The sequence below is a fragment of the Hoplias malabaricus genome, chromosome 5 (assembly GCF_029633855.1).
Source record: "Hoplias malabaricus isolate fHopMal1 chromosome 5, fHopMal1.hap1, whole genome shotgun sequence".
Taxonomy (NCBI): domain Eukaryota; kingdom Metazoa; phylum Chordata; class Actinopteri; order Characiformes; family Erythrinidae; genus Hoplias; species Hoplias malabaricus.
The window spans coordinates 50789030-50853566 of NC_089804.1; the positions used below are offsets into that span (position 1 = coordinate 50789030).

The 64537-nt window shown below is 41.6% G+C and overlaps 3 protein-coding genes across 5 annotated transcripts in view; 1 reads left to right on the plus strand and 2 right to left on the minus strand.

The window, feature by feature from the left end:
* The window catches only part of ccdc187 (coiled-coil domain containing 187), a 21702-nt gene extending 12640 nt beyond the window's left edge, over positions 1 to 9062 (plus strand). Inside the window, exons 6-13 of the mRNA XM_066672591.1 lie at positions 3423 to 3501; positions 4856 to 6268; positions 7240 to 7352; positions 7435 to 7485; positions 7581 to 7715; positions 7859 to 7962; positions 8039 to 8124; positions 8206 to 9062. Coding sequence (XP_066528688.1) covers positions 3423 to 3501; positions 4856 to 6268; positions 7240 to 7352; positions 7435 to 7485; positions 7581 to 7715; positions 7859 to 7962; positions 8039 to 8124; positions 8206 to 8369 — 2145 coding nt within the window. The 3' untranslated portion in view covers positions 8370 to 9062. The remainder of the gene's footprint in view (positions 1 to 3422; positions 3502 to 4855; positions 6269 to 7239; positions 7353 to 7434; positions 7486 to 7580; positions 7716 to 7858; positions 7963 to 8038; positions 8125 to 8205) is intronic.
* Positions 9063 to 10568: 1506 nt separating this feature from the next.
* On the minus strand, positions 10569 to 15563 carry tnfrsf9a (tumor necrosis factor receptor superfamily, member 9a). Its single transcript, XM_066672442.1, has 9 exons — positions 15427 to 15563; positions 14897 to 15028; positions 14031 to 14153; positions 13747 to 13884; positions 13516 to 13588; positions 13324 to 13421; positions 13143 to 13190; positions 12892 to 13023; positions 10569 to 12701 (listed from the first exon to the last, which is right to left on the minus strand). Exons 2-9 carry the CDS (start codon positions 15024 to 15026, stop codon positions 12580 to 12582), a joined length of 864 nt encoding a protein of 287 aa, XP_066528539.1. The 5' UTR covers positions 15027 to 15028; positions 15427 to 15563; the 3' UTR covers positions 10569 to 12579.
* Positions 15564 to 26228: 10665 nt separating this feature from the next.
* dvl1a (dishevelled segment polarity protein 1a) lies at positions 26229 to 60664 on the minus strand. 3 transcript variants are annotated; one of them, XM_066671310.1, is made up of 16 exons: positions 60253 to 60664; positions 49519 to 49588; positions 48264 to 48385; positions 43026 to 43135; positions 37974 to 38112; positions 37359 to 37452; positions 37184 to 37253; positions 36126 to 36265; positions 33829 to 33905; positions 33667 to 33734; positions 33361 to 33438; positions 32216 to 32350; positions 31808 to 31975; positions 31426 to 31644; positions 29946 to 29991; positions 28562 to 28648 (listed from the first exon to the last, which is right to left on the minus strand). In XM_066671310.1, exons 1-16 carry the CDS (start codon positions 60420 to 60422, stop codon positions 28636 to 28638), a joined length of 1719 nt encoding a protein of 572 aa, XP_066527407.1. In that variant the 5' UTR covers positions 60423 to 60664; the 3' UTR covers positions 28562 to 28635. The 3 variants fall into 3 exon arrangements, with proteins under 3 accessions (XP_066527405.1, XP_066527407.1, XP_066527408.1); XM_066671311.1 differs by lacking the exon at positions 29946 to 29991 and adding an exon at positions 29292 to 29334 and having other exon boundaries at positions 28570 to 28648; XM_066671308.1 differs by lacking the exon at positions 29946 to 29991 and having other exon boundaries at positions 26229 to 28648.
* Between the last annotated feature and the right edge of the window lie 3873 nt (positions 60665 to 64537).

The window sequence follows — 64537 nt, forward strand, 5'->3', positions numbered from 1 at the left end:
CACATGTGGTTATGCAACTCGTAACTTTCCTGGCACGTGGAAGGTTGTGCACTGTCAGGTAAAACTGATCATTTACAGTAATTGGCAAAATCCCAATTTAAATATCCAATTAAAATTGCCATTAAATAATGTAATAAATTAACTTTTAGTGTCACAAGAGGAGCAGAGTTCATGATTAACAAAAGAAAAAAAAAAACAACAACTAAGTGCAACCCAAAATTTATTTATTTATTTATTTATTTATTTTTACATTTAATGAATGGCTTCGGGGTGGCACGGTGGCGCAGCAGGTAGTGTCGCAGTCACACAGCTCCTGGAGGTTGTGGGTTCGATTCCCGCTCCGGGAGGCTGTCTGTGAGGAGTTGGTGTGTTCTCCCTGTGTCTGCGTGGGTTTCCTCCAGGTGCTCTGGTTTCCTCCCACAGTCCAAAAACACACGTTGGTAGGTGGATTGGCGACTCAAAAGTATCCGTAGGTGTGAGTGTGTGAGTGAATGTGTGAGTGTGTGTTGCCCTGTGAAGGACTGGCGCCCCCTCCAGGGTGTATTCCCGCCTTGCGCTCAATGATTCCAGGTAGGCTCTGGACCCACCGCGACCCTGAACTGGATAAGCGCTTACAGATAATGAATGAATGAATGGCTTCGGGCAACTCCACATCCTTTCACATCCATAGTAAGTCTCCTCACAGTGGAAGGATGCAGAGTTTAACCCTCCCTTTTGAAATGTGATTATTTTTGTATCTGTATTAATATCTTCTCGTTAATGGCTGTTTTTGAATGAAGTGAAAAAAAATTATGATTCAGGATGCTATGTAATACTATTAATAACTAATAATATTTCATATAGATTACATTTGTTTGACATTGAACAACTGCCTTTCAGTAATTTATTATTGTATTTTTTTATTTAGAAAGTTCACTTCAGGGGACTATCACAGGGGTTGATAAAGAGATTAAAATGTTTCTTAATAAATGTGTTTTTACACAGCATCAATTATACCACTTATAGCCTTAAGCTGTCTTAAGAATCCTCTCAGTGGCGTAACCCATGCTTCCTCACTGACAGTAGTATTATGAATGTTGATGAGGTGAATCATCTTTGTTGATCTTGGTATTATCTGCAGGAGAGCAGCAGGCGGTATTTCCTTGAATACCACACTGACATCTGGTGGACATGGGATGCATAGATTTTTCCTTGGTTGGACATATCTTTTCATTTGCAGCTTAGTGCTGTTTATTAGACCACGTGTTAAATTTATCATAAAAATAAACTATTCAGAAATTGCTTTTAGAATTCCTTAGAATAATAGGAAATGCCTTTAGAAAACTGTAAATGTCATGCACTGATAAGCTGCATTCATTCCTGTAGATGGTGACTTCCATTATTTCCTCCTTAACAAAAAAGGGAAGCAGTCACCTACAAGGGTTGATACTTCCCCAGACACACACCTACAGAACCCACAGTTGGAGAAGCAAAATCAGCAGAGTTGGAAATATTAGAGGACTTTCCTCTCTGCTTAAAAAATTAAGTGATAATTAAACCAACTGAACATTAAAAACACAAAACTAAACTTTACAGAGGCACCTTTATAAGAATTGAGATAATGCTGATATTTATTTATATTCAAATATTCTCATACTCATTTGTAAAGTTGTGTTTGCGTTCTCAGCTGTAAGTCAGGCTTGTTCAATGTGGGCTGAGCCTTGTGTCCGCGCTTGTTCCTGAAACTCATGGACAGGGTGCTAAGGCTTACGCTGGGACAGAAGGGTTTTCATCGAGGGTCTCAGGAGGTGGAGTCTCTGCTAGGCCTCCAGCATTCACTTGAACGGTTTGCAGACGAGTGTAGAGCAGTCAGTGTGAGTCTGAGGCTATGTTTATCTCCAGGAAACATGCTGCCTTCAGGTAGGAAGTGAAAAACCTACCCCAAGTGAAGGAGTTCAAATATACCGTGGTCTTGTTCCTGACTAAAGAAAATGTATTGTGAGGTTAACCCTAGGTGAACTGGTGAACAGTCATAGTGAGGTGGGAGGTGAGCCTTACAGCAAAGCTCACAATTTACCAGTCAATCTACAAACCCACTCCCTTCTGTGCTCATGAGCTCTGGGTAATGACCCAAAAAACGAGAGGTATACCCGGCACATCCAACTGGGAGGAGGGCCCGGGGTAGACCTAGGACACTCTGGAGGGACTATAACCCAGCCCCCCACCCCCACCCCACCCCAGGAGGAGCTGGTGAAAGTTGCGGTGGACAGTGGAGGATGAGGAGGAGAAACTTGTTCTAAATCTGTATCTGTGTCATAGAGAGATGTAGCATGTATTTATTCAAGGCTTAGGAATTCACAAAAATATTTGATCATTTTTTTCCCTTCCAATTTACATTAATGTAACCATTAATGAAACCATTAAATGTGCTGTAGATTTAGTGGATGACCATGTTGGGGACGAGGGGTGGGGGGGTTCTGTTGTGTGTGTGTGTGTGTGTGCATTAACATGTACTGATCTTTGTTTTCTTTAGGGGATGGTGTCACCTAAGTACAAAAGTTCAGTAGTTGCCTGTTACAAATAGATTTCCCAGAATACTACAAAATGAAGTAATGTTGCAACATGTTTTTACAGCAGTCTTTGGGTCTGTTATTCAATTTTTGGCCTGATTTTTACTGTAAATGTAAAAGTTTGATGGAAACTTGATGGGGAAAGTCCTAGTCATTTAGTTTAGTGTCTCACCTCCTTCATACGTTGCCCACTGTGGTGGTATAAGGTCTGTTTAATAATGCACTTGCTTACTAGAAGCCTTAGCAAGGTGGGCTTGAAATGCTAGACTAGCAAAGGCCTTAGCCTTTACACATATAAGCATGGAAATTCCACTGCTGACGTCTGCTGCGTCTGATATTGTTTCATGTGGGGGGGTGAGAGATGAGGTGTGTGCGTGTGGGTGACGAGCGTATATATTTACAGTAGCCTAACCACAAAAAAAACTGCTGTGCCGTTCAACTTATGCTTCATAGGCTTTTCTTAAAAGTGCATTCAGCAGGTTATTTAACATCAATACACTTGTGTTTGTGGTGGAAAATGGGCAGACTTAGGTCCTGCTGGCTAAGCATTAGAGTTATGTCTTTAAACAGGTCTTTAAAAAGGCTTATTGTGAACAAAATCACGTTTTCATTTCATTCATATATTTATTTTTTTATCCAGATCCTACCACACAACAAACTGTGAAACATAATAACCCCTTTAAAGACTACATACAGTAGTTTGTTAATAAGTTTAACATTTTATTTATTTTCTTCAATATATTTAGTAGTTATTTCTATTACGGAAGCTTAAGTGTTGCGCGTATATCATTTGCATTTCATTAACAACTGTGTTAAACATAGTGTGCACTCACAAGGCATTATTTTATTTATTTATTTCTTGTTTTAACATAGGAAATAGCTAAGCGAATCCAGGAAGAGGAAGAGCTGCTCGTCAGACAACAGTCGAGCTGCCAGAGGACAGACAGTGGAGGTATAACCACTGTTCTTTAATTCACGTATATCGTTCTAAGTGATAGTAATTTGCTGACCCGTCTCTGAAAAGTGTTCTTCTCTTCTTGTAACCATGCGTCTTAGTCAGAAAGCATTGTGGGACATGGATGCGTATGACTTTGTTGCCTGAAAGGCTATAAAAACTTTGATGTGGTTTCCAGTGTTCCATCTTATCTCACAATCAGATCAGACGACTGTGTGCGTGTGTGTTCGGTGTCCTGTTCACTTATTGACCAGAAACTCATACAGTGCTTGGATCAAAGCTTTCCTGCGTTTAAGGCCTCCTCCTCTGCTCTCTGCTGCTGTTCACTTCAGAAGCTCTGCTCCAAATCTGTTAAGTTACCTACATTTATTGGGGAAAATCAGGAGTTATCCGTATCTGTCATAAAGTAGTACAGTTGTTTAATAATTTCCCCCTCAAGTAATAAACGACTAATCAAGTGATGGCTTTTGCTTCATGTGTTTTCTTCACTCAAATGACTCCCTGTCATATGACTCTTCTGTAATGGGTTCACTGATGGTTCAGAAAAGAGTTCAGTCAAGTTCAGGGCTCCCCCAAAGAAAGGCTTTTATGCCGTAGAGGACTTTTGGTTTGGTCTGTAACCCTGACCACACCCACTCACCGAGGGTCGTCAAGGGTCATTTTTATTTTCATATTAAAAAAAATGTTTAGATTAATGTGTGTTAAAATATGTATTTAAAGTTTATCACATTTACCCAAGACACAAGCTGTTGGAGTCATTAGATGCATGTCTCATAGCGCTGCCGTCGTCACCACATTTTGGTATTATTTTAAAACTGGGAAAAAGTAAAAACTCCAAAATCTCTAAACTGAAATTCTCAAATTCTACAACCCGCAAAATATGTGTGCGCTGTATATTTGGCAGCATTAAATTTGTTTAGATGAAACTTTCGTCCAGGCTTTTTATGCTGGAAAAAACTGCAAACTTTCTGTTGCTATTTTGATGCATTCGTCTGACATTTGCATGGCTTTTGTGTCTTTTTCTTCTGCTTTATGTGGTAACCCTGCCCATGTTCACGGAACTGTCCTGTATAGTGGAAGTTTGGCTTTTTCTTGTGAACTTGCATCAAGTACAAAATTCTGCTGGTCACTTAATGCATATTTTATGCATGTCTCTGTTTTGGGTTTTTCTTTTTTCTTTTCAAATGTCATGTTTGTTCATGGCGTATTTGAAAGTGCTGTTTTCCAAATGTACATTTTTGTTGTATTGTTTTATGTTTTGCCCAGCACCAGTAACAGCATTTGCTTAACCACTAACGTCCTACTCCCCCACCCTCCTGCTTTATGTTTGCATGTTTTTGCTCGGCATAAGGCAACACCAGCTCCTCAGCAAGTACTCTTCGGCCTGCTCGCCCCCTCCTCAGTGATGAGGAAGTGCATTATGACTGGACTTCACACGGCACGGCCTACGCCCCCTCTCCTTCCACCTCAGACTACGAGGACCACTGTGAACGCAGGCAGCATGGTTTTGAGGACTTCAGTGACCATGCTGAACAGAGACATCAGCGCATCCGTGAGCCACCCTGCAGAACCCATTTGAGACAGGACCGAAAGAGCTCTGTAGCGAAAGGTAGCCATTTGGGACAGGACAGCAGGAGCTCTGTAAGCCAGAATAATCAATGGTTACAGAACACCAGAGGCTCTGAGAGCCAGAGCATTAATCAGGGGCAGGATCACAGAAGCTCTGCAAGACAAAGTAGCCATTTGGGACAGGACCGCAGGAGCTCTGTAAGCCAGAGTAGCAGGAATGGTCACTATCAGGGCGGATGGGGCGATGTTGTTAGGCTCATAAAGAATGACCTAAATGAGCAGGGCTACCTGAGCTGCAGTTCTGATGATGAACTCTTCGAGCCGGTCTATAGACTTGAGAGGATCCTTAGTAAGCGACAGCAGACCCCAGATCTGTATGGTGAACAGGGCAGGAGGCTAAGTCGCCATAGTAGTGTGAGTGAATCATCCAGCAGAACATGGCAAGGAGAATGTATAGGCAGGACACAAAGCTTTAGAGGTACACATTACAGTGATAGCAGAAGTGTGAGATCAGAGAACAGGGGAGTGAGACGTTACAACAGCAGCTGTAGTGACTCCAGACCAGGGTCTGGCCAGAGACACGTTCACTTCCAGGAAGACGCTTTGCATCATAACAGTTATAGTGACAGTCAGAGAGCATTTGAAGGAAGCCATGGTCAAGCCAGAGTCTCGCACTCTGTGTGTTACAATGTGAATCCATATCCAGTAAGGGGTGAATATCCAATGCACCCCATCCCTGGAAATGGGATCCAGTACCAAGCTCAACCTCAGGGTTTTCAACAGAGTGCTCAAGTGAGGAACATCTACCACGGAGATGTTCAGGTAGCCAGGAGAACATCGTCGAGCAGACGGAATAGCCAAGAGCTCCAACAGGCTAATGGTGTCAGGCACTTTGAAAGCCCACACATGCAGGAGTCCAGGGTAATATGGGAGGAGGAAGAGCGGGAAAGACAGAGACACAGGGTTCCAGGAGAGTTCAGGCGAAGAGCTCATTCACTCAGAGAAGCGCAGATGAGGGAGGGTAGAGAAATCCGACATTATAACAGTAACCGTAGTGAAAGACGGGTTTGGGAAGACAATGAGGTTGAAACCTCGGGTACTGAAGAGGAGGAAAGGGAGAGGGAGAGGAGGAGGGCACGAAGACTCCCACAGCGCAGCCTCAGTCTTTCCTACAGGGGGCGCTCTCCCAGAGCAGGTAACAAAGTTCTGCCCTTCCCGGCAATGTCCGGTTGAGCCAGTGATCTCCAATGATCTGTCTTCTGTTTATTCCTCTCAGTCGTTTCCAATCAATAAACTGCTTGTGTGGTCCTCTGCGTTTTTCAGATTCTTTCAAATGAACTTTTGTTCTTTTCATTAATGCCTTAAATTTAGGTGGACTTTCTCTGCTGTGGGACATCTTTTGCTTCTCTTAATTCTTTATGGTTCTTTTTCTTTCCTTTTGAGACTCTGAAATTCTTCACTATTCCATAAATGTGATTTATGAGTTTGTTTTTTTGTTCACATTTTATTGATTATGTTTTGGCTACTTTCCTTGGATTTATTCTTGTGTTATTTCCTGTTCAGTCTGGGGTTGAAATCAAAGAGGGCCTTAGTTCTGTTTTATTGGTATAGCACTTGCTGTGTTATTTCTATCAAATGAAAAATATACAGCAATAGAATTTGTTGAAAAATGTTGTTTTATCTAATAAATATGTGACAACAGATATTAAAAATATATATTTCAGCTTCATAGAACATGCCCCCATACACTTGAGCTTGCCTTTTTCTCTCAAGAGTCTCCCAAGTTCACCCAGTTCTCTTTTTAAACCACAAAAACACTAGAGAAATCTGTTTATAAGGTTTTTTTTTTAAATATAGACACAATAAGTACCTATTTTGCCTTGCTACATTTGCATTGCCAGTCTGTTTATTGAGTGCATGCCAAATCAAAATCTTCCTCATTCTCTTTTGCTGCCAGTGTCAACCTGTGGAACATGAATGCAATGAACATCTGAGTTTTGATATTAGTGAGTAAAGAAAATAATTTGCATCGTGTTGGCAAGACCTCATGCAAAATCCTGACTGGCTGCAGGTTCTGGTGGACTGTGGAAGTTCCCCCTATTCAGCTTGCCCTGATCTATTATTCCTGCACAGTACCTCACATTAACTCAACTGACTCCTCCACAGGACCGGTACAGCGGGAAAATGGAGCTTTTCTGGATTTGGGGGAGCTGGAGCAGGTGCTGCTGGATGAAGAGTTGGCTCACAAGCTACAAGAGGAGGAGAAAATACTTAGAAATGTAAGAAAAACGATCAGAATACAGTGTTTTGCCCTTCAAAACAGACCCATACAGATAACATAGTCTTCTCTGTCTTTTACAGAGACCTTACCCAGAAGGAGACTTTAAAGTAGCACAAGTTGCTCAAGATGAGGTTCGCAATCTTCAAACATTTTACCTTAGAAAAGTATCAGACGAATAGTGTTGAAATGCTTGGTCATTACTCACCACCATGACATGTATTTACAGGAGATTGCTCGCTACATGCAGAAGCAAGAGATAATGGCTAAGCGGCAGTCTCAGGAGATGGAGGGTTCTGGAATGGGCCGGGAACACGGAGAGATGAATAGTGTGTATGATGATCGAGCTGTATATGACACTCAGGTACTGATGTCGTCCCATGTGGTTAAACAACTACCACTGCCACTTTCTGGTCAATAAACGTGGACATCTCACATACTGTATACGTCATTGAATATTAAATAATCTTTATGGGTTTATTAGTGCTGTACAAACTCCTATTTCAGGTGCAGAGAGTGCCGAGGGAGAGACTTGACTCAGAGGGGCTTCTCTCTCCAACAGAGCAGTGCTCCCCAGAAAATCAGCCCCCTAGCCCCATCGCCACAGCCGTGTAAGTCACTTGTCCCATCAGCTTTAAACAAGTTTACCTAATAACATCACTCAGTAATCTACTCCTGTCGTATTAGAGAGCAGCACCAGTTCAGGAATATTGCAGAGGAACTAGATCCAACCTTTCACAGGAAAGACAGTGTGGCAGGACCGTGTGTTTCAGGTCAGAACTTTGTGGTTTTCACTTTCGTCTGCAAGAGTTCCTTTTGTGTTTTGTGTTGTAATAGAGTCATTGTGTTCACAGAGCTGTGCCGTATTCCACCCACCCCACAGGACCGTTCATGTGACCAAACACACGAACCTCCGTTTGTGGCACCTACGAAGCGGCAAAATGACAAGCCGATTCAGGTTAAGTCCAAAGAGAAAAAGGAGAACTGTAAACCAAAGGAAAACTGTAAGCAGCAGTGATACTGACAAGGTCAGTGTCCACTTGCAGGAATGTGTAATCGTATTAATCCTGAACATGCAACATCACGCACAACATCACGCACTTAACCTGTTTAAAGTGTAGATAAGAGGAGCGTGTTTCTGAATCGTAGGGGTTTTCCTGTTTTTAGTTCCATTTTCGCTGGTAAACATGCTGTTGCCCCTCAAGAAGATGTGGTAAACATCATGCCAAGCATGTGCTAAAGGGGGTACTCCACAGGGAGATAAACTCGTTAAAAATTAACCTTCCTTATGTACATTTTTCCCCATGTACTTTTTTGTTAGTCATTTTTGTTTCACTTTGGGAATTAAGTTCTGAAGCAAAAATAAATCTGTTTTTGGTGAAAGCTGCCATGGCTCACTGGTGTTCCCAGGAATATATTTCAGATTACTGAGAAATGCTTATTAGAATTTGTATTGCACAAGTTGTTATTTAACTGAAATGTCAGACATTGCAGCAATCTCCCCACACCATGTGGTTTTTTTATTTTATTTTTTTTTATCATGTTTATCAACTTTAAGCAATTTCCCACTTAACTGTCATAGTGCTTTTAAGTGACATGTACAGGACACATTGTAAAATTTGTTTGTAAAAAGAAGCATGTACATTGTGGTTTGTTTATTGTACCACACTTTGTTTACTTTGATTTATTTATCATATAAAACTATACAAAACTCTGACATCTGTGGTGAACAGTGGTTTATATAAATGGTCTGTGGAGTATTGGGACTTTGAGGTTTTGGGTGGTCTTCTGCACTAAGCATGTGTAATAGGTTTAAAGTTATATGCAAAAGTTTGAAAGTGTTTATTTTGTGTTGGTTTAACACAAATTTTCAGAAACATGCTGCTACAGGAGGTAGTGTCGCAGTCACACAGCTCCAGGGACCTGGAGGGTGTGGGTTCGATTCTCGCTCCGGGTGACTGTCTGTGAGGAGTGTGGTGTGTTCTCTCTGTGTCTGCGTGGGTTTCCTCCGGGTGACTGTCTGTGAGGAGTGTGGTGTGTTCTCTCTGTGTCTGCGTGGGTTTCCTCCGGGTGACTGTCTGTGAGGAGTGTGGTGTGTTCTCTCTGTGTCTGCGTGGGTTTCCTCCGGGTGACTGTCTGTGAGGAGTGTGGTGTGTTCTCCCCGTGTCCGCATGGGTTTCCTCCGGGTGACGGTCTGTGAGGAGTGTGGTGTGTTCTCTCTGTGTCTGCGTGGGTTTCCTCCGGGTGACTGTCTTTGAGGAGTGTGGTGTGTTCTCTCTGTGTCTGCGTGGGTTTCCTCCGGGTGACTGTCTGTGAGGAGTGTGGTGTGTTCTCCCCGTGTCCGCATGGGTTTCCTCTGGGTGACGGTCTGTGAGGAGTGTGGTGTGTTCTCTCTGTGTCTGCGTGGGTTTCCTCCGGGTGACTGTCTGTGAGGAGTGTGGTGTGTTCTCTCTGTGTCTGCGTGGGTTTCCTCCGGGTGACTGTCTATGAGGAGTGTGGTGTGTTCTCTCTGTGTCTGCGTGGGTTTCCTCCGGGTGACTGTCTGTGAGGAGTGTGGTGTGTTCTCCCCGTGTCTGCGTGGGTTTCCTCCGGGTGACTGTCTGTGAGGAGTGTGGTGTGTTCTCCCCGTGTCCGCGTGGGTTTCCTCCGGGTGACTGTCTGTGAGGAGTGTGGTGTGTTCTCCCCGTGTCCGCATGGGTTTCCTCCCACAGTCCAAAAAAAAAAACACACATTGGTAGGTAGATTGGCGACTCAAAAGTGTGTGAATGTGTGTGTGTGTGTGTGTTGCCCTGTGAAGGACTGGTGCCCTCTCCAGGGTGTATTCCCGCCTTGTGCCCAATGCTTCCAGGTAGGCTCTGGACACACTGCGACCCTGAACAAGTTAAGTGCTTACAGATAATGAATGAATGCTGCTACAGGGCAGTCCTGCATACTGTGCTGAGCATGAAAACGCAACATTTTTGCATTAAAAGCAAGAGGTCTACAATCACAGATTCTATTAAAGTAACACGCTGCACGAGCACGACTGGATCCCAGCTTCATCCACCGCAAATGGTTTAAAGGGCTAAAATAGGAAAATGTACAAATAGCTTTAAAAAAACAAAAGCTAGAGACATTATTCATTATTTTTTCTTCCTGTATTAATTTATTTATTGCACTTTAAAATTAGAACCCAGTTCTTTACTTCAGATGTTCTTCAAAATGCAAAGTTTTTCTTGTGGCAGCTGTGGGAAGCACCCCTTTAAATTTTTGTCTATAAATATATCTTCTGCTCGTATCACATGAAAGCAGTAGCAGTAGATGAGTGTCATGAACAGAACTTAAAGTCTGTTCATCTAAAACTATATTATTCCACGACAAGCGTTCAACTTTAAATGATTTCACAAATAACGATCATTAAAGAGTAGACCATTATTAACATGAGGAACATGAAGTTTACAGGAATAGTATATTTTTATTTTCACAGGTTAGTGGTAAAAGTGGTATTGCACAAATGTGTATCAAACTATTTAAAAAGTTCAGAGTGATATCAGCACACACTTCACTTACACAGTACAAAAAAAGCTTTCACTCTCTGAAACATGTCCATGACGCATGGGACAAAGTGCAGTAATTTGATGACACTAAGCAGTATAACGGTAATCACATTCCAGCATGTTACCTGGCATTCTACATTACCTTCAGACTGTTCTGGAGGCCCTTTATCTCAATGACCTTGTCTCCACAAAAGAAGAGGACACAGTTTTGCGCTTGGGGAATTTTTTGTTTTTTTATTCCTGCACTTGGCGAGATAACTGAGGACTGTACAATACGGATCTCCCGTTGCTCTTCCTGCTCAACAGGCTTGACTTTGGTAGGGTTTATCACAAAGTAGGATTTCTCAGTTGAGCCAGATAAGATAAGCCCAATGTGACCAGTTCTGAAGAGGTAGCCCATGCTAAAAGATTCTTTGGGTTTTTCCAAGCGATGTAGCTAGCCCCCTGTACTTCCTCTGGTGTTTGTTTTCAGGTTAAACTGTTCGTGTCCTTCCTACTACAGAAGCATTGTGGGTAAAACCTAGTTTGTGATGTAGATTTCTTATCTGGAAAGAGCCACTTCACATGAAACCACAGCCTGTAGATTTTCCCATGCAAAACCAGACAGAGGAGAAGTCTCTTATTTAAACGAGTTAATTGTTGAATTGGAGACGACAAAAGAATTTAACCTCAGCTGATTCACACACACACACACACACACATCACGCTATAAATGTCTACACCTTCACATGTTTCCACATGTGATTAAAAATTGTAGAGATATGAATTATCTTATGAGTCACTTTTATAGTACAAATTCAACACTCATAGAGGTAATCTTATGTGTTAACTCCCTCTGAGTCACTGGAAAGTCTATATATATATATCTAAATTGCTGAGGCCGATACTTTGGCATGTAGTTACAACATTTTATCAGGGATAACGTGCCTAAGTAGCCCAGGATGAGTCAAGCATAACATTTAGCAAGGTCAATAGTACTTGAGGCGGTCTTAAGATATCCTTAGCACTCCAGTGCTTCCCTATGGCCTACATAGGAAGTCCCTGAAGGGGAAGCCCCATAAAGAACACATATCCTCCTACAAGTCTCCCTGTGTCTACTTACAAGAAATGTCAACCTCCAACACAGTTCAGTTTTGTATATTTAATTATTGTAATCAGTATCGTATAGAAGCTACACCTAGTGAGCGATATTCCCCAGAAATAAAAACAAGGCTGTGGTGTTTACTACTGCAGTGCCAGGGTTTTTTATGAGGTAACAAAAAAAATAAAACCAAAACATTATTCAATCATCCACCTGAACCAGTCTTAGTCTCTCAGAGACTTTTAATATAGTCCCATTTCAAACAGGAAACTGGGGGAAGCCCACCGGGGTATTTCAAGAAGCCTGTGATCTGTAAATGTGACGCGGTACATGACGCCCACTCTCGGTAGTTTGTGGTTCACATTCGGCACTCCCACGTCGCAGAGAAGCCGCTCTGTTTCTTGTTCTTGTTTTGTTAATGTTAAGTCCATTACACATATGTAAACAGCCTTGACTCTTCAGGGTCTTCCTCTTCGAACTGGCCAAAGTTGTTAACCCCTTCACTTCAGCTGAAAGACTGGGCCTCTGAGAAAATGAAGCACCTTCAGCTCCAGGATCCAGCTCCTTATCCGATGAATATTAGCAAAGAACAGAACTGGTGTTCAGGGACCTCACACGATGAGTTTACTTTCGGAGTCCTGCGTACTCAGGGACTCCAAGCTGCCACCTTGCTCTTGTTCAGGCTGTCGGAAGCTGCAAGCATCATCCTGGTCCATAGTTACCCTGAGCTCTTCTGTTAACAGACCAGATGCACAGATTAGAACGGGCAAAACACAGAAGAATGGTGTGAGTCATGGGTATTTTCTAAGAGCAAAGAGGCGTAAAGGACCTTTAAAGCACGTGTGTTATAATAGAAGAGGTGAGGATAAGTTGGTTCATAGTGCTTAGGCGGAATTAAAAGGTCATGGTCTGTGGAAATCTACCTGGAGGAAGGGTTTCTGGCATTGGCTCTTTGGTTTTGGTTTTGCCTTTTTTTCTTCTACACACAATTAACATGAAGATAAGGATAAGTAGAGAAAATCCTCCAAAAATTCCAGCAACACTCCAGAGGATATCTGAAAAATATGAATGCGTTTTTACTGGTTTTATTTTTGTCATCTTTAGAAAAATCATCGTTACAATGACATTTTAAAACAATTTTTAATCATTACACATTCACCCAGTTGTTTCTTACTTTTTTTGTCTTTATCTGGGCCTTGAATGGGTTCCACTGTGGCGTGTTCTGCAGTATATAAGAGAGAACGCTGTCAGTTTATTCAACTCTAATATTTTGACACTACTCTTTGAGTGTCCTTAATTACAGTAACATTTTCTTTTAGACTCTCTCTCATATAAAAGGTTCCCATTTTTCTTACCATTTGGATAAAAAACAGTGGTGATCTTGGGATCCTTTAGACACTCATTGTCTGTGGTTGCATTCCTGTTGCGCACAAGTGTCTCACCGTTTGGACAGCTGTAGACAGTAGACAACATTAATAGTAGTTAACCAGCGGTCATCTCGGGTGAGAATGTATTTAGATTCATTGTTCAGTTTACTGAAACCCTACCTCGTCTTCCTCGCTGTGCAATTGCTGTGTATTTGATCATTGAATGTTTCCTCAGGGCAGTCCCTGCAAGTCCCTGCACGTATGTAAACAATACTCAGAGTCTTTAATTGGTTTAAAAGAAAAGCATATGAAATGGATAATGCATTGCTGACATTCCCCTACCCACACGTCATGTGTATATATTTAAACGCAGAAGTATACAGCTTTAAAGGAGTTGAAGAGAGTGCTTACTTTGACTGGTTGGCTCCTGCCCTTTACCACATTCATCTACACAGTAGGAGCACAGTTTGTTTCCACAACGGAATCCCTCTTTGCAGCCACATACAGTGTCACTAGAAGAAGTGCAGGCTTTCTCTACAAACTGTGGATCTGTGGGAAAAGACATATTTATTTACAGTAAAGACTGTTTTTTGTCAAGTTCCTGGTAAAGAAAGATGCTATCTGCATATCTTCAATCCTCAGCTTTAACTGCTGCAGAAGTTGATTTAATTGATAGAATTTCGAACAATACATACGTAGGCATTGAGTGCATCTGTCACAGAAGGGCTTAGTAGGTGCGTTGGCTATGAACGTATTAGGACCACAAGGTTCACAAAGTGCGTTGCGGTCTTTTCCACAGCTTGACACCATGCGGTGCCCTGTAAACACACACAAACACACAGCATGCTCATAACTATACAGCACACACCTGTATGTAGCATTAACTGAGAAGATACTATAACTATAGTTTTTTCTTAAAGGAAAAAAGATTTCTAGACTGTAAAATTAAATATTAAAGCATATCACTTTTTACATTCTCCATTATCAATATTTGTGTTGGTAATGCCTTTAACGTCTTGCTCAGCTGCCATTGCTATGGGTCCATATCCACTTTCTGGCCTTTACATCTGATCTTAGCTGCAAAAACATAGCCCATCACAGATTCCAAGGCATTAACCAAACCTTAGTCCTGCCCCTTTCACAATGAAGTTACAAGTAGTGTTTCATCCTGTGCTGCTTTTTGGATGTGACACAGCACAATGTGTATTTACATAGGTCTATTTTAAAGGTACAATAGCTAAAAACAGCTTGTTTAAATGTAAGGTATAAAGGTGGAAATGGCAATGCAGAGGTGAATTAGGATGGTTTTAGTTCCATAAGTGGACTTCGGGGAAAAAAAACCCCACATAGCTCTTTGAAGTCATTCCCAGTTCTCTACTGTGTAAGTATTCACATCATAAAAACTCTGAGAATTCACTTTGTTAGAAGTTGACAGCCAAAATAAGCCGAGCTCAGATGAGATTGTGTCAAACAGACCTACTGACACAAACCTACTGAACTATGCTTGTTAAAGTAATCATAAGTGTCCGTAGACTGTTAGGTGCATTAATGAAAGGTCTACCTGGAGAACACTTTAGACAGCACACATCATCACGTCCATGTAGTTGCCAGTCAGCACAGCTGTTACTTTCCCCAACTCGGAGGTGAAGTAGACTGAAGGTGAGCGGTAGTGTCCACAGTGTGAGCTGCATGTCTTTTTTTCACATGACAACAAAAACATTAAAATCAGACCAAGTGAGTCTGTAATACTCTGCTCAAGTTCAGATGAAGCCTTCTGCTATTTAGTATTATTAATAATGTAGAAAACTTAATTAAAGCAATGAACATGTAAAAATGAGTTTAATGATCTCCTCATTCATTTTTTCTCTTTCAAATAAAAAGCTAAAGCACACAGAATATGAATAAATGACATAAAAGCTTTTACAAATTCACTCCTCAAACAAGTCAATGTATTTTTAACATTGTAAACAAAAGCATATGTTAGCTCTTATATATCTTCAAAGTCAAATAAATATATAAAGATTAGCCTTAGTCATAAATATAAAAATTGTCTTACATCATTTTAAAATGCCATGGTATTATCTTACTTACTCTGCAGTGGAGCAGTGTCTGTATCAGATGTGAAAATCAGGCTCAGAGTGGTGGCAAGTGTGAGAGCTCTTTAGCTTATGAAAGAAAGCTCCACCCTCAAGTGGGCTGGTCCTCTGATCTTCAGAGATGATATTGCACACAAGTGGTTCATCAGCTGTAAGAGTAAACTGCCAAACAGCAAGACTGCAGCATTCAACAAGTCACTCAGAGAAAAAGGCACTACGAGTCTGTCAGTACAGGAAACCCCGAAGAGCAGCTATGTTTTGGGTTGGTGGATTATTCTCAGGGCTGCTGTAACAGGGGATGTGTGTGTGTTGTGCTGTTACAAGTGGATCAGACTCAGCAGTGATGTCAGAGTTCTTAAACACCGTGTCCAATTGTACCAGCACAACAAACAACTACCACCACCACCACATCAAGCAGCACTGAGAATGATCCACCATGAATATCATACCTGCTCTGTGGTGGTCCTCTACGGGTCTTGACCATTGAAGGGGACACACAAAGTATGAAGAGCAACACATAGACTACAGTTTTTGTAGTAATTGTAGAAGTGCTTCTGTGTGGTCAGTGGAGCTGAGAGTATGGACAGTAAATGTGGAAGGAAGTGGTCATAATGTTGATATGGTTGATCTGTGTGTAAATTTGAAGAGTTTTTCTTAAGAGTCCCCAAAATTCAGAAATCACATTAAAATGAATTCAATTGAACATGTTTTTTATGTATATTTATCTGTGTGTGTATGTGTATATATAGTGTGTGTGTGTGTACACACACGATTTTTATTTTATTATTATATATAATATATTTTATATATTAATATATACATTTTAAATCTACTATTTTTTGGGAGGGATGTATGATTAAAGAACAAACAGATAAACTTCACAGGAAATGTCTGAGTAACACTCAGACTTAGCAAGACCTGACAGGAAAACTAACACTTTTAAGAGTGTTAAAGGGTCCACCCAAAAATAAATAAATAAATTAATTAATTAATAAATAAATAAATAAATAAAACCGTATTCATTGATTTCATGCTTGAACCAGAGCAGCACCCTTCCTTAGAAGATTTCTGATGCCGGAATACGGGGCCGTGGTCTGGGAATGAGGTGGGGTGTTAAAGGTAAATGTTGCATAAAGAAGGTGTCATCCATTGCAAGGTTCAAATGCATTAACTCATTCTCTACTCACACTTAGCTGGAAGTGCTATGTAGTTCTTCATGAGCGGTAGCCAATGGTCAAGCTTGAGGAGTTTTGAGTTGCTCCACACCTTTGACACATCACTCTACTTAAATTTCAAAGCTGTTGTCTGAAGAATGCGTATTCCATTTGAAGCAGGTTGTTGAATAAAGAAATTCCTTAAACCGTGTCAGAAGGATGAGGCAAGATTAGGGTTTGGTTTGATTTTTATTGCGACTAACTGCAAGAACGAACACGTGTGTTACATTGCTTGTATATACCTTAGTAGGTAACATATTTTTTAAATGATCCTTTTAGCAGTAGGTGTTTGGCAAAAAAGAACTAATAAAGTTAACGAAAACCTCAAGACACATATGATCCTGTTTTTTTTTTTACTGTAAAGTGACGTCTCTATGAGTGAATATGTAGTCAGTGGATATAAAAAAATGTTTTTCCAGAAACTCTATAAAATAAATGAATAAAGCTTTCCTTTGCTTTATTAAAAATGCAGAATTTAAAAGGACAATGCGTACTTCCAGTTTTTTCCATACTTTTATCACCGTTATCTATTCGTCATAAAATTTAATTTGGCGGTTTGACATTTCGTTAAGTGACTTAGATCGTTTAGAATCGTTCCAATAAGGGAACAATGAACCCTATGTTGGGGAAACAATGCTATGCCACAAACTGCTCGTAAGATATTATGGTGCAAGACTAGTTAAGGCTAATATGAACATAGTGTGGCAATAGGAACATCAGCAAACAAGGCTGGCTACATGAGTTGCTTTTTACATACGGACAAATTGTCATGTCTTCTTGTAAAGAAAAAGTTCAGGACCCAAGGCGTAGACAAAAAAAAAGGAGTGTCAAAAGAAAAATGAGGGGCGCCACGGTGGTGCAGCAGGTAGTGTCGCAGTCACACAGCTCCAGGGATCTGGAGGTTGTGGGTTCGATTCCTGCGCCGGGTGACTGTCTGTGAGGAGTTGGTGTGTTCTTCCTGTGGCCGCGTGGGTTTCCTCCGGGTGCTCCAGTTTCCTCCCACAGTCCAAAAAACACACATTGGTAGGTGGATTGGCGACTCAAAAGTGTCCGTAGGTGTGAGTGAATGTGTGTGCGTCTGTGTTGCCCTGTGAAGGACTGGCGCCCCCTCCAGGGTGTATTCCCGCCTTGCGCCCAATGATTGCAGGTAGGCTCTGGACCCACCGCGACCCTGAATTGGATAAGGGTTACAGATAATGAATAAATGAATGAAAAGAAAAATGGGCATCAGTGGTCACTCTGCTTTTATGGAACAAATAATAAAATATAAAATAACAGTTCATCTCCTTTATTGGCACTGTGAGAGTTTCTGAGAGTTCCCTGAACATCCACACAGCATTTCTATAGATGTATACCCAACTTTCCAAACGTACTCTAATGCTTTTTTCAAAAATGTAGAAACATGTGTTTTCCCCTTTAACGTGTGAATACAAATGTGTGTGTGTGCTGTATTTTTCATTTTTTTCAGTTTCAGAACTTCAGTTCAATCAGGGATTTGTTTCGTCAGTGTATCCCACACAGATTTGTTCTATTACACAAAAGAAACCAAGCCAGCTTGCCTCAAATACTTTTCCTAGAACGTATAAATCTCTTTTCAGGAACCAGTTACACAATTGTGGACCACTTATTCTAATCTGAAAATATGACCACAGTTCTTAGCTATTCATACCATTTCATATGAAAAATGTTGCTTGTTTTAAATTAAACAAATAACTGTGATAAAGAAAATTGGACTGAAAATGTGTTTTGGATTTTATTGAAAACGGAGAACATGAATTTACTGAATAAATGTACTGTATGAAATCTGCCCTTGTTGCTTCACTCATAGTTGAAATACAGATTATTGGCGCAGCAGGTAGTGTCACACAGCTCCAGGGACCTGAAGGTTGTGGGTTCGATTCCCGCTCTGGGTGACTGTCTGTGAGGAGTTTGGTGTGTTCTCCCTGTGTGTGTGTGGGTTTCCTCCGGGTGCTCCGGTTTCCTCCCACAGTCCAAAAACACACGTTGGTAGGTGGATTGGTGACTCAAAAGTGTCCGTACGTGTGAGTGTGTGTTGCCCTGTGAAGGACTGGCGCGCCCTCCAGGGTGTGCCCAGTGATTCCAGGTAGGCTCCAGACCCACCACGACCCTGAGCTGGATAAGCGGTTGCAGACAGTGAGTGAGTTTCTTTGTGAGAAACTACTCCCCTTTTTGTTTCATGTCCCAAATCTGAAATATGAAGACCTTAATATAATCTTGAATTCTGAGATGAGCAACACTTTATTTATACCTTTTCTGTTGCAGAGTCAGGGGTGGCACATTGGTGCAGCAGGTTAGTGTCGCAGTCACACAGCTCCAGGGGCCTGGAGGTTGTGGGTTCGATTCCCGCTCCGGGGGACTGTCTGTAAGGAGTTGGTGTGTTCTCCCTGTGTCTGTGTGGGTTTCCTCCGGATGCTCCGGTTTCCTCCCACAGTCCAAAAACACGCGTTGGTAGGTGGATTGGTGACTCCAAAGTGTCCATAGGTGTGTTGCCCTGTGAAGGACTGGTGCCCCCTCCAGGGAGTATTCGCGCCTTGTGCCCAGTGATTCCAGGTAGGCTCTGGACCCACCGTGACCCTGAATTGGATAAGCGCTTACAGATAATGAATGAATGTTTCAGAGTCTGACAGGAACATGTGTTTGTGCATTGTTCCAAGGAAGATTTGTCATTCTCTATAACTCAGACAAAATGAAATACCACAGACCTTAACAAAATCAAATCTCGTTACCTCAGTGAGTCAGTATGTTCATGTTCCAGCTCACAGGCTTTGATTTGCAGATCCTATTGCATACAGTTTAGAAAAGTCCTCTCTCCAACCAGCACAGCTTAGTTGTGCCCCCAAGGGGTTGAACATGAGTTAGCATGGTCTCTGAGTAGGATAGTGCATGGGCTATTATTGGAACCCAGGTGGGCTGCGGATATGTCTCTGGGCAGCCCGGTGAGACTATATTTATGGGGCTTATGGGTGGTCTTGGAGAAATTGTATGCTTTAAGAGTACAGCCCTCATGAGCTTTATGTTAAACCCATCCTCGTCCCATCATTGATCCTGGATCCATATCCATATGCGGGATCAACGTTTAATCTGTGTACAGTGCTTGCTGATACTCAGTGGGGCTACTGATTGAACCCCACATGGCTGTGTGAGCTGGACTCTGTGATTATGTTCTTAGATTTTGGAAGACTCATTTCCTTTTCTTCTTCTAAACAATATTTCCTGACTTTAGAGCTGCTACCAGTAAGGAAATTGCTTAAGTATATCCTTGAAAAGTGATCTGCTTTTTATTTTTTTTGTTCCACTTCTCATGAAATGAAATAAAGAGATGAGCCAAAACACACATTGGTAGGTGGATTGGTTATACAAAGGTATCCTTAGGGAGCGGCACAGTGGGCGCAGCAGGTAGTGTCGCAGTCACACAGCTCCAGGGACCTGGAGGTTGTGTGTTCGAGTCCTGCTCCGGGTGACTGTCTGTGAGGAGTGTGGTGTGTTCTCCCTGTGTCTGCGTGGGTTTCCTCCGGGTGACTGTCTGTGAGGAGTGTGGTGTGTTCTCCCTCTGTCTGTGTGGGTTTCCTCCGGGTGACTGTCTGTGAGGAGTGTGGTGTGTTCTCCCTGTGTCTACGTGGGTTTCCTCCGGGTGACTGTCTGTGAGGAGTGTGGTGTGTTCTCCCAGTGTCTGCGTGGGTTTCCTCCGGGTGACTGTCTGTGAAGAGTGTGGTGTGCTCCGGTTTCCTCCCACAGTCCAAAAACACACGTTGGTAGGTGGATTGGCGACTCAAAAGTGTCCGTATGTGTGAGTAAATGTGTGTGTGTGTCGCCCTGTGAAGGACTGGCGCCCCCTCCAGGGTGGGTTCCTGCCTTGTGCCCAATGTTTCCAGGTAGACTCTGGACCCACCGCGACCCTGAACTGAATAAGAGTTACAGACAATGACTGAGTGTTTGAGATATCTAATGTTTTTGACCACATCTAGTCTACACTGCTTTTGTTTTCCAGGGAATCCTGGTGGGCAGATGGTTTGCAGGATGGACCAATGTACCAGGATCAGAGCCAGCTCATGACTATGATCCCATAAATAAATTATCCTTGAAAGTGCACCTGGAATACTCTTTATTGTTATGTTATCCAACTACACAACTGCATGATTTCACTTTTGTTTTGAGGTGTTTCTAATTCCAGTCAGTGTCTAAAGGTATGCAATGTTTTTATTACAGTTGCAGCAAAAATGTACACACAGCATGCATATTTTCTTGTTATCTCATTTAATCCGCAGCCAACTCATAAGTCAAAGTCTTGTCATACTGTTAATCAATAGTTGTTTGTAACTCAGTGACGCAGGACCTCAATGACCTTTTAGTTTACATTCTGTCCTGAGCTCACAGTAGGGGACAAACCAGTCTTTGTAAAATATAAATAAATAAAGCACGCTTATTCAAACAAGCTCTCATACTGCTGGCTTATTCTGGAAAGCAAGCATTGTATTTATTCGCCGCTGATGAAAAACAAAACTGGAAGTAGTTTAGAATGTCTGCTGTTTTGTTCTTACCCTGTGTCCAGGGATTTTGCCTGGATAAACGATCCTTTAGTTTAAACAAGATTCAAGGCCAGTACTCCAGTTCTGGTATTATTGTTTCTGCAACCACAGTCATAGGCATTGACGATTTAATAGGAGCAAAGGCACACCCAACGTATCAGTTTTCTATTATTTACCAAAGTTTGGTTACAACTTGACCAGTTATCTGCAGTGAAATCACCATGAAACCAGTTGCACTGTGGAATTACTAAGATACTGTTGCCTAGGGAACTTTTGGTTTTGTTGCGTTACTATATATAGACTTAAGAACATCAGTGATCAGTATCAGAAAGTGGTGTGGACATAAAAAAAAATACGTCTCTGTTTATCAGGAGATTTGTGGCTAAACTGAAAGGCCAATCCACCCACAAATCAAAACGAAAATTAGTATGTTCCAACCCATAGTTGAACCTTTTCAACTGATGTCAGGAGTAATACAGTTTGTGCCCTGCTGCCAAATACGCCAACACATGAACTATGGTTTTGTGATGTCATGGTACATCATAGACAAATATCTTTTGTGGCTGTAGAGGCCTTGCCAGCCAATCCTTCAAAACCATTAACAATGATGACTGTTACTGACTGAAGTGAAACCAGACAAGTATATTTAATCATACCTCTACTTCTGCCTAGCGACATGAATTACAGACAAGTGGGAAAAAAATGAATGTATTTGATAACTGTGATGCCTCAGCATTCATTCATTCATTCATTCATTTATCTTCTGATCCCGTTTTAACCTATCAGTGTTGCAGGGGGTCAAGGGTCTACCCAGAAACATTGTTAATAAACGAGGTTATTTTAATGTTATGGCTGATGGGAACATCTACCTTGTGTCTACCACCATTGTCCATTTTAACAGCTCCGCTGACCACACAGAAACACTTTGTAGTTCTATAATTACAGACTGTAGTCCACCTGTTTCTTCAGTGGTCAGGATCCCCACTGGACCCCCGCAGAGCTGGTGCACTGAGAACAGTCCACCAGCTAAAAATATAAAAGCTTCTTGTGTCCACCGATGAAGGACCAGAGGACGACCAACACCCACTGTGTAGCAACAGATGAACTTCTGTCTCTGGCTTTATTTCTACAAGGTGGACCAAGGAGGTAGGTGTGTGTAACAGAGTGGACAGTGAGTGGACGATGTTTAAAAACTCTAGCAGCTGTGTCTGATCCACTCAGGTGCAGAGGTTACAAAAACTTCTCTGCTCTTGTGTTAATTGTTAACATTGAGTCAGACCTGTACAATGCATTATGAAGTGGAAAATGTGACAATAGACACACTACAGTCTTCAGCTGAAGGCTTGCAAGCAGGAAGAATGATTTTAAAATATTACTTTTATTTGTTTTATCCACAGTTTAAACACATGCTCCAGCTGTTTAAAAAGGTTAGTCAAGTTTTAATGATCTGTGAATGTGCAAGCAGACACATTTTTCTCCACCCACAACTCCACAGCTCATCTGCACCCAACCCTGCAAACTGGCAGTATTTTTTCTTCTGGCTAATAACATAAGATGTTTGGGCAGCACTGTGGCGCTACGGGTATTCAATCGTTACACCTATATAGTGCCTTTCTAGAGGCACTTTCTAGACACCCAAGGACGCTTTACAATCCACACTGCTCAGAAAGCTCAGAACACTCAATCCACACACACACTGGCGAGAAGCGGCAGCCAAACACCCACAGCGTACTCTCGACCAGGAACGACCATCCACCTGGAGGACTGCATCGGGCACTAAGGTTTCACCCAGGACAGAGCGCCAATCCATATCTGGGCGCACACACATTCACTCACACAGCAGGACAGTTATTAGAGAAGCGCTTAGAGAAGCCAATTCACCTACCCTCCATGTTTTTGGACTGTGGAAGGAAACCGAGACCCCGGAGGAAACCCACGCAGACACGGGGAGAACATGGAAACTCCACCCAGATGGGACTTGAACCCAAGATCCCAGCGCTGGGAGGCGAACGTGCTAACCACTAAGCCACCGTGCCGTATTGTCATTGTCACACAGCTCCAGGGTCCTGGGGTTTTGGGTTCGTGCCCCGCTCCGGATAACAGTCAGTGAAGCGTTTGGTTGTTCTCCCTGTGTTTGTGTGGGTTTCCTCCATGTGCTCCAGTTTCCTCCCACAGTCCAAAAAGGTGTGTTCCTGCCTTGCGCCCAGTGATTCCGGGCAGGCTCTGGACCCAGCGTGACCCTGAATGTATGAATGAATGCAAGATGCTTAAGGACATGTGCCACTCATATGAACCAAAACAGCTGACTGTAGAAAAGTCACTAGTTTTTTTGTTTGTTCATTTGTTTAGTTTTTCTTCTTCCACTTGGGATTTTTTTACAATGTGACAAGTATGTGTTTTAAAGGAACAAAGAAAGCTATGTGAGTGACCTGGTGTTCTGCTGTGTCATGCTTGATCACCCTTTCCGCTGCATGGCTGTAATATCAAAATAATTTAACTTACCTCGGTATTCACCAGATTTTCCACTTAGCTGGAAAGTCAGGTGGTTATGTGTCAACACAACGTTGGTAAACGCTATACAAACACATTTACTCCAAACCAGGAACCTTCTTTCCTATGGTCACATCAAAGCAGGAAGAATGTTTAAAACCAGGAAGGACCTGCTCCAAATGTCCCTGATTGATTCTTCTTGCATTTTCATTTGTCAAATCTGTCAGGTGTTTTTCGAGAGCAGCTTCCAATTCTAAATAAGTTACTGATATAGGTGAATGGACTGTAGGGACTCTTGCAGACAGTGTAGTAACCCTGGGGTTGTGGGTTCGAGTCTCACTCCGAGTGACTGTCAGTGAGATGTTTGGTGTGTTCTTCCTGTGTCTGCGTGGGTTTCCTCCGGGTGCTCTTCCCGCAGTCAAATAACACACGTTAGTAGGTGGATTGACTACTCAAAAGTGTGTGAGTGAATGTGTGAGTGTGTGTTGCCCTGTGAAGGACTGCCAAGGTGTGTCCCTGCCTTGCACTCAGTGATCCCGGGTGGATCTGAACTGGATAAGCAGTCACAGACACTGAATGAATGAGTTCTTCTGTATTAAAGAACCTATGCCATACCAGCCCCAACTCTGATGCTATTTGAAACCAGTTTCCACTCGTAAGTTATGAGTTACATTTGCCGTAGTAAGAATGGTGAAGAACCTGTGAAGAATATTGAACTAATGTGGCTCCGAATGACTGTAATGTGCTAATGTTGTGCACCTAAATTCATTAATTGGTAGGATCTCAAAATACTTAACAGAAAGCCTTTTTCTTATGTTTGTTACATGTATATCTACACTGTTGTATTAATATTGCGTATAAAGAAAGCACTGTAAATAACTGCAGACCTTTCTTAGATATTACTAATGTGCGTAGGCTGACAGCTTTCGTAGCATGTCTCACATATCCCACAATACACTCCCCCACAGAGCCGCCTACCTACCTTATATGACTGCTAGAGTCATGACATCACTGCCCCACATATACATCGTAAGTGACGCAGCCAGTCAGTCATACAGACGTCCCACAGTGAAGTCACTTTGCTTAGCATTTCTTTGTGTGTTTTTTTATATATACATCTACATATTTACAGATCATTTTGAAACTACACGTGTCCCTGTCTTTCTCATAAGTCTGTGTTGTTAACACTTTCACTTCATCTATGATTCCATGTATGTTTTATTATCTGCAGACACTGGGTGGAAGCGAGTAAATGTAGTGCAGTCTGAAGGCACGTCTTGCCACAGTTCACTTCCTTTGGTTACGGCACGTATAATAGATATAGGAAGATACACACACACACACTCATGCACTAGCAAACTCACAGGCAGTGCACTTGTCAGAAGCACCGCAAAGCAGTGGGCTAGACTTACGATCAAACACTTACAGAAAGCAGTAATTAAGGTACTCTTGTCTTCGGTTGTACGGTTTAACCAGTGACATCTGTGAGATTACATTATAACTTGGTTTTAAAGTCAAATCAAATGTAACCCAGTAAAATATCCTTATAACAAAGGTCAAATAAGCACTGGCAGTTTCTATATTTATAACAAAAGCAAGGAAATATTGCTGCGTATGGAGCTGATGACTCATGGGTTACCTTTTCTGACCCCTGTCGCTTGGGCCTACATTGGGCATGTAATCATCAAAACTGGATTATAGAGCAATGAAAAAAGGCGGTCCGCTGGGAAGCCTTGGGTCCTGGTGTTCATATGAATTTCACTTTCCCACGCTCCACCTACATGGTTCATGGTATTCCCTAAAGGCAGTGACGGAGCAGGGAAGAGTAGCAGGCTATAGCTCTCTGCGACATTGCAAACCCTTGTCCAGAATGATCTGAGAAACGTAAAAAAGGCATTCACCCTGCCTCCAGATTCAATCCTGTCCCGGATTCTGCTGGATGTAATGGAAAAACAAGTAAGAATTCTGGAGCCTCCACTTTGTGTCTTGGAAGGGCTGCTAACGACTTGGTTCCAGATGAAACAGGATAGCTTCAGGGGTCCAGGCCTTTCATTTTTCTGCTTGGGAAAAGAGGGCTGAAGCACAATGGTTTTATTCATATTGCATGCAGTTACCAATAATTCATTCATTCATTATCTGTAAGCGCTTATCCAATTCAGGGTCACGGTGGGTCCAGAGCCTATCTAGAATCATTGGGCGCAAGGCGGGGAATACACCCTGGAGGGGGCGCCAGTCCTTCACGGGGCAACACAGACACACACACACACATACATACCTACCTACGGACACTTTAGAGTCACCAATCCACCTACCAACGTGTGTTTTTGGACTGTGGGAGGAAACCGGAGCACCCGGAGGAAACCCACGCAGACACAGGGAGAACACACCAACTCCTCACAGACAGTCACCCAGAGCTGGAATCGAACCCACAACCTCCAGGTCCTGCGCCGCCCTGTTACCACTAATGTAATAAAAAAAGCAAGCGTATCAATTGTAACTGTGGCATTAAGTTGAACATATTGGGTTTTTTTATATCATCAGTCTGTGTTTATTCTTATCCTTGAATGACTCAAGAAAACCTTTAATTTCATACATATTACAATCAATTTTCAAACACATCTTATATCCTTTCTTCTTTTCTTCTATTCTTTTCTCTTTTATATATATATAATATATATATAGTCTTTTTCATATTTACAATTTGTATTCCTCTTTTTGGATGAAGAAATAAAGCAAATAGCTTCCATTATGAACAGTGTTTTATACTAAAGGGCCAAACTTGTACATTTTAAAAGTGCTTGAAAAACTGAACGAATACCACCACTCTCCAACAACTGGCGTGAACGAGGACATTTTCTTTCCGACGTTTCAATCGGTTTGTAACATGACGTCTTATAACCAGAAGCTGAACATCCTTACGTAAAAACCATTGTCCCTTTAAAAAGCCTAAAATCTGCCAAAGGCCACTTGTTGTTTTCTCGATTCCATTCGTTTGATTTCATTAAAATGGGAATTGAATATTTGCAGACAGAGTGGTATGATGTCAAATATATCATCCTAGTAAAACTTGCCAAGTCAGAATCTTTCACAATAACAGGAAGTGGACATCCTGTATAGAGATAAAATCCTCAGCCCGTTAACAGAAAATTACAAATCTAATGCCACGATGCAGGATTACGAATCCTAATATTTCACCATAGTCAATTTTACTCTCAATATATTTGAATTTATATATTTGCATTACTTACATCATGACTCATGTTTCCTGTTATTATGACTAGTATGTTTCTCTACAATGATATGATTTCACAGCAAACTGCTCTGAAATAAATAAAATAAAATATGCCAAAACTTTGAAAAATCTGGGGAATTTCCCATTTTTTCGCTCTGCTCTTTCTTGACTGTGACTTAGGCTCTTGTCAGCGTATTACTATAAGAGAATTTCCACAATAAGACAATTTGTGATGATGCTGTACAGTTAATGACATGTAGGCACCTGTCTATCTATGGTCATATCCAAAGAACATTGCCCAATGGCTGAGCACGTATTGCACGTAAATCAACTACGGGATATTTTTAACTTCATGATGAGCACATTGTCATCAGGGACAATGTCTACTGTGTTTCAAAAATTGCCAAGGAACTTCATGTGGTCACTTTTACTTGACTCACAGTAACGACACATTCTGTGACACACACGACAAACAGTGGTCCGACTGTTACCGGAGGACATGACTGATTGTCACTGAAAAACAGGATGATGACCCCACGAGCACATCATCAAATTCGATTAAAGAATCCAAATTCCAGCACATGGACCGTTACTTCCAGACAACATTTACAATTACTGACACAAAGGAAACCTGAACCAGCTCTGCAATCTCTGCCCCCTGAGTGGCAGTAAACCTCAAAGTTCGTCTTACCCGGCCAATAATGCGGATTCTGACTCACGAAGCCCAGAATATCTGAGTGCACATCATTCATTTCTAAGATTCATTTGGCACCTGCATTTTCTTTTTTGGGCTTCACACCTGCCGAGCAGTCACATAAGTCCAGCTGCATGTCCAACATTTGGCTTTCTCCTCCATTTTTCAAACACTGAGTGCCTACCTTAAGCAGGAGGGGGGCTCGTCTTTAGCTAGATGACCAAAGCCCATAAATCACGCCAGGCTGCAGCAGCCATGCTTTTATGACACTGCATTATGAATGTACAGTAAGTTGCTAAAATTTGTGCTGCCACTGCAATATTGTGGCTTTGTTTTCTGGAGCTGTGCTTTTTTTAGTGTCCTCCGCTGATCCTGAACATGATGGAAGCGTGTTGTGTGTGGTCTTGGATTTGTACATTCTCAGTGCTGGGATAGTCAGTAGCAAGAATTTAAAGGGGAGGGGGGCAGGGTAGGTTGGGCAGGCAGGGGGCAATCAAGCGTCTTGTGCTCTGAAAGTGTAAAGGCACTGTCCTGTCACATAATGTCAACAAAGAATTCACAAGGATTGCCCATAGCATGTTGAAAAGACTGGCGGCTGGCGGTGAGTTCTGGAGGTACGTTTCCTAAGTCACGGACAGGGGGTGCTCCAGGGGGGCCAGACTGGCTCGCCGGGGCCTTGGGGGCCATACGGGCCAGGCAGTACGGAGGGGGCAGGCCCGGGGGTCCGTAGGAGGAGGCGTGGCTCCTCTCGCTGTGGGCACAGGACACGTGAAGAGGTTGGACAAAGGGAGAGTGGCTGTATGAGAACGAGGCCTGGCTGTGCTGGGACTGGGCATGGCTCCGGTGAGACAGTGCATGGCCATGGCTGGAACAGGAGTGTGTATGGCTGTGATGGCTCAGGTGGCTGGGAGCTCTCGGCCCCTGATGCCCCGCCCAATTGCCCAGCTCTGATTCGCAGCATGTAGACTTGTGGTCCTTCTCTCGAGGGGAGGGCCTGCGTCCTTTCCCTGCACTCGGGTTGGAGCCACTACTTCTGCTGCCTGGAGACAGGAAAAGGGGAAAAGTTTTAAAGGTTTGAAAGAGTGGAAATCATTTCTCCAACCTGAGACACCAACACAGCAGCTCTGACCGGCATGGCATGATTCAGATTGGTACCGTTTATTGTGGGATTGTTTTTTATATATATATATACGGCTCTTCAGTAACAAAACTGATAGAAACCTACATAAACATCTAAAAGGGCACATTCCAGCTGGTACAGTCATATCCTCCTGTTTTATAACAACTGCTGCTTTTGGGAGTAAGCCATTCTAAATATTTATACAGGTTTATGTCAGCTGTAATGACAGGCTTGTGTTGATGGAATCTTATGGGAAAAAAAGGTTTTTCTTCTCTTTTAAATCGTTTAACACATGAATATTCCATAAATGAAAGTGGTCTTGGTCTGATCAACTGTCATGCACACCATGAATGGCACCACGATGAAGGTAGAACACAGCAGCACACATGCCCACAGAGCGCAAAGAGAACACATGAGCACAACCACCAGTCACAGAGGCTGATGAGCCATTCAGACATGGCACAGTGACCAACTGGATATGAAAGAATGAAGAGGGAAGGGACGGGGGGGTAGAGAAAGAACAGAATTCAGAATGCAGGGTTGAGGGTGCGTGGTAGGCTTACCATGTCCCCCCCCCCAAAGTCCTGGGAGCAATCCTCCATCAGTCTACCATTGCCCAGCAGAAACAAAGGGAATAACACAGTTACCATATACAGCCCTGCCAAGCAACCAACCATCTAGTGTCATGGGGTTAGACCTGATCTTATAACAAGAACATTTGATGAAAAACATGAGAAATTATGGGATAGTTTAGTGTCTGAGCAAAAACTGAAATTTAAGGAGCTCACAATAAAGCAGCAGGACTTGCCAAAAAATTTAACCTGGCCGTATCTCATGGTGGTTTCTTATTGCACACTTGAAATGAATGAAAGTAAGGGGCCAGATGTTGCATAAGAGGGCTCGGATCTGGATGGATGGAGTGAAGGAACAGCATTGCTCTCCTCCCTCAACCCACTGCCGGAAAGCCCTTGAGCAATGTTATTATTAATTTTGAATTCAGGTTCATCCAAATCCAAAATGAATCAAACTCCCTGATATGATTCACAGCAGGTGTGAGATATTTTTGAACATATTCTTAGTAATATTGCTTATAAATCACATTAACATATTTCACCATAATTTATTTCAGTTTCACAGTAATGAGATCACATCTGGTCCCCATGAGACTAGCAGCCATGAAGGCATGAGCCCACTGCATTTCCACCACTCACACTCACCCTATACATCCAAGGCCAAATTTTCTGTACTTCAAATCCTTAAATGCTAAGAAACACACACACACACACACACACATGTATAACACTTCATACAAAAGTATAACAATCTGTTGGATTATCACTATGTGTCAAACCAGTGAACACTCATTGTTTTGCATTCCGCCATCCTCACCCTCCATGCTGGCAAAGTGCATGTTCACACTGGTGATGTGAACCTGGAAATTCCAAATGCAATTTAAAACAACAGGTGTGCTAGAAACTGGGCGTACCACATATATGGAATGTCCAAGTGTATACAGCGACAAAGTTGAACCCCTGAAACTGGATGATCATAAAAAGAGCAGGTGACTGCCAGGCATATCCAAACTCATAGGAATGCTATTTGTACTGTACAGTCAAATATCAGGTGCACATGTTGCAACAGGACAGATTACTCGATTACACTTAAACACTGAAAACAAAAATGAGTAAACCTCAGTTCCAGCTAAAGTCTTTTTTTTAAGATTGATTCACAATTCTTAGAACCTTACAAATGTCAGCCCTAATATGAATAAATAATAAGAGAGTTACACTGTCGTTTTAAGTGCTTTTATGTAAAGTATGGTATGAAATCACAGTGTTTCTTTAGAGGGAACACCTTATATCTCACAATACAATACACCACATGGTCAGCCTGCATACTTCTGGAGGAGTATTCGAGTATTTTGGTTGTTTCTGGCAGCAGTACATCAAAGTTTGGGTACTTGTAGAAAAGATTAACATTTATATCTCAAAATAAATACTTGATAAGATAACACCTGAACACCGGTATTTGAATAGGAGAGTTTGGGTGGCTGTTAGTTGGTAGTGTTGGTGGGGGCAACATGGGGCGCCGTCCCATGGTCAATATGGTTCCCAGTGCACGTGTGCAGGGACAGGAATACTGTACTGAAGAAATGTCTCAGAGGTCATAAAAGATCCCTGGGTACATTCTCAAAATGATTACGGATGTTACTCTGATGTTTGGCTTAATCTACCACTTTGGCCACTTTTGGCTTCTTAATAACCCTCATCTTTAAAAACCTGCCTCCAATTTTCTCTGTTGTCTCCTTTACCTGAGTGAGTGTGTGGACATAAACGATTACTTGGACACGCTGACTCAGAATACAGAAAAAGGTCAATATTCTGCAAGGTTACTGCCAGATTCCAAGTCGATACTTTGACATAAAGCTTCCAGAAAGCAGATAGAGAAGGGGAAACAGATTTTTCTGTTCTGCCTGGCAGGAACCGGCATTTATCAGATCACATCAATAGTATGTTTGTGCTCACACTGTGGGCCATTGGAAGGAAAACTGTCTTGAAACCAGTTTATTATCATGTTAGCATAATGAAAGCAAAAGTCCCTCACTCCTGATTTCCCTCGTGGTAGGACATCTGCCTAATATTACTCCCCTTTAACTTTCGTTTTACCTGAAAAACTCTGATACAAATACTCTCTCACCTTCACTCTGCTGGCTGCCAGCACTGCCACTGTGGAAGCTGTGGCAAGGGTCAGAATATCCAGGGGGGAAGCTGGAAGGGGGGTTGGGGTAACCTGGATAGGGGTACGGCTGGCCTCCAAGGGGCCAGGGGTTGGTTCCTGCTGGAGGGAGAGGGGCTAATGTGTCCTGTTCAGAGCCACCACCACTAGACCCTTCATTGAGGTTCAGAGATGCCATGTCTGGAAGGGAAAAGACAATACAACTCTGTTAATGTAAATATTATTGTTTCAAATAAAGGTTTCTAACTGACAGAAGACAAAATGAATCATGAAGACTAGTTACAATATAACAACGATTTAATGATGCTAATGTGGCTAAGAGTTAAAAGCATGTGTGAAGTACTTTGGCACAAGTCTCCAAACGTGTAGTAACACTGCTCTGAAAAGGTGATCTTATTGACAGTGTGTCTTAGGTAGCCATGTTTCAGCAAACTGCTGGCATATTTCCTGGCATCACGCCGGTCTTTAAAGCCCTCTACTCGTGAGTACAGCCAGTCTACCACATCAGCACCTAAAACAAACCACACATACACACCAAGGGTTATATCTCAACAAAAAACTCACTTTTCTGTCCAGTGCAAATGTAAAAATGTCAGTTATACAGCTACAATAAAACAGAGTGAAACTTCTCCATCTAGTGGCTATTAAATTAAATGTATGATCAGAGATATTGGGATACAATTGGCAAAATAATTCCAAAGAGAGTGTAATTACTTTAATGTCTCACCAAAACCTGTGTTACACAACTCACCAATGACAGCATTGGCTATGGTAATCTTAAGCCACATCCGGTCTCTAATCTCCAGACCTGAGTCAGGTAACTGCATCACTTTCACAAGGGTGGCCATGTCTGTCTTAGTGGCTGAAAGAGGCAAGTCTTCACATTCTGCAAAAGTAGAGCAAAGTCATGTAAAAACCTATAAAAAATTAGCTGTGCTTTAATAAAATCTAAATATAGGACAAATACCAGTAAAGAGGATTTCCACAGCTTTTTTATAATTTAGGGTGGTTTCATGTGAAACTGCATGTTAAGAGAAATGATGATTTACAGTAACTGTGTACAGATTTATTTACAGTGAAGATGACCGAAACCAGTCAGTACAACAGCACAAATGTAGCAGTATTAATGGATTTCCTTAACCAATAGTGAACATGTCTCCTGTGTTTTTTATGCGTAATGATAGTAGTGGTTAAACTGTTAAAAACAAGTGATAATAATAAGATGAGTTTCTTTTGGGTGTTGTATCTTAAAATCTTATTTTAAATTAAAATAAATTTAGATCAAACCTCTAAGAATTGTAAAACTCTTATGCAGCATTTAATCACTGTCAAAAAATGGTAACATTAAATTAACAAAAATATTATTTGTATTCAATACACCCAAATGTAGCAGGTTATATTTAACAAAAATATATTTTTAAGATTTTTGTTTGGTCCATGGGGCGGCACAGTGGTGCAGCAGGTAGTGTCGCAGTCACACAGCTCCAGGGGCCTGGAGGTTGTGGGTTCGATTCCCTCTCCGGGTGACTGGCTGTGAGGAGTTGGTGTGTTCTCCCCGTGTCCGCGTGGGTTTCCTCCGGGTGCTCCGGTTTCCTCCCACAGTCCAAAAACACACGATGCAGGTGGATTGGTGACTCAAGTGTCCGTAGGTGTGAGTGAATGTGTGTGTGTGTTGCCCTGTGAAGGACTGGCGCCCCCTCCAGGGTGTATTCCCGCCTTGCGCCCAATGATTCCAGGTAGGCTCTGGACCCACCGCGACCCTGAACTGGATAAGCGGTTACAGATAATGAATGAATGAATGTTTGGTCCATACATCTCCAAGGTTTCACAAAATATAGCGTAATATAATGATATAAAATATAATTAAATTTAAAATATATAGTAAGTCTTGGTTACCGTAGTGTGGAAATGTTCCAGTTAGTGCTGTAGTGTGAGAGATCCAAGCAGCAGGGTCAATGGGTCGTACAGGTTCCGCTGAAAACCACACGAGTAAAGACCATTAAAGTAGTTGCCTTCTATTCAGTTGAGTGTTTGAATCCCTGCTCAAGTAAGCACACCATGCTATGCCTATAGGAGTAACGTGATTTGAAGTCTTTCTGGATATAAATGTCTACAAAATATCATGAGTGTAATTGGAACAACTGATAACAACATGGTGACCATAACAGTGCTGTAAATGCACAAGGGAATTATATGAAATACCTCTAGGGATTGTGAAGTAACTTCGAGGAGAGGGGTCCCAACACTTAGCCACAGTAAGACTTATCGGCCTGTAAAAGAACAATGGCCAGTATCATTACTGACGTGCGTTCAGAGTGGTCTAGTGTATGAACACAAATGTTTATATGCAGAAACTCTGCGTACCCAGGTTTAGACACAATTTCCCGGAGAATCCTCACTGCATCGTCATTGCTCATGTTCTCGAAGTTCACGTCATTCACCTGTAAGAGCAGTACTCTTTATATTACATTTGATAATGTCCAAAAGTGCAACACTAACATTTTAAAGTCTTCTATAATCGGTCTTATTTAATATTGAAATAATTCATTACACTTTAAAATGTCTTAATTTTTTTTTTTTTTTTGGGTTGATCCTCATGTTCCAAGCAAGGTCGAGATGGTGGTGCAGCAGGTAGTGTCTCAGTCACACAGCTCCAGGGACCTGGAGGTTGTGGGTTTGAGTCCCGCTCAAGCTGACTGTCTGTGAGGAGTGTGGTGTGTTCTCCCTCTGTCTGCGTGGGTTTCCTCCGGGTGACTGTCTGTGAGGAATGTGGTGTGTTCTCCCTGTGTCTGCGTGGGTTTCCTCCAGCTGACTGTCTGTGAGGAGTTTGGTGTGTTCTCCCTGTGTCTGCGTGGGTTTCCTCCGGCTGACTGTCTGTGAGGAGTGTGGCGTGTTCTCCCTATGTCTGCGTGGGTTTCCTCCGGGTGACTGTCTGTGAGTAATGTGGTGTGTTCTCCCTGTGTCTGCGTGGGTTTCCTCCAGCTGACTGTCTGTGAGGAGTTTGGTGTGTTCTCCCTGTGTCTGCATGGGTTTCCTCCAGGTGACTGTCTGTGAGGAGTGTGGTGTGTTCTCCCTGTGTCTGCGTGGGTTTCTTCCGGGTGACTGTCTGTGAGGAGTGTGGTGTGTTCTCCCTGTGTCTGTGTCGGTTTCCTCCGAGTGACTGTCTGTGAGGAGTGTGGTGTGTTCTCCCTGTGTCTGCGTGGGTTTCCTCCGGGTGACTGTCTGTGAGGAGTGTGGTGTGTTCTCCCTGTGTCTGCGTGGGTTTCTTCCGGGTGACTGTCTGTGAGGAGTGTGGTGTGTTCTCCCTGTGTCTGTGTCGGTTTCCTCCGAGTGACTGTCTGTGAGGAGTGTGGTGTGTTCTCCCTGTGTCTGCGTGGGTTTCCTCCGAGTGACTGTCTGTGAGGAGTGTGGTGTGTTCTCCCTGTGTCTGCGTGGGTTTCCTCCGGGTGACTGTCTGTGAGGAATGTGGTGTGTTCTCCCTGTGTCTGCGTGGGTTTCCTCCAGCTGACTGTCTGTGAGGAGTTTGGCGTGTTCTCCCTGTGACCGTGTGGGTTTCCTTCAGGTGAGTGTCTGTGAGGAGTGTGGTGTGTTCTCCCTGTGTCTGCGTGGGTTTCCTCCGAGTGACTGTCTGTGAGGAGTGTGGTGTGTTCTCCCTGTGTCTGCGTGGGTTTCCTCCGCGTGCTCCGGTTTCCTCCCACAATCCAAAAACACACGTTGGTAGGTGGATTGGCTACCCATAAGTCTCTGTAGGTATGAATGTGTGTGTGTGTCGCCCTGTGAAGGAATGACGCCCACTCCAAGGTGTGTTCCTGCCTTGTGCCCAATGATTCCAGGTCGGCTCCTGACCCACCGTGACCCTGAACTTGATAAACGGTTACAGATAATGAATGAATGATCCAAGCAACTTCAAACACATTCAGGGACAATGAGGGCTGGGTTCTAGGTTGGCCAGCCCTTTGCTCTGTGAACACTAGCAGCATATTTACTTATTTAGGTATATATTTTTTGTTGATATCTTTTTATTTAATTTATATGTTTTTTCAGACATGTGCTATGTTGTAATTTCATAATATTCCACACTAGACCCGGCAACGGGTGCAAAATTAGGTGAAAATCTCCTGTGTCAGGAAGGAAAAGGAGACGCTGCAAAATAAGCCCACATCACGAGGCCAGGGGAAGTTCACATACTCACACAGCCACATCATGTGAAGAGTCATTTCAGTTCAACAATATGAACTGCTCTCTTTTTGACGTTAGAGGTTGTAGGTGGCTGCCGTATGTTAGAAGGCAGTGCTCTTCATGCCCACCTTCCTACTTCTCTTTTCAATAAATGCAACTACAACTGAGAAACAGAACTGAGAAGACGTCCTAAAATAAGGTTCTTAAACTATTAAATATTGAAATAAATATCTTGGAAATAATGTCCTCTGCCACCACAAATCATTTTAGAGTTTAGAGTACTGGTTTGTTTGTAGAAGAGTTTGACTACTGGTATGTGAATTAAAAACAAAGTCACCACAAAGTAGCAAATCATATACAAGAAGAATATTAAATAATATAGCAATATAAATAATTGCTGCTTTATAATGCGAAGAAAAACTATAAGTGAAAATGGCTGCTTGAGTATGTTGTGCACGTTTTTCTGAACAGTGGAATTGTACCTGCAACAGCATGTCTCCAGGTTCAATTCGACCATCGGCTGCCACAGCTCCTCCTTTCATGATAGAGCCGATATAGATGCCTCCATCTCCCCGGTCATTACTCTGTCCCACGATGCTAATGCCCAGGAAGTTATACTTCTCTGTGATAGAGAGAGATTTAAAAGGCTTTAGAGTCAAGTAAAGATAAAAAACTATTGTTTGTTCAAAGCATTTCTTTTCCATATAGATATAGCCTAAGGCTGTAATATGCAAATACAGCTTTTTCTACCGATTAGTCTATCTCCCCTGATCACACACAGTGCCATCATAATCATGTGCTTCCCCTGAGTGATGTGAGGCCGACACATTTCTTCTTTTCAAACTGCTGCTAATGCAATGCCACTGAAAATACCACTAAACAGAGGAGAAAGCAAATTTCTCAAATCAGTCAGATCAGATGACAGATTCCCCTAATAGCTTGTACAGTGGGGAAATGGGGGAGAGTGAGCTATCGTATCCTGTTGTGCTCTTTGTGACTACCAGCATCAGAAGGCTGACGCATCACTGAGGAGCAGATCTGTGATCCCCTGATGACAAGACCAACATTAAGGCCCTGTTCACGACTGGCATTTAAATGCGCCTCCTGTTACCACGTGTGATTAGTTTTCTCACACCATTCTCGCCGGAGGAGGAGCATGAATAGTTTACTGGTAAAACCCTGGCTGGGGCAGTGTCACGGCTGATGTGGGATGTGTGGGTCTTAGACTGACACCAAAAGGTAGCCCCAGACAATTCGCTTTAAAATTATTATATTAATCATGAGAACAGTTTTGATGCAGACTTCATAACATTTTTGATTGTATGATAAATGATTAACACATTTCAGGAGGTGATTTACGCACCATTACTGTGTATAAAGTATCCAGACTCACCAGTTCCAGTTAAACCTCATATAACTAAAGACATTACTAAATGCACAGTGATACAAAGCATATAAGAAGCCTTAATTAAAAATACAATGTCCACATAAGAGAAGGGGAAAATCTGAGTGAAGGAGTAGGAAGAGGAAACATTCGTACCCATATTGAGAGTGACTGTGATAATGTTGAGACTCATAGTGGAGTCTGTTATGCTGCTGAAGGAGGACGACTGCCAGGAGAAAACACAGATATCACACTGTTATGCCTCTCATAGGCCATATGTCTTCTGTTGTTGTTTTTATTTTTTAACTCTTACTCTAATTAAGAAACCTACCCTGTCCATTTTGGCCACTTTCTGTCTCCGTCGCCTTCTTTTATGCCTGCGCATGAGCTGAGAAGAAGAGCTCTGCCCTGTAGAGCTGCTGAGTCTGTAGGGGAAAGGGAAATCGACACAAAACTCAAAAAAACTTTGTTTATTATTGAAATGTTTATGAAATGTTTGATTATAGGGAATTATTAATAAACATTAGCAGCTAAAATATTACATAGATATTTTCAAACAAATATATTGTATGAAGGGGTGGCACGGTGGTGCAGCAGGTGGTGTCGCAGTCACACAGCTCCAGGGACCTGGAAGTTGTGGGTTCGATTCCTGCTCCAGGTGACTGGTTGGTGTGTTCTCCCTGTGTCTGCGTGGGTTTCCTCCGGGTGCTCCGGTTTCCTCCCACAGTCCAGAAGCACACGTTAGTAGGTGGATAGGTGACTCAAAAGTGTCCGTAGGTGTGAGTGAATGTGTGAGTGTGTGTGTGTCTGTGTTGCCCTGTGAAGGACTGGCGCCCCCTCCAGGGTGTGTTCCCGCCTATAGCCCTAGTACTTTGGTAGTTCACACTAGTTTGTTCACTTTAACAATCACTGTATAATGCTTTGTGAAATGCAAGAAGTGTCTAACCTGCTGGCATCCTCATCTTCCTCACTGTCAATGAATGAGCTGGACTCCAGCTCACTGCTCATCATGGAGGTGCTGTCATACCCCATGGCAGAGTCTCGAGTAATTCTCTCAGCCTTTGAGTGTCCATTTACCCGGGGAACTGTGAAGGGCACACAGCATTTCGTGAACGACCAGATACCAGACACAAACCACAGTCCAATGTTTGCATAGTTTAAGGCTTAATACTGCAGCACAAATAAAAAATAATAATTTAGTTCTGTGAAACACCAGGGACAAGCATCGCAGGACAGGCACCTCTTTAAAGAGGAAAAACCTTTGGATGTTTAAAGAAAAGCTTTATAATCAGTTTAAATAACTCTTATTGTTTTTTATTTATCAAATATATCTGTAGATGGAGCAATTCCATTAAGTGATTAACTGCAAAAGAGTTTTAAAAAAAAACATAAGATCACCCATATACTCTGTGTCCTATATCCATCTCCATTCTTAAGTGAACCACTACAATTAAAACTTTGCATACATACAGAGACAGGACCGTGGCTGTGTTTCAGGGTAACATCGGACACGGTGGAAAGGTCTGACCATTCCCTGAGGACGCTGCAATCGACCAAAACACTCCAGCATTGCAGGGGTAGACATTACGTCTCTGGGTTTTCTTTGGAGGGCTTGCAAAATCACCCCAAAACAAACACAAGGCAAAGGCAAGGGCAAATGTGCTGAGACTGTATCCTACAGAACTAATCACTGTTCATTTCAGTCTGTCACACACTACTGTTAAAACGTCAGCCGCACAAAGGAAACATTCTGTCCGATGGTGTGTGTGTGGGCTGTCCGGACAATCTTATCACCCCAGTGAAGAGATGGTGGCTTGAAGCCTGTAAACACAGCAGCAATACCCTTTCATAGGTCTGTCAGCACATTCATAGAGTATGAATGAAAGCAATGGCCACTTCTCCCTGCAATGTCTTTGTTAGACAGAGCTCCTGGAAACTCCTTTCATTCTCACTGCCCTTTCTCCCTGAGCAGCTGCCTTTTACTGTGCTCTGAGCAGTGGGCTCCACTTCTTATCTTGTGTAGCTAAGGAAAAGAAGAGACAAATTTGCTGAAAGCAGACGCAATCCTGTTATACACTATCCTATGCACAGGTGATGACAACATCTGGCCTCAGCACCAGGCTCTCGGAGCTGTAAGCCTGATCTTATCAAACGTGTGCAAATGTACAGTCATTGTATTTCGAGCTATAATCAAAAAACATGGTGGAGCAATGTAGGAAAGTAGATTGTCGGTACAAAACAAGTTGGTATACACAACATCTGCATCACTATGCTTATTACAGCTGGAATATTACTATTTGGATTAGACTAAGGATTAAATTTCTATATAAATCACAGTGTAAACCTAGGTACCAAAAATAAAATCTTACTTCACACTGCAGAGTATTGTAGAAGGTATTTAACTAGCAGCAAATAACTACCTCAGTTTCATTTGCACATTATAAGGTTTGCTAAAATAACATGTTTTGACCCAAATTCCCAAATCCCAAAAGTGGGAATTCAGTAGAATTCTTAAACAGGGCTAAAGTCTTAGGGCTTAGCTTAATATATAATATATTAGAAATCTTGTAATGTCTTTTTACAACAATTAAAACAAGTTAAAAATAAATGAATTGAAAAGCAGCACTGTTACAAAAGTCTTTCAGCCCTTTTCCCCGTTTTGTCATTTCTGAATAAAGCTGAGTCTTACCTGTAGAGCTGGAGTGTCTGCATGTGCACAGCCCTCTCTCTTTTTGATTCTAGCAATCATTCTCTCTCTCTCTCTCTCTCTCTCCATCTCTCCCCTCTCTCTCTCTCCTCTCTCTTTCTCCCTCTCCCTCTCTCTCTCTCTCTCTCTCTCTCTCTCTCTCTCTCTCTCTCTCTCTCTCTCTCTCTCTCTCTCTCTCTCTCTCTCTCTCTCTCTCTCTCTCTCTCTCTCTCTCTCTCTCTCTAAAGACCTCTAACGAAAAGTGACAAAACATTATTCAACCAAACCCTCCCCCATGTTCACAACTCAATAATTTCCACAGGTCCACAGGACATTATACTAGGACTGCTCCAGGTGTCCCAATAGGTAGTTGTTGTCCCTCCACCCACAGCAGCTTCTACTTTTCTGGAAACGCTTTACAGCAGATGCTGGCATTAGGCATGGTGACTCTAAGCACATATATAAATAATTATAATTCATTTCATTCATTCATTATCTGTAAGCGCTTATCCAGTTCAGGGTCGCGGTGGGTCCAGAGCCTACCTGCAATCATTGGACGCAAGGCTAAATAATTATGATTCTACCCAAAAAGCCCAGGGAAGGCTGACCTGATCTATCAGATCTATCAAAACATAGAGAACACAAAAACAACTTTCCAGTCTGGATACTTCCACTGTTGTTCTGTGTAAACATTCAGTTGACAAAATTATGTCCCATCTCAACTTACAAGCTTAAGTGGTTACCTCAGACTGATATGTGATCTGACATACTTGAAAATAAAAAAGCAAGCCCACATTTTACAACAATTATCCTGTCAAGGCAGAGCAGTAAAACAATATATTCAGCCTGTCATTCTGGAAAACGATCTCTTCTCTCTTTCTCAGTCGTGCTTCCCATTGGTCCCCAAAGGGTTGACGAGGTGAGTATGATTCTTTCGCGCTGATGTTTCAGTAACGTTAACTAATGAGTGCTCAAGGCATGAAAACAGACACCCACTCCTACATTCCCCCTGCCCCTGGGCTTCACACCTGTCCAGTAAAGCACTAACCAGCTATACATTATTCATATTCATTCATTCATCACTCCCTCATACACACTCACACACACACACTTGCAAAAATCTTTTCAAGTGTAATCATTTTGTTAAATTATATTTGTCAGTAAAGAGTTTGAATTATCTTTTCGTATTGTAATTAATACAAAAAAATGCACTTAATAAGATATTTGCAATGCATTTAGAACAAGTAAATCACCTCCAACAGTTAGATATTGTTCGCTGCACGTGTTCTTTGTGAGAATACCTTCTTTTAGTTAATATAAAACAAATAAATGCTGGAATCAGAGCCCAATAAGAAAGGGATAACACAGACAAAGTAGTGGAGTTTTGGCAGGACATGACTATGACTATTTCTGAACATGGACAAAAGCACAGGGACCTGACCTGACACATATCTTGAGTGTTCTACATCCAAACACTCTAGGGAATCTGCTTAGCTCACAAAGATACAAACGCAACCTGGTCGTGTATTTGTCCACAAGGACACCAGTTTTAACCCATCCACCTTTCATCCAATATGTTCTTTCACAGTAAGCTTTATATATATAACAATAACACAACCAAAAACACACGTTGGTAGGTTGATTGGCGACTCAAAAGTGATCGTAGGTGTGAGTGTGTGAGTGAATGTGTGTGTTGCTCTGTGAAGGACTGGCGCCCCCTCCAGGGTATATTCCCGCCTTGCGCCCAATGATTCCAGGTAGGCTCTGGACACACCGTGACCCTGAATTGGATAAGCGCTTACAGATAATGAATGGAAGGATGGATGGATTATTATATTATTATTAAAGGGTGGTAGAAGCCTTCATTGATGGCAAGCTTTCTAATATTCCCCATCCCCCATAGATCATATTTATAACCTTGAAATGAACACTCACGCTTTCCCAGCTAGACATGTTTTCCTTTCCTTTTTGCCAAATATCTCTCTCTCTTTCACACACACAAACACACACACAAGCACACAGACGCACATACCACCTCCATCATTATCTGCTGCTGCTAATGAAGCCACTCTAAAAAAGATATCTCACTAATGACCTTCCTACAGCAGAAGGAATAGGAAGAAAGATGAAAAAATGATTACAGTTTTTACGGCACTGCTCTCACAGCTCTGACTGTCAAAGTTAATTTAAACAAACTCAGCTGCTGGACACGGTAAGAAGAAACACAAGAACGTCTCATTTGTAGACATTCAAGACACAGGTGGAAAATGGTTTTGCTGCAAAAACAAACATGTCTTGCATTGTTTCACATGAAAAGAGTTCCTAAATAGCCAGGACATTCTTTACTGCTGAGAGAACTTTCTCTCACCGCTGAGGAATACGCTTTCATCTTTTCCAGTGACCTCTCTCTAAACTGAGCTCACCATGTGCTCCGTCAGGAAAACAAACATTCCATAATTTATTAAACTGAAAACAAATACACCACTACAGCAAACAACCACGGAATCCTAATTTAAGAAAAAAAAAAAGCTCATCTTGCCTTGGTTTTCCTGTAATCTCATTGGATAGATGCAACTAGAAAGGGCTTGTAGAGTAGAACAGAGAGCTTCAGCGGTGAAACATATTTATGAAATAAGAGAAAGCTTCTCACATAGAAGGCACTCTAAGTTACATGACCAGGTGCTATTTTGACTGGCAGCTCTCTGACCTTTGACCTCTATTAGCAGCAACTCTGCTTGCTTTGTTGATTCTGGAGTCTTGTTCAGTGTAAGTGTGTAAGTGTCAAGTGGAAATACAATCCTAGCTTTATATAATACAACTACAAATGTATACAAACATACAACAACAAACAAAAACTGGGAATTACTAGTGTTCCAACTGATGTGTGAAAAATAGTTTGCACTGGGCACTGTGACACCATGAAGTATAGTATAAACGTTAATGGGCTTCCTTAATTGGATACATATAGATTATATATTTTAGGCTGAAAATGAACAACAATTGTTGCTGAAGTGGAAAGCACACTAGGTTATATGTCCAAGTGCTATTAAATCTGGCAGCTCTCTGACCATCAGCTCCACTAGCAGCCGGTCTCATTCTCTGTTGAGTTTGAAGTCTAGTTCTGGAACCGGTCACTTTCAACAGGAAAAAATACAACACTATATTCTACAATAATTGTCCCTTTAAAAACATGGCTGTCCTTGATGCTTCTTCCTTGAATGTTTATGAGCTGTGTGTTATCTATAGAACTCTTCTGGGTGATATACAATATGTGGAACATTGTGTATGGCTGGGGTTTTTACAGTCACTTACACTTACTGTCCCGTGCCCTGCGGGCCCTCTCCCTCTCTCTGCGTTGGCTCAGGAGAGACTCTGTTCCTGTTTCTGTATCCAGACCATCCCGGCTGCTCACCGCATTGGCACTATGGTGAACATACACATACACACAGACACACACACACACACACGGATGTCTCAGTGAAACCACATCAATACCACCACAAATGTGCCTTGTCACAATGCATATCTACCATGGGAAACTGCCCACGTTGTATGACATGTCACAGTCAGCTGCAGTAGTTTTTACAGTTAACCCCTTAAAGTACAGGCTCGTGATTCTTAGTGAAGATACCACTGAAACTGCACACCCTTAAAGCTGCTGTATAAAACACAACCATTACTATCAGTCATATTTTAATTGCTTCAGAGACTTCAGTAAGGCAACAACTGAATTATAAAAGTAGGAAATTAGTAATTATTAGTTAATTTACATTAATAGTAATATATAATTTATACACATTACCCCTGCTTGTGGTCAGTAATCTGCTGTCACCATCAAAACACAATAAAGTGCTATTTTAATTATTGATTATCATTACTACCAAGAAAATTCCATATAGGGTCATTTCTGTTTTTAAAACAGTGGCACTGCAGCACTGTAGCTGGGCTGTGAGACATGACAAAAGGATCAGAAGGGCTGCTGTACAGCATGAAAGGTGTGTGTGTGTGTGTGTGTGTAACAGTGTGTGTTTGAGGATGTGCCGTGGGGCTGGTTATTCTATCAGAGCGGGAGGAATGCTTTTGCTTAAGGCAGACAAGAAACCTGAAGCTGGTGAGAACTCCATCCCTGAGTCTCTGCAAAAACTCAGGGTCTGAAACACAGAAACTCAATCAAGTGGTCAAAGGTCATCAAAGTCATTAAAGGTCAGCAGCAGTGTTTTTCTGCGCAGAATTCAGAAACCATTTCTCAATTATGAAACAGCCACTAAGTGTAAGGTCATTATTTTAGGAGATGTGTCTGAAAAGGTCAGGTCCTCTTACAGGAGAAATGTCTGAGGACTGGATAAAACAACATTAATCTGCATTGTGACAGGGATTAAGAAAAGAAAAGCTCCAAAAGCTGAGTATCAGCAGAATTTAAAGCTTTTAATAATAATTACTACCAAAATCAAGCTTAACAAATGCTGTTTCTGTCCATTTTTCCACTTTAAGGAGACGTTCGACTGTATGGGTCTGAAATGATCCAGAGCTGTCAAAAAGCCATGAAAATGGAATAGACCGAAAACGAAGAAGAAGACCGGCAAATCAGACAAAGCACTGCTGTTTTTTGTCAGACCTAGCTGGCCATTGCAGAGCCCAGACCAATTTCTACGAATTTCTAAAATAACTATGCCTTCAGATTCCTCTGAAAATCACCCTGTAAAATACAGAAACGTACAGCCATTCTGAACTCCTTCTTTATCTTCCTGCCATGACTTTACCACAGTGAGACATGCTGAAGTCTCACCCTGCTGGATGGAAGTGGTCACATCACCCAATTATGGGTTATGGCTTTAGAACTCATGTGCACAAGGGAATTACTCTGTATAATGTTTGTGCTTCTACATACAAACATAACCCAATTAAATAATACAGATTTTGACTAAGTAATGACACTATACTGCACTATACAACCTTACTATTAACCCAGTGATCCTCGGTTTCTAATACAGCATAGAAATCAGATATTTTTTGAGCAGAATGAGGAGTATGATGTCTTTACAACATTAGCTTGAAGCATAATCCTGCCTGCTTACTTTAAAGCTCATTGTTCATAATGTGTATGCAGAGTATTCATGTTATTGTGCTCCCAAAGCTTCTGAGCTCTGTGAAGGCAGGGGGCAGCAGGGAGAGGGGGTGGAGGGGGAGGGCCAGGAGGCTTGATGCTGGGGAGATTAAGGCAGCTGTAGCACCCTGCTGAGTCCTCTGGGTAATAGAGATGGGTGCTTTTAATGTCCACTAATCCGGCTTAGTCACTCGGGGACAGCCAAACACCTATTCTCCTCATCCTTCCAAATTTATTCACCAGCACCAATGAATAATAGACACCAAAAAAAGGGAGCGAGCCAGAGATAACATTTGGTTATTTACTGATGCTTACTGTGGGGTTTTGTAATGGAAATTGGGGAGATTTACTGTGGGAGAAATGTACAACTGGGAATCCATGGAATTAAGCTCCAGGAAAATTGGCCAATAGCCTTTTGGAGCATCTACGAAAGAAAAAAAAAGTCATATGGAAAAAGGGAGGAGATCTTGGAATTAGCTATTACAAAGCACGCCGCTAGGTGGCAATGAATACTACAGGAAAGACTAGAGCACTCTAACTATGGCGCTGAGAAAGTCAGAGCACTAACTGGCCCATAGAGGGCGAAAATGAGCCAGAAAATTAAATCTCAGCTGAAAGAGACAGATTAGCTTTGTAATGTCCCCTGAAGCCCATCTTTCACATTTGTGTGGGTTTATTTATCAACAAGCCTCACCATTTATTTTTACATAACCATTTACAGATCTCTGTTTATTTCTTAGAATTAAACAGAGTGGTTTTGTAAGTGTGTTTACAAAGAAATGTCTGGTTTAAAATTAGGACTACACGTGTAACATGTTTAATATTCCTTTCTAAGCTTCAGAGCATTGTATGCTTTTTTATGTTAGCACCCATTACTACAATACTCTACATGCATTACATAATTGTGTTTTAAAACAACGTGGAATCCTCTCAAAAGAAAAAAGAGATCCACTTATGCACAACTCATGTAAAGGTTCATAAAAACAGACATGAAGTTGCCACTGCTGGTAGGAAAATAATAATAATAATAATAAAAATATTAGTGAATATAGTGGTTGGTGGGAGGAGTGAAATATATATATATTTTTTTGGATTCTTGAATTTGGAAGAGCTTGAATGGTAAAGAAATGTACAATTAGTTTTCATTGAACACACACACACACACTACTGCACAAGGGGCAGTGAACACAAACCCAGAGCAGCAGGCAGCAATCCCCAGCGCCAGGGGAGCAGCTGGGGGTTGGGTACCTTGCTCAAGGGCACCTCATCCGTGGAGGAGGGCAGCGCAGTTAATTCACTCCCGTCGCCATGGGAATAGAACCAGCAACCTTCCAAGCCCAAGTTAGCTTCTCTAACCATTAGACCAATCCCTGCTCAGCATCTGACCTCAGTCATGCTCTTGAGGCTGAAAGGCATCAAATTCTTAAAGAAATTTACTTGAAGAAGATTAAAAACTATCAGCAAACTGAGGGAAATAGAATTACCATTTAGTTCACAATTTTGTTGGATGAGCAATTGTCCACAAACTTGGCCATTTAGTCCTAATCAAACAAATAAGGGAAAATCTCTTTTGAATGAAACAGGCTCTTAACAGATTGCAAAAATTCAGTGCCACAGACACACACACACACACACACACACACACACTCATATAGAAATAAAATATATATCCACAGTCTTAGAGCAACACAATCTGAATTAACTTTGCACTTATTCAGCTATAAAGAGAATGCCTAATGCCTGTGTGTGGTGCTAAAATCAAAGGTTTATGCGGAGGCAAACAAGCTTCAATTCTTTGAACTAATGATGTAACGCTCAGCTCCGACTGACTATTGCTTTCTTCACAGCTAATGGAGAATGGCCCGAGAGCTGTGTCTAAACACAATGGGAAAATTTCACTGCTCTTATCACCCTGAAGATGTTTACATTACAGAGACTATTTCTAGCCTGGGCCTAAGGGCTCCTGGATTATGCAGACAGTTACATAGATGAGAGGTTTGTTATGGTGTGTGCATTCGGATAAATGAGCACATGAGTGCCCCCCCCCACACACACACACACACACATTGGTGCGGCAGTAACAAGCTCTGTATATCAGAGACCCCTGAGATGAGAGCAGGATTTGAGCTCTGATTCATACACATGGCTCCCAGCCGGACGATAACTAGATCTAGCCTCCAGCTGGCCAGGAGACATCTGCTACTGTCGTGGCTGCTGTGGTCAGGGGTTCAGAGAGGACCATGCTAAATCAGCTGTTTTCTGATGCATATGTATTTATGTGTCTGTATCTGTGGCTTTAATAATAAATTATATATATGTGGCTTTGGTAAATCACGACCAAACACTTAAGATGTAAAAATGTATTAAAATATAATACAGGAGGTCCTCAATTTACGTCAGTCCCAAGTTACGATGTTTCGTGGTTACGACACATCTCCCATTTACTGTATAAAGCCTTGTTTTGACTTAAGTGGTTTTGCGTCGTAAACGTCATAACGTGAACTTCGTGTTTGGTGTACCCGGTGGACGAATACACGGTTACGCGGCTCGGGACCGAGGAGTACGGCGTCACCCCAGTCGCGTTGTACGCCATTTTAGCTTGCTGCTACGTCGTTCTCTCTCTCACAGTATGTTATTAACGTACAGTATGTACGTATGTTCCAACTTTACGACGCGATGTAGGAACGGATCAACGTCATAAGTCGAGGACCCCCTGTACTGTATAAAGTGTGGTCTGTGCACAGCTTTGACAACATTTTATGTTGTCAATGATGCGCCCAATGATTCCGGGGAGGCTCCGGACCCACCACGTCCCTGAACTGGATAAGCGGTTACAGACAATGAATAAATGAATGAATGAATGAACTGTGCACTAAAATTTGCAGGTAAAAACCATAAATAAGTTTGCTCTTTGTTCACGATGTGTAGTTATTTTCACTTAAAAAAATCAACAAAACATGTCACATGACAAGTTCAAACTGTACTCATATAACTTTCATAGAATTTTGCCACTAAAACTACACTGGAGCCATTAAATCTAGAAAGTCTTGCCCTTTTACTGATATTTTAAAAACTGAAATTTACACACAATCTGAACAGAATTGTAGCTTCAATCTAGAACTGGGGATCATAATGTATGTCATTAGACCAGGGGCCCTTCAACTATACAACCATATATTAGACATTTATGGGCCACAATAAAACTCTCAGGTGTGAATATTTCATCCAGTCACACATTGTATTTTATGAATAATTCTGAACTGCAACAAAATCAATTCAAGTCAAATCACATTCTGATGAAATCTGACAACGCGCTGAATTGTTTCTTAAAGTACCAAACTAAATAAAATCATTATAATCATACGTTTAAACTCATATACCCTTAGGTACAAGAACATCTTATTGCCATGAATTGATTTAAGTGTTTGCTTATGGAGAAGACTTACTGAAAGGAGGGGGGTCTGGAGTCTCCTATGCCCCCTGTTCTCTCCAGTGGGGGTGGCAGCTCAGCGTGGCTCTCCGGGCACTGAGATCCGCCGTCTGAGTGTGTGCTTTCAGTGAGCACCAGCTACAGCCAAACACATACACAAGAAGACAAAGATCTCAGGAAGAGCCTCTCCACACTAACTCGTGGCCATGCATAAATAAGTAATGCAGGAAGAGCGACAAGAACAGAATTCATTTACTGAGCTGGGAAGAGCTTAAGCAAAACAACCTACAGACACAGCCACTGCTATGTGTTTTCATGAGCTAAATAATGAGATTTAAATGGCCATGCCCCAAGCTACTTTACACAATTGGCCATGTCCAGTGGCCTTAACCCAGATCCATAAAAAATATTTAAACACAGCAGTGTGGCTTGGCCTTCAACTCCCAGCCGTTACCTATCACTCCTCACTGTGGAGAGTATCTCAGCGTTGATGTATGCTGCTGTTCAAAAGGCTGGAATCACTTATTCATATCTACTTTTTGTTTTTTACATCTTCAGTATCAATAACAATATAAAACATAAGTGTTGTATCATCATCACTATAATGTTTTAAGCATCGATACAAGGTTAAATTTCACATTAAATACCTCATGTGGAACTTGTGATCAATTATATATATTTTATTATGATATAAAAAGCCTTTACATTATTAAAAAATTTATTTCAATATCTGAATGCCAACTACAAACATTTTCTGTTAGTAAGGACCTTTATTGAACATTTAATTTCTAAAGACTGTTTATCTACACTTTTGCATACAGTATTTGAAAAAAAACAACAGTGGATTTATAGGAAAACTTCTCAGATCCAGAGACATGGCACGGATATTTCTTGAACGTCTTGAAGGCCACCCCTAATGCTGTAAATCCTAAAAAAGCTATATGTAATGTATCTTCAAACAAAACCCTGTATTGTGAAGCACCAATATTTGCAAATGTTTTGGGCATCTGTGAAGCAAGCCTTCAGAATATCATGAAGGTCAGTATGTCCATACAGCTCTGTCCACTTGCATGAGTACACTGCAAATTGCTTTTTGCACTTTGCAGCTCAGCAAATGGACACATGGGTCAAGTGCAGCCAAATGCCTGAGCATGTGTGTGTCTGAGTGTGTTATAGCACTGGGGTGGGGGCTAGAGCTGAAATATTACTCTCCACTTGATGGAACGCTGGACTTCTGTCACGAGGCGTAGGCCACTGTGAGTCTCACTTACCCAGGACACCACCCTCCCGTTGAAGCATGGTAGCTTGGCATTGTCGTCAGATATCTCCTCTTTAACAACTCTGCAAGGACACACACACACACACCACAGTTAGAAACATCGTGAGAACCATGCACCCTGCACTATGAGCCTATGTTCACATCTATTTGCAAAAGCTGTGGCACACTGAAAGCATGTCACGCTCAAACAGTGGAATTTTCCACTTAGCACGCAACTGCTAGCAGCCCATGATGGGAATGCTGAATGTCCCTGTTGACGAAGTCCATTGAAAACTACTCAATCTTACTGACTGCCTTTTTTAACACTTAATTCACACAGAGAGAGAGAGAGAGAGAGAGAGAGAGAGAGAGAGAGACAGAGACAGAGAGAGAGAGAGAGAGAGAGAGAGAGAGAGAGAGAGAGAGACAGAGCGACAGAGAGAGAGAGAGAGAGAGAGAGAGAGAGAGAGAGAGAGAAAGAGAGAGAGAGTTGGGTTTCAGAGATATCTCCTGAATTTGAAGGAAAAACAAAGAAAAACAAGCCTAAAACTGATTTTGTAACCTGACAATCTTGAGCATTCCTTTAAGGTAAATTTAAGAATAGGCTTAGGCTGAGAATATTCTTTCTGTGCTTAGATATTTTTGGATATTTTTAGATATTTTTGGATATTTTTGGAGTTCAGGGACTTCTAACAATAATATGCAAAGCTTTTCATCTCCTGAGAGACAGGAGAAAATCAAGCTTCACACTTTAAACCCCGGTGTTCATGCTTCAATTGTGAGACGACAAATAACACCACGTATCTGACAGAATTTACAGCTGTAAAGATGTTGATATTTTCCAAAAGAAACTGAACAGCAGCGATATGGAGGGTTTTTTTTGACTGACGAGTTCACATTTGGGATTATGTGGATCATGAGAAAGAGAATGCAACCAACTTCTAAGAATGAACTTTTAAGTTGTAGATAAACTATCCCTGTGGGTTTTTTAAAAAAAACTTCAATAATGTTTCACTGTAAATGTATTAAACTTGTGAAGCAAAACAACAATTTAGTCATGAAATATTACATTAGTACACACATAGGTGATATAGTCTTATTTAAGTTACAACATCCTGATAACATATAAACATGTGTGGGTGTGTGTGTGTTACAGAGAGAGAACTAGAGAGCAGTGAGTGTGTCAGAGCAACGGGGGGATATTAATAGAGTGATCGGGTTTGTTAGCATGGGTGCTTCACTGTTCGTTCCAGGCTGTAAATTCCCTACAGGAATACCACACAGTTACCCTTTAACCCTCGGAGCCATGGTTCAACAGTCACACACCTGCTAGCCTCCTGTCAATCTGTACAGGTCAATTCCGCACACATTCACACACAAACACACACACACATGCATGCACGTCTTGAGGAATTCCGTAAGCTCACTGAAAATACAGCTCTTTCCTCTCAGCTCCTACAGAACTTCCAGGTCACGTGACCCAGAAGGCCGAGCAGCTGGGAAGTGGGACTAAAAGACGATAACATGGGTCTGCGGCCCACGCCAGGGCTGGAGGAAGCAGGGCTAGAGTTCCAGTGATTGGGAGGAAGTGTTTGTGTCCTCTCAAGAGAGCTTCATAACATACAGCTGCTCATAGGAAAGCTCCGGAGGGTGACCTCAAAGGAAGTGTGGTCTGTATAAACATACAGAAAAGAGGAAACCCCTTCAGACATATAGCCAAGCCAAGCATACATTAGGACACTGGACCCACACCGACTGACTATAGACACACACCAAAATTGATGGTCTAGGCTTGATACAATAACTGATAATTACAATTTCTGGGTGGCGTCCCACTGACCTAGGAAGCCGGACCCCAACCTCTTTGTAAATGGACGGAGGGAGAAGTTACAAAGTTGAGAAACAGGCAGGAGATGGAGTAGTGGTGGAGAGTGAAAAGTTGGTCGCAGGAAACTGAAGCCACTGATTGGAATGTATAGGACGTCATATTTGGAAGTGGAATCATCTTCCCCTTAAACCTGAGTCTCCATAGCACAGATATTGTGGTTGCAACCAATACAATAAATAGCCATTTAATCAGTTTGAAAGTATCTGAGTATTTTCCATATTATTTCACAGGCACTCTTACCTAAAGACTTTGATAGCAGCATGTGAAAATGGAGATCACACTTGATCTAATATGTCCTCCCACTTTATGAGTGAGTAGGATGGCGATTCTTCTCCCCAAAACGACTGACAATGCAGGTGTCTGTTAGCAAACATAGCTGAGCAGTTAATGCCCTCCTCCAAGTTTGCTGAGCTGTGGATATGGGATAACGTCCACTATGAGTAACTCAGATCAGGCTGTTTTTAAAGTTTGGTAATGGACTCGTTGTGAGAGCCCAAAAGTATCTCTGTAATGAAGCACAGATTTGCAACGTAACTATACAAATGAAAAGGAGATGTTCAGTAGCGCATCTGAATTTGACATTGTCCCTAATTACAAGCCACAGTGAAGGATTTATTAGGGTGTTACAATGGTACCAGCTGATGTTGTTGTGTATCTGTTTGAGGGATTTCCTGTGATATGAGTCTTTCCAGCTGTGCAGGGCTGAACTACAGCAGATGCTGCTCAAGCCACACGGGGTTCCCTCACCAGTGAAAACAAACACACACACACACACACACACACACACACACACACACACATACACACACAGGGTCGGCCCACATTAATGCTCTGTTGATCGGTGCCACTGGAGAACTGCTCTGTGCTTACACTGTGCAGAGCTGCAGCTGAATTAACATCTTACTCACGTCACTGCAGCTTTTACGAGAACGATAAACTCTTCAAGTCCTGTAGCAGAGGGGCTTAAACTTCCTATGCATAAAACCAGGGAAGCCAGATTAATATTTATGATACCAATACCTAGTCATAGAGACAATTTATTACATATTTTAATTTACAAACCTAATGAGTGTGTGGCTTAAAGCAGGACTGTAACTGTAAGTGGGTTTATTAAGTGACAGATCATAAGCAGTCGCATGTGGAAAACATAGTGGGTAACACTGCTTCCCTTCACATTGCACACATGTACCTTCCTGGGTACACACAGCATGTTATATCATCACTCCTTCATCAAGACTCCTAATGCTTAAATTGTCTACACGTGTAATATGATTAAAACTGTAAGTTCCTCTCGATAAATTAATTTAAATATCAAATGCTGCAAATTGAAATATTTAAATTTGAACCAGATGAAGTTATGTGTAGAAAATAAATTTACTGGCATTTTATCATGTGTTTTTTTTATTGTGTAACACTGAAATAAAGAGAAAACATTGAAATAGCAGACTCTGTCAATAGAGAATGTAAATCAAATATTCCATCCATCCATCTGTAGCGCTTATCCAGTTCAGGGTCGCAGTGGGTCCAGAGCCTACCTGGAATCATTGGGCACAAGTCAGGAATACACCCTGGAGGGGTCGCAAGTCCTTCACAGGTCAACACACACACTCAGATATTCACTCACACACTCACACCTACGGACCCTTTTGAGTCACCAATCCACCTACCAACGTGTGTTTTTGGACTGTGGGAGGAAACCGGAGCACCCGGAGGAAACCCACGCAGACACAGGGAGAACACACCACACTCCTCACAGACAGTCACCCGGAGCGGGAATCAAACCCACAACCTCTAGGTCCCTGGAGCTGTGTGACTGTGACACTACCTGCTGCGCCACCGTGCCGCCCTTAAATCAAATATTACTCATCAAAAAATATTATGTGTAATTGTTTATATAAACAAATACTTATATAGAATTCTAAAATGTAAATAAAATTATCTGGATTGACCGACCAAGCCAAATGCCAAACGTGGTTGAGACCCAAGTCTAATACCTTAAGCTGTAACTGGCTTTCCAAAATCTAACTTGTTGTAAACACTTGTGTGGTATGTGCATTCCAACATTTTGGATCTATTTCTGAGTGTGAAAATGTGCGAAATTCAGATTCCAAGTCCAACTTCTAAGATGTAAGCCTTGATATCACAGTGTGATATAGTGGTGTGAAATAGCAGTGCGACATAGCAGTGTGTGCTGGAGGTGAGCTGGCTTGTGTAGGAGGAACAGCGTCTGGATGTAGTGTAGTTTTGCAGTCTTTTATCACAGAGCACTTTGAGCCTCCTTGTAAACTTGACACTATAAGAGAGCAATTTAAATTGTTGAAGAACTATTAACACAGTTCTTATAAGCGTCTAAAAAGAAAGAACTGTAAAGCAGACAGTGGAATTCTTCTGATATAAATGAACTGACTAATAATGAATTCCAAAACCCATCACAAAGCATTTTGGAAAACAGAAAACTGGGCAGTTTCCCCAGAGATCATTTCATTAATGGCTTCTCAAGTCGCCTGAGACCAAGTCAAATCTCTGGATCGCTGAAGGCAATCTGCAGCTCAAGTTATTGGCAGCATATTGTACTTTAGTCCAAATCCCCTTTTCTAGGATTTGAATCTGCACAGAATTTAAATAAGAACAGTGCTGAAACATACAAATGAAATGTATAGCAAAATGACCATAACTATGAGGACTACATCCTTACAATGAAACTGGTGGACTTCAGTGACACATGAAAACAACTTAAAAGATAGAATAACTCATGCCTTCAAATATACACCATATTAAATGCTATTTAATATGTCAGATTTGCTTTGTAGGTCATTTAGCCACATTCTCTCTCTCTCTCTCTCTCTCTCTCTCTCTCTCTCTCTCTCTCTCTCTCTCTCTCTCTCTCAAACCTCAAACTCGTTTAAAGAGACATATGTTTGGGTGCCTGACACAGCTCTGGCTCATCCGTGCTTCAGGTTTAGCAGGGTATTAACAGATTTCAGAGGATAATGACAGAAGATTTGCAGGAGATTGCTGTTTATTATACCAATGCTGAAACCTATAGCCAGGATATATGTCAGGAGTGGGAGGATTAGTAGTGTTTATTTGTGCTGGAGGACAAAGTAATGCTAGTTATGGTCTGATAAACGACGGAGGCTCAGATGGGACGTAAAAGCATTCGATCACCACAGGCCACAAGTGAAGGCCCACTGTGCTGTGAGGGGGGCACTCCAAGTGCATCATATCCATCAAACAAAAATAACAGACTCTGTAAGGTTAAGAGCACTGTGGCAGAGCTCTTACACAGTCATTAGTCCAAATGGATTCCTGCCAGCTACTCAGTGCTTCACTTACAGACCTGGACACATCCATTCTTCTTTCATGTCTGTTTATGTGTTATACATCTACAGCAATCGATCTGAGAATTCACTGACATTAAAAAATGACCAATGCTTTTTACAGTAAATAATGTCTCAGAGAGCTCCCTGAAGACAGAGAGTATTGTTATAAACATCAGTGGCAGTGAAATATGGATCACTGTTACCCACGTGTGTGTGTGTGTGTGTGTGTGTGTGTGTGTGTGTTTGTCCTATCAGCAATGAAACACTGGTTAATCAAGTAATCGTGACAGCTCTTTCTCCTCTATGTACAGGCCAGATCTAAAATGCTTCAGAATAATAACATGTCCAAAATGACCCCTCTGAACCCAGAGAGTTGGACTTTGAAGGACAAACACAGTGTTTGTTCATGTAATCTGTCTCTCACTGTGGCGCCAAGACATACATGACATTCTACAACAAAATGAATTCTACCATGTCGCATTAGTGGGAAATGCCAGTTCCACCCTGAGGTCAAGCAAGGATTCAAGTGGGGGGACATACATGTGTGTGTTGTGTGGCTGATGTGAAAAAAGTCTCTGATGAAAGTGTAAGATTATAGATGAGCACCAGAAAATGTGAAACATCAGCTGCGGGGGAATAGATTGTGACTGACAACTTGATGTGTTTCCTACCACATAACAACGACATCTCCACTAAATATGACCCATGGCACGGTGGCACAGCAGGTAGTGTCGCAGTCACACAGCTCCAGGGGCATGGAGGTTGTGGGTTTGACTCGGGTGACTGTCTGTGAGGAGTGTGGTGTGTTCTCCCTGTGTCTGTGTGGGTTTCCTCCGGGTGCTCTGGTTTCCTCCCACAGTCCAAAAACACACGTTGGTAGGTGTATTGGCAACTCAAAGGTGTCAGTAGGTGTGAGTGTGTGAGTGAATGTGTGTGTGTGTGTGTGTGTGTGTTTCCCTGTGAAGGACTGGCGCCCCCTCCAGGGTGTATTCCCGCCTTGCGCCCAATGATTCCAGGTAGGCTCTGGACCCACTGCAACCCTGAAATGGATAAGCACTTACAGATAATGAATGAATGAACCTCTAATGTATGAATAGGCTTTCTCCTAGCTTTTACAAGGGAGAGTGAGGACAAACCAGCCATAAAACTGGACACAAGAATATGCCTGCCACAGTAATTATATTATTGACTTATCACACTAGGGCTCGAAGATATGGCCAAAATTTATATCACAATATATTTTTTATTTTGGTTGATACAATATAATTCAGTTATCTGTATGAACAGCATTAAAGCCACAGAAAAACTGACAAGAACAAAAAAGAAACATCACATCACCCACCATTAAATATAAAAATCTATTGCCTTGTAAATATATGTTTGTTTTTAAAATAACTTCAAAAAATGAACAGATAATAGCACCATTTAAAGAACATCTTACAGTCACAGATACTGTAGATATGTATAATTATATGTTAAAAATATGTATACAAAACTTCTGACCTCAAATTGCCCATTGAGCTTAGGTGCATCATTTTTTCATAAGAATTCATGTTGTCAATATTTGATCCAGTTGCAATGCAGTTACTTGTTTTTCTGATATCTCTATTCTGTGAGCCATTGATTTTGTCTGAAAATAGTGTTTATGTGTTATTTATTTACTTGTTTATTTACTTATTTTATACTTTAATTCTAATGTCTGAATATTCTTAATAACTTAAAGTCTTAAGTTTATGGCAAAAGTACATTGCTTTTAACATTATATCAGTGGCATAAAATGTTCTTAAAATGACCACGCTATTGTTATCGCAATTATTTCTGTGAAAATATATCGACAAACAAAACATTTATGTTAATTCCTCACATTTTCCTTAGAACTACTTCTACTTGCTGTGTACTTCTTCACATCAGAGAAGACATTCCACCAGTCCAATGTCAAAGCTTAACCTTTTGGCTGATGTTGGGTACTGGTTACATTAGGCTCATGTGCAGCTGCTCCAGAGCATCCCATTTGAATTTGTTATATCTTCTATGGAGATTCGGCTTTAAGATTAATTTTTCCATAATCCTCTCTTTTAACAAAGCCTTTATGATTAAGGATAAAAAAAATGACTTGACCAACAACTTTGAGAGGAAAACAAAAAAGTTTCGTAAATATAATTTAACTCATTTTCATAAACTCATTTATTTCATAAACCACTTTTCAAAACAAATCGAGGAAACACATCAAACCAACTTTAATGAATTTATGTAAATACTCTTCATTGTAAAAGCCCCTGGAATTTCACTATTAAAGTATTTATCAACGTCCAATCTTAGTAGGAGTATTAACATTTCCACTTATTGAGCCTTTCACAGGCAACATAAATGGCTCTTAATCTTCCAAACTTATTACAGAGGCTGAATACTGCATGCTTAAGTCTATTATTAGCCGAAGTGAAAACCTAAAGGCTACCAATATCCAAGTGATTTACTGCTGGGGAACAGGGACTCCATTTCGTAATAAATTCCCACTTAATATAAATAGACTTAAACCTGAAATTAACCAAACTCACCAGCCCACAACTGGGCAACTTATCAATGCTTATCTTTGCAAATGTAGTTAAGTGCTGTAAGGTTGGTAAAACAAACTCACCCAGGTCATCAACCACAGCCAGCTCATAGTGGTCTGTACAATAACCTCTATGGACTGTCCAGGTGGTCATCAAGGATTCCCCATCGGCAGACTCTGGGTATGAGGTTGTATTACATTAATAGCCTTCAGCATGTTTTGGAACAATGCTGGCTCAGGCCAACTTCACACTCAGGTTTCATTACATATGTCACTAATGTTTTCACAATCATTGTACATGAAAATACAACATAGAGCTGCTAAAAGATAAGTATGAATCCCAAACCCTTCCAATTCTGATTACTCCAAAACAAATATGAAAGCACAATAAACAATAATATATCCTTATGGCTGTGTAATAACTGTGTAAAAAGCAATCAGATTTGCACCTCTTTATAACACTCATGTAGCTACAATCATACAGGAATATGTAGTGACCTGGGATCTGTACATTCGTGACCAGCTTGCATCTGAATATTATACTGAAATGGTATCTATTATTAATTATACATTCATTAATTAATTGTCTGTAAACACTTATCCAGTTCAGGTTCACAATAGGTTCATCACTGGGGAACACACCCTGAATGGGGCGCCAGTCCAGCGCAGGGCAACACACACTTACACATTCACTCACACACTCACTTATGAGTAGCCAAATCACCTACCAACATGTGTTACTGGAACATGGGAGCACCCAGAGGAAACCCACATGGGCACAGAGAGAACACATAAACTCCTCACAGAGAGTCGCCCAGCTCAAACCCACAACCCCGGGACCCTGGAGCTGTCTGACAGTGACACAACCTGATACACCACTGATTCATTCATTCATTATCTGTAAGCGCTTATCCAATTCAGGGTCACGGTGGGTCCAGAGCCTACCTGGAATCATTGGGCGCAAGGCGGCAATACACCCTGGAGGGGGTGCCAGTCCTTCACAGGGCAACACACACATTCACTCACACACTCACACCTACGGATACTTTTGAGTCGCCAATCCACCTACCAACGTGTGTTTTTGGACTGTGGGAGGAAACCGGAACACCCGGAGGAAACCCACGCGGACACTGGGAGAACACACCAACTCCTAACAGACAGTCACCCAGAGTATTTCTTAAATAGAAACAACAAAAACCACAAAGCACCTTGGAGAGCGTTTATGAAAACATCCATCGTCAGTGACCCGAAAATGACATTTTCATGTGGACGGGAGGCCAAAACACAGATTAAATCTTTGTTTGTTTGTTTTTTAAATATACAATATACAATGGATGGGGCCTTAGCGTGTTATTCTAAAATTAGAATTATATTTACTGTCACGTGCTAAACAAACTTAATTTATAATGTAGTCAAACTCCCCTGCCTTCACTCTTCTCAAACAGTTGAGTCTTCACATGAGCAAACATGTGGTACACTTAAAATAATAATAATATTAATGCTGTAGTGCAGAAAAGTACTGTAAAATGACTGTAATTGATCATAAGTGGTGGTCAATATTTTGTTATTATCAAAATAAATACAGATATTTATTGTTCTATGAGCCTAGTGTTTTTTTTTCATGAGGAAAACTTTTCATGTAGAAGCCTGAGAGGAGCACAGAAGACTGGATCAGGAATAGCCTTCATACTTGTGCCAGCAGACGAATCTGTGGTGTGACTGGAATGACAAATGGAGCTGTGTTGTGGTTCGTGTGGCTGTTGACCACCGCAATGAAGAAAGGTTAGAAGTAACAAACAGCCACATAGTGACAAAACTGGCTTTCATTGCTTTGAAGTAAACAGGCACCACCACCACAGACTGTAGTGAAATTAATATTGAATTAGTGTTTCGAATGACAATTCTTGTGCGCTGTGTCTGTATGTAAATGTTATGAATGCTTAATGTATCATTATACATCTTAATACAATGTTAATATCACGTTGTCATTTCTCCCACAATTTACAACACTGCAGGAACGCTGACAATTTAGACTGGGGAAACTTTTTACTTTTAACAGCAGACTGGAGAAGCAATAGGAACTAGCCTTAACACTTGTGCCAGCAGACAAATCTGCAGTGTGAGTGGAATGACAAATTGAGCTGTGTCATGGTCCATGTGCCTGCCGACTAAAATTGAATGAGGTGTAGGACTAGGAGACAGCCACATTAGCGGCCAAACAGGCTTTCGGGGATTTGTAGGAAAGCAGGTGCCAACCACCAAAGACTGTAATCACAATAAGACTGATTTAGTGCAGCAAAGTAAATGAAATTGTGAATACATGTCATCAAGAGGTTTTAAAATTGGGCAATACCAGTGTGTTGTGTGTGTGTGTGCCTTAGTACGTGACATGTATCACTGCACATAAAAATGTCACAGTACTGCGCTGTGATATGATGTTTGAGCCATTTCATACTGCTCTACGTCTATAAATAGTGAACTACAACAGAATCTCGTTAGGTTTTAGACTAGATGTTTGACAGTGCGCTACAGATATGTTTTCTTATGAGGGCAAGTTTTCACAGCAGACTGGGTGAAGTGTAGGAACTTGCCAGCCGATATATCTGTGGTGTGACAGGAATGACAACTGGTTTATGGACTGTGTTGTGGTCCATGTGGCTGCTGAACACCACACTGCATTGGAAGAGGAATATTTTACAAGGAAATAGCAACATAGTGGCCAAACTGGCTTTGTAGAAGGCAGGTGCCAACCACCATAGATGTTAATGATAATCTGACAGATAACAGAATACCTTTAGCGCTTTACCGTCTTCAGAGCACATATGGGTAAGAGCTCATACAAGTGCACTGGCGTGGGTGTGATCGTTTGCTTGTATAGGAAAGAACACACATACACTCACCCTTAGACACACACATACACAGTGTGTGTGTGTGTATATAAGGTGTAGAGACAATATGTAACAGAAGGGAATTCCTGGTTCTCACCCAAAATCCTGGTCCATTGACTTGAAGAAGAATTTGTAGCTGTTAATGGGCCGGTTGCTGAGGACATTTTTGAAATCGGCGAGGGTGACTTTCTCCGGAGAAACGCTGAGTTTCACTAAATAAGGAGTTTCCTCCTCATCGATGTGATAGATTATTTTCGTCTCCGCCATGAGCGAGGCTGGTCAGATGGGCAGGACATTCACTGACAACGACACAGCGGCGAAAACACTGAACACACACAGAGCATATGGGTGCCGAGAGCGGCTTAAAGCCCTAAGACTCGGCCCTGTAGCAATGTGTGGACATGGCCCTCTCTCCGGCTCATGTGGGGAAGTAAATAAGGTCGGCTTCAGCGCGGTGTACAGTCCCAGACATACTCCAGTCTCTCCGGCGTCACTCAGTCTCTCGGCGCCGCGGCTCACACCAACTGCAAAACAGGAAGGTTTTCATTTCGCACCCGTTTTCCGCCAAGTCCCGCCCCCTGACAACGATTCGTCAACGGTGACCCTCTTCCTGCTTTAATTTGTTCTTGATTTAGACGGACACGCCGCTGGCCTATCAGCGTCTACCAGTCATGTGGTTTAGAAATGTATTGTGCATATCCTGAAATGATACTGTCTGTGTTATTTAGTTTACAATTATTACATAATTAAATGTTTATTTAAATGTGGAAATAGCTGCCATTATTTGACTTTTCATTTTTATTGCTAATGTTGAGTTGTGTTTCCTTGATTGATATTCCATTCATAAAAATATGTGTTCAGTAAAAGTAGAAGACAATAACCTGTTTAAGTGTCTGATAAATAAGTCATGCGTTATTGATCTATAAGAAATTTACATTTCATGGGAATCCCAGACTGGAATTAGCAGTGTTTAACCCTGAAGATAAGAAGCAGAAAACACATTTTCATGGAAACCTAGAATTAAGATTTTATTCTCAGTATATCTTCCTGAAATGTATCCATTGGTTATAAGTGTGCTAACCCTAATGGTTTAATGATTTAATGTTTGAAAAAACACTAAATATAATAAAAATATATCTTGTTTCTTTGCTAGTTCCTGGTTTAGGATTTCACCCAAATTCCCTGATATCTGCAGTTATATGTTCAAGTTTATTTGCATCCTAAATCATATATATATATATATATATATATATCCAGAGAACACACCACACTCCTCACAGACAGTCACCCGGAGGAAACCCACGCAGACACAGAGAGAACACACCTCACTCCTCACAGACAGTCACCCGGAGGAAACCCACGCAGACACAGGGAGAACACACCAACTCGTCACAGACAGTCACCCGGAGGAAACCCACGCAGACACAGGGAGAACACACCACACTCCTCACAGACAGTCACCCGGAGGAAACCCACGCAGACACAGGGAGAACACACCACACTCCTCACAGACAGTCACCCGGGGCGGGACTCGAACCCACAACCTCCAGGTCCCTGGAGCTGTGTGACTGCGACACTACCTTAATAATAATACTACCGTAGTACCGTAATAATAATAATAATAAGTCAATAATACAATCCAGTGTGTTACATATGAGAGTGAAGAACATAAATGGCACAGAATTAAACCATTTTAAACATTAAATATTGACATTTTGTGAAACAATTAACAGTGGCAACTAGTATATGACAAAGAAAAAATAATGATATATAAATATTCTGTCATGTCGGAAACTGTGTAGATCCTGTACCAAACTAAGGGATATTTATAGTCATTACAGAAAGGAAATATATATCCTGTGGGTGGGCTCACAGCTGTGCTCATAAACTGTTAACGAATCCAAGCGCAGTGGGCGTGGCTTATCCGAATACAGGTGGGAAAATTAATAAAATAACGCCTGTAAAACCGAGTTCAGGAGTTCTGCTCACAGATTTTCTAAAGGAGTGTGCTGCCCTCTAGCGACGCTCGCGTTAACTCAGTACGATTTGAGCTTCTCTGTGAAGGATTAAAAAGTCCAACAGACGTAAATAAAAAATGAGAGGTTCCAAAAAATTAATTTAATTACAGTAGTGCTCAGAATAAGTCACAGGAAAAGTGATATGTAATGATTTATCATGCGTAATTTGTTCATTCCATCACTGTTATTTGTGCTTATTTTCATCTAATTTTTCCAACATCAACATGTTTCTTAGAGGTTTTTAAATTCTTCATTCTCATTTGAAATATATCTGGGCTTTGTATTTCACCACGCAGTCCACAATATATCTTTAAATAGCTTTAAAAAGCAACAGCAGCTGAATTTTAGGCGCTAACCTGTTCTCCACGTTCCTTTAAGATTCTGGGTTCTTTCAGCCCTCTTCAAAGTCACTTTGGTGACGTCAGTAACATGCAGACCTGTAGAGCCAGAATACTCATGCACACTTGCTTCAGACACGTGCATGCGGGACAGACTCTACCTGTGCCAGGTTATACTTGTGTTTTAATTGATTCGTTTGGTCATCTACAGTGACTCAGTTCAGATTAAAAGCTCAATGCAGTTCAAAGACTAGTTCAGTTCATTTAGAAGTTGTGTTAAATCATATGGTAAACCATAAACTGTGCATAGGGTTCTGCTGAGCCTGAATCCTTGAGGTCTTCTAAGGCCACAGTATCCCTAAGGCCATAGCATCTTTTTGATCCCCTGCACAGCCTTGCAGTCCTCATGTACATATATGGACTTCTGGACCACAGGTGTACTTTTCAGAACTTTGCTGTTGTGTGGTGGCAGTGACAGTACGACACCCTGCACATGACCGCAAACACTTTATTCAGAGATTACTGGGAAAAGAAACATGTCTGTCATTAACAGAAATGATCACAAGAACATAAACTTCATTCATTCATTCATTTTCTGTAAGCGCTTATTCAGTTCAGGGTCGCGGTGGGTCAGGAGCCTGCCCGGGATTACTGGGCGCAAGGCAGGGACACATCCTGGAGGTGGCGCCAGTCCTTCACAGGAGAACTTAAAATGAACTACAGTCATATTTGTGTAACATTTCACAAGTGTTTCACAAACTCATTCAGCTCCTGTGTTTTATGAGTGTTTTGCTTCTGACAATGGTAAAAAATGATTTAATCTGTCTCAAAAGAAACATGTGCTAACTCCCCCCTCTCAGCGTTTAGCTTGATGTGACTGGGTGTGCTAATAGCAATAATTGCATTTTGGAGAAATACAGCCCAGTAAACATTTAGCCGTTGATTCAACGTTGAAATAACGTACCTGACTGTTGTCTAATCAACGTTCTCTTAGGGTTGAAAATGAAAGTTGAAAAGACGTCCAAACACAGACATTGAAAAGACGACTATTAGACGTATTTTGGACGTCCATTGACGTTAATAATTGGTCCCGAAATAAATTACTTGTATAAAACGCATTTTGGACGTCCACTGACGTCATCGATTGGTCACCACTTAACTAACTTATTAAGAGGGATTTTGGACGTTCATTGACGTTTAAAATATGTCATTGACGGACAGACTACTTTTAGACCTATTCTGAACGTCCAGGGACGTTCCTTGTTTACTGGGAAAGCAGAACTGATGTTGCCCCCAGCAAACCATAATGAAATATAACACAAAAAATAAATGAAATAGTGGAAATTATATACAGTTGATTTCAGTAGATTAAACACTACTGTTCAAATGGCATTACATTTAATAAATTGATCTTGTAATGAAAATTAATATTTAAAATGTTAAAACCAACATAAAAAAATGGCAACACTTCATCCTCTTTAGAAGATTGTGACCTGTAGTGAATAACTGACCAATGCCACTGTATTAGGGGTACACAGAGGTGTGTAGATTACTGCTCTGTAGTAATTGTCACATCTTCCCATAAAGTGCAGGCATGTCTTTACCTGCTCATGTACATCACCTCATTTATAACTATTCCATAGTATCTTGTTTCATGCTTTTCTATGGAGATCAAGTTTAGATTACAGCTAAACATCAGTGTCCTCAGTAAGTGCACCTTAAAGTAGTTCAATTCCCTGATTATAAGTGGCGTATAATTTTTGGCCATTGTATGAATTGGGGGTCTGTGCTGTAATTGCAGTTCAGTGTCAATCCCCCATGTGCAGCTACGTATTTACTTAATAATGATGTGTAGGTAATAACAATGTTGTGAGTTTTTCGTCTGCTCCTGAATGGCAGGTGCAATGTTTTAACTAGTTTACAGAGAGTTTATAAAGCACTGACTGGGTTAAAACAAATTATAATTGTTAATGGAGGACTATTGTTCATAGTGTACTAAATAAAAAACCTAAGACTGAAACAGTTT

Coding starts and splice junctions, on each gene's coding strand:
- tnfrsf9a (XM_066672442.1), bottom strand. CDS start 15,026: ATGCAGCTCACACTGTGGACACTACCGCTCACCTTCAGTCTACTTCAC. Junction 13,885..14,030: donor CAGATGCACTCAATGCCTAC/GTATGTATTGTT, acceptor CTTTTCCCACAG/ATCCACAGTTTGTAGAGAAA. Junction 13,422..13,515: donor TGCACAGCGAGGAAGACGAG/GTAGGGTTTCAG, acceptor TACTGTCTACAG/CTGTCCAAACGGTGAGACAC.
- dvl1a (XM_066671308.1), bottom strand. CDS start 60,422: ATGGCGGAGACGAAAATAATCTATCACATCGATGAGGAGGAAACTCCT. Junction 43,136..48,263: donor TCCAGACCCCCCTCCTTTCA/GTAAGTCTTCTC, acceptor TGTTCACCATAG/TGCCAATGCGGTGAGCAGCC. Junction 31,645..31,807: donor GTTTGGAGACTTGTGCCAAA/GTACTTCACACA, acceptor TTTCCCTTCCAG/ACATGGCATCTCTGAACCTC.